Source organism: Oryx dammah, unplaced genomic scaffold (assembly GCF_014754425.2).
Source record: "Oryx dammah isolate SB20612 unplaced genomic scaffold, SCBI_Odam_1.1 HiC_scaffold_28, whole genome shotgun sequence".
Classification (NCBI taxonomy): Eukaryota; Metazoa; Chordata; class Mammalia; order Artiodactyla; family Bovidae; genus Oryx; species Oryx dammah.
Window position 1 is genome coordinate 83,725,569 of NW_024070212.1, and position 72,089 is coordinate 83,797,657.

Genomic DNA, 72,089 nt, shown 5'->3' on the forward strand with positions numbered 1-72,089 from the left:
TTGTGGAGGGCAGCATTCATTGTTTACCAGAATGGCTGGCAACAGTGTTCAGTCCACACCATAGAGTCCCCTCCAGAGTGACTCTCTCTTGCTGTTGGTTGCACCTCAGGATTCCCTGGGTACAGCATCACCAGGACTCATGCCTTTACTTCCTAAGCCCTGGCCTGACTCTGATGGAGATTTCAGCTTCACGTTGTGCTGGCCCCAGAATGCTGAAACAAGAGCTCAGACCCTTCCTGTCACCCAGAGAGAAGGTTGAATACTTGCCTTCCTTACAGAGTTTTAAATGTTCAAAGATCTTTTTAGGGCAACCCATTCACACAGAACTAGAGTCAGTTGGCTAGGAGAGGATGGGGAAGGGGCAAGGAAGGCGGCTCCTTGCTTCTCATTATGGGCATCACAAGTGACTCTTAAGTGCCATAGGCTTAACTAAATGGGATTCTACTCTATCACTGGTCCCTAAGAAGTCCTTTTACTGTCTTAAATTCTAGTAACTCTTTAAATAACTAATCAATACATTTACATGGTATACAATTTGAAAGGTATGAAAGAAGGTGCAGTGAAAACTCCCGGGTTTCCAAGCCAGCCAGTTCCGAAAGAGTATTTTAATTTATAACATTGTAAAATGAGTGAGAAAAATTTTAGTATATTTCACATATTAAGTTAGGTATGTTGCAGAGATCATTTCAACTAAATTTCCAGTTTCTTAATTCTGTAAGTATTTCCTGGGCATCTATTATGTATCAGACATTCAGCCCTGAAGATAATGAATGAAGTTAAAAAAAAAAAAAAAACCTCTTAAAAAGTGAGTGTTCCAATTCTGTAAAGCAAATATGCTTCAATTAAAAAAATAAATTTAATTGTCATAAAAAGTGAAAAAGCATGTGTTCTAGTGTAACCTTACAAAGTTCAAATTCTGTTCACCACCTTTAGGGATATGGAAGGAAACTGGAGCTTAGCAGGGTCAACTACTGTGCCTGCAGTCATAAAAAAGCTCACAAGACAGAGCTAGAACTCAGTGTTGACCAAGTTTATCAAATACTAAAGCCTGTGTTCTTCCTAGCAGCATCTCCCTCCAAAACAGTAACTAAATATTACAATGAGTTGGCACTCTGGAATTTATAGTAGTTTTCTTATCACTGATTTAAATTAAATATAGATTGATTTTCTACAGCAGTATTATTTTGCTGATCATGCCACAAAGGCACAGAGAGGGAGGGACTGGAATTTGACCCCATGTAGAAGTGATGCAAAGCCCAGGCTTTCCTGCTGTAGGACACTGTCCTGCGTGTATCTGAACTGATTCTGAACTGATTCTGATTGAATCTTTGGTGTCTTTCTTCCTCTGGTTCTGTGCCATCTTTACACTGGACAAGTCACCTCCTAACATGAAAACAGACATGAGATGTAGAAATACCTTTCAATCTTCCTGACTGTAAGAGCTTCATGTTTCCTATTATAAGACAAAGTTTCACATGTATATTTTAAGTATTTTAATCATTCTTGACACAGTTTTTTTGTTTGTTTTTGCTATTGAGAATTATAATATGATATGAATTTGGTGAATCTTAAAATGGAAAGGCTTTAAGTGGGCAAGTGAATTACATTTTAACTACGCAAGAAGGAGCACTAGATGAAAAACTTGAGTCTGGGCCCCATTCTGGCAATTCTTTGGGCTCAAGATCTTGAATAAGAAACAATTCTCTCTTATTCTTAGTTTCCTTACATTAAGAAATGAGATACTGATCCATTGCCTAACTATTAATAACTGGGCTGCTGTGAGGATTAAATGAGATAATTTCTTTGTAAATGAAGCCTATAATTAAAAGAGTAATTATATAACAGTGATGTTATCTAACCATCTTATCCTCTACCATGCCCCTTCTCCTTTTACCTTCAATCTTCCCCAGCATCAGGGTTTTTCCAGTGAGTCAGCTCTTTGCATCAGATGTTCAAAGTATTGGAGTTTCAGCTTGAGTAACAGTCTTTCCAATAAATATTCAGAGTTGATTTCCTTTAGGATTGACTGGTTTGATCTCCTTGCAGTCCAAGGGACTCACAAGGGTCTTTTCCAGCACCACAATTCAAAAGCATCAGTTCTTCAGCACTCAACCTTCTTTATGTTCCTACTCTTATACCTGTACATGACTATTGGAAAAACCATAGCTTTAGTGTGTATTACTGCTCTCAAGTCTGCAGTTGAGCTGGGAGCTCTACTGACCTTAGCTTTGTCCTCTTGCCTGTTTGGGAGCTGAGCTGACTGAAGACTGAGGGAAGATGACCTCAGCTGAGACAGTGGGGGTTCTTTCCAAATTTCATCCTCTAGCAATCTAGCCAGCAGGTGTACATGTAGAAGATAAGACCCCAGGAGGGAGAAAAGCACGCAGTGCCTCCTAAGGGCCAGGCTGGGAACTGGCAACCATCACTTCCACTGCGTTCTGGTAGCCACCATAGGTCACCTGTGTGTGCCCCAGTTCAAGAGAAAGGGAAAGTAGCAGTTTTCATGGGAAGGGCTATGAAATCATGTTGCCAATGATGTGGGTACAGGGAGATGGGGGGGGACATTGGAGCCATTTTTGCAAATAGTTGGTCTCACTATCTGTCTTTTTGCTGAGAATGCATTGAGAGAAGGCAAGCAATTTGGGGATTTCCTCAGCTGTGACGGAGTGAGGCCAGCTTAAAAGGTTTCAGGAGATAGAGTCAACACCACTGTCTTGTTTTCTCACCACACGGCCATCTCTGGAGCACGCTGGCTTTGCCTCATTCTTGATCTGGCACTCTGTAAAAACAGCCTCCCTGAAGGGATAGAATGTGGACAACTCCTTCCCTTCTCTGGAAAGGATGATCAGGTGTGGAATCAGGACACATGCATATAATCAGGGCAGATGGCAAAGCTGTTACTGCAAAGCTGTATTTTCTTTTCCTCCTTTAAGTTTTTCCCTTTCGATCCAACAAAGCAGCAGACAGCTTCATGAAAGGCAAGAGGCTGAGTCCTCGTTTTTCAAAGAAAAATTTTTTTTAATTCACTGGATCATGGGAGATAAAATTATGAAGAACTTTCCCCCTACACCCTAGGTCATTTCCCTCATTTTACTAATGAGGTAATTGACCTGGTTAGTTAATGATGGCCAGTTAGTGGAAGCACCAAGGAGAAGGTCCATATTTCCCGCAGTCCAGGATGAAGCTGTGAGATCAAGTTGCCCTCCTTTTCATGATTTTAAAAGCAAATTCATATAATTCATATCTCCTGTCTTCCTGGTATGCTCACCCAGCCACGTAATATAGTTGGGAGAGAGATTATCTCACGTGTTTGACAGGTGAGCCATATTCAGGTCTGTAGGAATAAAGGGTTTACTCCTAGCCCAGAGCTGGGTACTGATGAAACAAGTACTGTAACCCTGGTTCTTGATTCCGTGGGTCCAGTTTTGTCATATATGGATTCTTCTAGGAGAATCCTGGGTATTTATAATACAGCTGATCTGCTACTGTTTTAACAAAATTCCTCCTTGTACTATTTGTGATGGGTAAAGAGATAAAGGAGGCTTCCCAAGTGGTGCAGACACACACACACACACACACACACCCACACACACACACACAGAGAGAGAGAGAGAGAGAGAGAGAGAGATAAGGATGAGGGGAACAGGAAAATTAGATACCCACTGGTGGGAAATAGGCACAAAACAATTTAAGAACGATATGATTCTAAAGCATATTTTAATTGATTCAACATTTTGCAGATATTCTCTAATTTCATTTCCTTAACAGCTCATCATAGGCAAGGACAAAACAGAGGCATGCTGCATTAACTATTTCTAAGAAAGTTTCATTACAGGGGAAAATACCAAGTAACCTAACGCCCAGAATTAATTAGAGTAATCCCAGTGATGGTGTGCAGGAGAATCCTTACAAAGACAGTGATGAAATATGTCTAATATTAATAAGGGTTTTGTCTGAATTTGGGGGTTACAAACATCTTTTTTTGTCTTCACACGTTTCACAATTTTTTTTTCTTATTTCTTAGGGAGAAAGTAAGTTATTAAAACACCCATTCATGTTGATGTATGGCAAAACCAAAACAATATTGTAAAGTAATTAACCTCCAATTAAAATAAATAAATTTATATTAAAAAAAGAAAAAAATCAAAAAAAAAAAAAGAGATGATGGTAGAGCCCAGTGTGGGGTGTTGTAGCCCAAGTAGGAGAGGAGGGAAGCCTGGAGCATGTGAACACAGGTGGGATGAGATGGGGTCACCCCTGCATGGCAGGGAGATTCCTGGTCATAATAGGGGGAACTGTGATGTAGAGAGAAGATGCCTTGTACTTGAGAAACTTTGATCTGACATTTACTTGCTTACACTTTTCAAAAGTTTCTTTTAACAATTGAGAAAAACTACCTAGGATTTTGGTTTTTTATCTGCTTTAGTCATTATTGTTTGCTAATGGATATTTAAACAACGTTAGGCTAGTGCTGGGCCAGCTCAGGCCTCACTTCTCTCATTCACACCTGCAGGCTGGGAGTGTGTGATTGTGTAATTAGCTCGCTGAGCTTTGGTTAACCCAGGTGTGTATGTGTGAGCGTTAGTCGCTCAGTCATGTCTGACTGTTGGCAACCCCATGGACTGTAGCCTGCCAGGTACTTCCATCCATGGGATTTTCCAGGCAAGAATACTGGAGTGGATTGCCATTTCCTTCTCCATTGGTTAACCCAGGTGGTTGTGATCAAACTGAATACATAAAGCCCCAGAGGCTGGCAGGCCCTCTCCCTTTGCTCAGGTTTTACAAGAAGTCATAAAATATTTCAATCCTTGCTGGTACAGACACCACCTGAACAGGTAACTTTTTATTGTTTTTCAGGAAAGAGGATGTGCCTTGGAGAACAATTGGCCAGAACTGAGCTGTTTATTTTTTTTACCTCACTTCTGCAAAAATTTACCTTCAGGCCTCCAGACAATGAAGAGTTAAGCCTGACGTTCAGAATGGGCTTGACCCTCTCCCCAGTCAGCCATCGCCTCTGTGCTGTTCCTCGGGCCTGAAGTTGTTGGGGAGAGGGAGGGGAAGGAAAGCAGGAAGAATGGGCCTGTCACCCCTCAAGGCACGGGGCCTGCTCAGAAGCGAGAGGACAGCATCCAGTGACTCTGGGACAGGTCATAGGAACTGGATCCAAACCCCAGCTTTACCGTCTCCAGTGGGGCATTGAGGAAATCAGTTATGTTGTGAGTGATTTCATTTTCATCCAGAGGATTTAAAGTGGACAATGATTTCTTCTCTAAAAGGAAGAATTGCTGTAAAAATCAGAGGAAATAATGGGCTTTAAGTGGCTTGGAAACCATAAAGTGCATCATAAAAGTCATAGCTCTGATCTGCCTCCTTCTGCTTCCTTCCTTAGATACTGATTTGCTCTGGCTTGTAGAGATGGCCTGGGTCAAAGTGGTGCCAAACGGTGGGTAAGAGAAGTTGGGCCCTGGGGCAGCCACTGACCGTGTCCAGATAGACCCTCACACTTGGTAGCACTGGGCAGGCTTACCCTGCTTCTGCCCCAGACTGGCCCCTGGGAAGTCAGCAGGGCAGGTGGAATTCCTAATTTATAGATTAGTTTCTGTGAAGAAGAATGTTCTCTGATTTACCTAACAAAGCACTATCTTGGTCTTGGACTCCATTTAACTAAACGTTGTAAGCAGGTTAGGGGGGAAACAAATGTGGAAATATTTTCTATCTTTTAAGCTACTCCTTACACTTCAATCCCCTCTCTGGTATTTTTTATTCCCAAGCCATTTCATATTGGATTTGACAGTGTGGTGGGTGTGATCTTTTCTCACAAACTGATGTTGGCTTTTGGTTGGCAAGTATTCCCAGCCTCAACACAACAGCTGAGGCATGGTAGAATATTTTATAGCAGGAAACTGAAATGCCAGAATCCTGCTCAGCCCTCTTTGTGTGTGGTCACTGAGGGGAGAAAATGGCACCAACTGGAAGGCCAGGTCCCACTGACAGTCCCTGGGTTTGGATGCCAACCCCCATACAGACAGATACCAACAAACCTAGTGAATGGGACTAAACCATTCAAGGTCTTCTTTCTAACATTGCTACACTTAAGGAATTTAAATAGCTCAGAACAAAAAGGGCCATGAGGTCATTGGGCTTTTCATTCCTGTTGCTTGTAATTCAGAGGAAAGCTAATTCAATAAATACCATTAGAAAGGGAAAGACACTGAAGAGCAAGAACAGGAGAGAGAGAGGGACAGAAGGCAAGTGAGAGAGCAAGCGTCTGGCTGGGAGATTTGGTTGTGTTCCTAGAGTTTAGATGGAGAATTTGGTCTAGAATAGAAAGTGAGAACCCTAGCCACCCACCAGAGCGCTCTTTCTTTGTAACATCCTGGAAAGTTGCATCTCCGGAAAGCAACCTAAAGGACATTTCTAGAATAAAGCCATTCAAAGCAGACCGTGCGCTTCCTGAACATCTGAGTGCTTCTCTCCCACTTCTGTTTCTCCCAATCAGATCATCCACATAGACTGAGAATTGATCAAAATGCTTTTCATTATGTGCTCAGTGGATTTCGTTGACTCATCTCGGAGGTCCATTCCTGCTCTGCTGTGCATTTTCCATGATTCTAGAAGGACGGGAGTTTACCTACTTGTGGAATCAATGGAAAACCCTGGACACTCATCCTGTCTAATAGATGCAGTGGGACCCGGACTCAAGCAGAGTGTGACAGCAATTAACCAGAAAACTTGGGGACACAGGATTGGGAGTATTTGAACTTTCTGACCATGCAAAATGTCTCCTTTCCTCAAAGCTCACTGGAGAGACTCTATAAATTATGAACTGTCTTCCTGTCCAAGCCATTTACACAAGTATTTTTGTCATCTGTATTTTTGTAACTCTCTTATTCCTGGTTCATTTGGGGAGCTCCAGCTCCCCTTTCCCTCTACTGTATTCTAAATTTCCCTGCCTTCTTATAAGGTCGTCAGGTGGGTTCACTGTAGGTTACTCTCCTCCCTACTGACCACAGGATCTTTATGAATCCTTTAGCAGGGCTGCCACATAGTAAACCCCCAGGATGCCCTCATGGTGGGCTAGGTGAACAGCGCCCTCTGGAGGCGGACCGGGCATAGCCAGGCATTCCCAGTCAGTGAGCAGGTCAGGGGCTCCTCCTGCTCACTAACTGGGCACATGGTAGTCTTTCTGCTCTGACACCAGCTCATCTCTTCAGACACATCTCTTAGTACTTCTGCCAAAATGCTTACCTCCTATCAATTCCTTCCAGGCTAGGTTCTTTATCATATTCTTGTCTATCTGTATTTTTCTGTAAGAAATGTCTAATTATGTCTGGCAGACTCTGCTTTAATGCCAAATCTTCGATTTTCTGGACTCTCTCAGCCAGTTAGTTGATCCCTTCTTCATTCTCTGAGAACTTTATTCAGAGGTTTAAATTCCCTATTTCCATGTAATCTCCTAAGTGTACTGAGCTCTTCAGAGGTGACTGTTCCTGGCTCCCTTAGGCTCAGTATCTAAGTGGTTGCCTAGTGAAAGTGAACTCAGTCGTGTCTGACTCTTTGTGACCCCATGTTCCTCCATCAGTGGGATTTTCCAGTCAAGGGTACTAGAGTGGGTTGCCATTTCCTTCTCCCAGAGGATCTTCCAGACACAGGGAATCGAACCCAAGTCTCTGGCATTGTAGGCAGAGGCTTTACCTTCTGAGCCACCAGGGAAGCCGGTTGCATAGTAGGCATTCACCAAATGTTTGTTGAAACTACTGGGTTTGGGATGGGGTGGGGGAGTAGCCCAGTGATTGTCAGGGCAGACTGATCAATGCTGCAGCGTGTCAGAGATGTCTGCTATGCGCAGCAGGCCTTTTAAAAGCCTTCATGTCACACTCTGGAAAATGTTGATCTCAAAGACTGCTTGCTCAGGTCCCTTCTACTTCCAAAACTCTGACTTATGGGGAGAACTTCTGAAATGGCAAAGTAAAGACATTCTGAAATCTACTTCTCCATAAAAGCACAGAGAAAACCAACAAATGTTCTCAAAATCCACATTTACAGAATTCCACACATTAACCATATTTTGTGCGGCAACTACAGCATTGCATGCAAAGTCTTGGAACAACTTGAGCTTCTGTTTAAGGAAAAACTCAAAGAAAAACAAAAGGAGTGCTGAATCTCAGTAGGAGCACTGAGCTCTTGTGCCCCTGCTCCAGCTTTTCTCTCCCCAGCTGTGCAGTCACCCGAAAAGCAACAGCCTGGCAACTCTGGCAGCCAAGAAAACCAGGTGCCAAACAGCTGCTGGAGTGTGTTCCCCAAAGGCCCTGAGCCCAGACAGCTGTCAGTACTGGACTATCTGGCAGATCCCTTGAAAGACCCACTCTCAAGGCCTGTATTTTTTTCTCTGAAGATCTTTTTCACTGTGGACCATTTTTAAAAATCTTTTTTGAATTTGTTACAATATTGCTTCTGTTTTTTTATGTTTTGGTTGTTTTGGCCACAAGACATGTACAATCTCCCCAACCAGGTATCGAGAACTCGCACCTCCCACATTGGAAGGTGAAATTTTAGCCACTGGATCCCCACGGGAGTCCGTTAGTTCAGTTCAGTCGCTCAGTCATGTCCGACTCTTTGCGACCCCATGAATTGCAGCACGCCAGGCCTCCTTGTTCATCACCAACTCCCGGAGTTCACTCAAACTCACGTCCATCAAGTCGGTGATGCCATCCAGCCATCTCATCCTCTGTCATCCCCTTCTCCTCCTGCCCCCAATCCCTCCCAGAATCTGAGTCTTTTCTAATGAGTCAACTCTTCACATTGTCTTTACTTAACCTGCCTCCAAGCCCAGCCTGTGTGAACCACACTACAAGGCATGTATTCAAACACATCAGGGACAATTGGACATTGGTGTAACATGAGGGGGAAAGACATGCTGCCCAGAGGATTAAGAGGGAAAACTGGGGAAGGATGTGTCCACTGGGGCTTCAACAATCTCTGCCATATTCCTGGGAATTTAGAAAGCTATGTACCTTCAAGGGCTCTGTGCATGCTCAGGAGGAACCTAGGAAGCACTAATTTCATCTCCAGCTGACCTCCAGGCTCTGCCCAAACAGGAAGTTAATGCTAATATAGGGTGTGAACTGCCTGCTGAAGTGTTGAAGGCTTAACCCAAATCACATGCAGAGCCCTGAGAGACCATTGGGTTCAAGGCATTTGAGGAGACCTCTGTGCACACATTTGCTGGAGCACAAGGCGAACAGCACAGCATTCAGGCGGCCCACGTGGTGAAGAACAGACATTTTACAGAATTATTCCAAGAAAGTCACTAAACAGGAAGCAACAAAAACTGACAGTCACAATAACAGACTCGTGGTGGTCCAGAGTTTCCTCATTGTATCATTTAAAAGGTCAAATTCTAAACAAAAAAATTATAGCTATGTAAAGAAATAAGAAACTGTGGCCCACATACGCAGTAAAAAGCAATTAGAAACTATCCCTGAAAAACCCAGACATTGGAATTACTAAACAAACACTTCAAATGAGCAATTTTAACAACTTTAATTATTAATATATTTTAATTAAGATTTAAATTAGTTCCCTCGTAGCTCAGTTGGTAAATCATCTGCCTGCAATGCAGGAGACCTGGGTTCAATTCCTGGGCTGGGAAGATCCCATGGAGAAGGAAATGGCAACCTACTCCAGTATTCTTGCCTGGAGAATCCCATGGACACAGGAGCCTAGCAGGCTATGGTCCATGGGATCGCAAGAGTCAGACACACCGTAGCGACTAAACCACCACCACCGCCAAAAGACTTTAAGATATATTTGCATATGTTTAAGGGGTATACTTTGGAGAAGGAAATGGCAACCCACTCCAGTACTATTGCCTGGAAAATCCTATGGATTTAATCAGAGAAGCCTGGTAGGCTACAGTCTGTGGGGTCGCAAAGAGTTGGACATGACTGAGCAACTACACTTTCAAGGGGTATACTTGATATTTGTATATATTAAGTACACAATGTGAAAATTCACCACAGTCAAGCTAAATAACATGTATCATGTCTAGTTACCTGTGTGTGTGTGTGTGATATTTCATCTAAGACCTATACTTTTAGAAAATTTCAAGTATGTTATCATCATACTCTACATTAGATCTCCAGAACTTAACCCACAAACTGAACCCTAGTATCCATTGATGAATATCTCCCCACATCCCGCACCCTTTAGCCACTGGTAGCCATGGTTCAACCCTCTGCTTTTATGAGTTTGACTTTTTTAGATTCAGCATTTAAGTGAGATAGTATAGTGCTTCTTTTTCTCGCATGACTTTATCTTTCTTAGCATAATGTACTCCAGGTTCACTTTGTTTGCAAATGGCAGAATTTCTTTTCTTTTAAGGCTTAAAAAATTCTGGTTAGTGTGTGTGTGTGTGTGTATGTATATATACACACACTTTGTGTGTATCACAACTCAGTCACTCAGTTGTGTCCAACTCTTTGCCACTCCATGGACTGTAGGCTGCCAGACTCCTTTGTCCATGGGATTTCCCAGGCAAGAATACTGGAGTGGGTTGCTATTTTCTCCTCCAGGGGATCATTCTGACCCAGGGATGGAGCCTGCAACTCCTGTGGCTCTTGCATTTGTAGGCAGATTCTTTACTACTGAGCCACTTGGGAAGCCCATACGTGCACTTTGTATTTTCTTTATTCATTCGCCAGTGACAGACACTTAGCTTGTTTCTATATCTTGGTTTTTATGAATAATGCTGCAGTGGATTTGGGAGTGCAGCTCTCTCTTCAATATACTAATTTCCTTTCTTTGGATATTTTCCCAGAAGTGGGATGACTGGATCATACAGTACATATTTTTTAAAAATTTTGAGGATCCTCTCTACTGTTTTCCATAATGGCTGTACCAGTTTACTTCCCCATCAATAGTGTATAAGGATTCCCTTCTGTCCACATACTCTCCAAGACTTGTTTTTTGGGTTTTTTTTGATGCTAGCCATTTTAAAAATTGTGAGGTGACATCTCTGTGGCCTTCATTTGCATTTCACTACTAGTAAGTAATGTTGAGCACTAATTTTTGGGCCATGTGCATGTCTTCTTTTGAGAAATATCTATTCAAGTTTTTGTTTGAGTTATTTGGATTTTTTGCTATTGAGTTTTATGAGTTCTTTATATACACTGTATGTTAATGCCTAATATATAATGCCTGTGTGTGTATATATATATATATATTTTTGCAAATATAGTGTATATTATATATATATATATATATATATATATATATATCCCCTGGAGTAGGAAATGGCAACCCACTCCAGTATTCTTGCTTAGAGAATCCCATGAACATAGGAGACCAGTGGGCTACAGTCTATAGGGTCGCAAAGAGTCAGACATGACTGAGTGACTTGACTTCATATATATATACATATAGCTATGTGTATATATATCTCCATACTTACTTTGCAGATATTTTCTCCCATTCCACAGGTTGCCTTTTCACTCTTTTGATTGTTTCCTTTGCTGTTCAAAAGCTCTTGAGTTTGATATGTTCTCACTTGTCTCTTTAGGCTTTAGTTGTCTGTGCTTTTGGTGTTGTGACCAAAAAATTGTTATTAAAGCCAATGTCAAGAACTTCTCCCCCTATATTTTTGGAATTTTGACTCTTACCTTTAAGTGTTTAATCCATTTGAAGTTGATTTTTGTGTATTGTGTGAGGTAAGGTTTCTGTTTCATTCTTCTACATATGGACATCCAGCTCTCCCAATACTGCCTTTTCCCATTGTGTGTTCTTAGATCTGTGGTTGAAGAGCAGTTGACCATAACGTGTGGGTTTATTTCTGGGCTCAATATTCTGTTCCATTGGTCTATATGTCTGTTTGCAATACTATAGCTTTGCAACATATTTTGAAATCAAAACTGTGATGCTTACAGCTTTGTTCCTCTTGTTCGAGATTACTCTAGCTGTTCAGGGTTTTTTTTTCTGCTTCCATATGCATTTTATGTTTTTCCTATTTCTGAGAAGAATGCCATTAGGATTTTGATAAGGTTTACATTCAATATGTAGATAACTTTAGGTAGTATTTTCACAATATGAATTCTTTCAATCCATGAAAATGGGAAGTCTTTGCATGTATCCAGGTCTTCTTTAATTTGCTATATTTTATAATTTTCAATGTACAAGTCTTTCACCTGATTAACTGTATTCATAAGTATTTTCAGTCTTTATGTTGCTGTTGTAAATGAGATTGTTTTCTTACTTTCCTTTGTGGATAGTCCATTGTTAGTGTATACAAACGCTGATTTTTTTCTAAACTTTTTATTTTATATTGGAGTTATATGGTTCACCAGTAATGCTGTGATAGCTTCAGGCATACAGCAAAGGAACCCAGTCACACACATACATGGATCTATTCCCCCTCAAATTTCCCTCCTATTTAGGTTGTCACATAACACCGAGCAGATTACCTTATGCTATTCAGTAGGTCCTTGTTGATAATCAGTTTTAAATATAGCAGTATGTACATCTCAATCCCAAACTCCCCTTTCCCTGACCCTTCTACCTTTATTGTCGATTTTTTGATGATAGAGATTTTGACTGGTGTGAGGTGATAGCTCATTGTAGTTTTGACTTGCCTTACTCTAATAATTAGCACTGTTGAACATCGTTTTATGTACCTCTTGGCCATCTGTATGTCTTCTCTGAAGAAATGTTTTAGATATTTCACCCATTTTTTGATGGGGTTTACCACATGAACTGTTTGTAAATTTTGAAGACTAATCCTTTATTGATCACATGATTTGCAAACATTTTCTCCTAATTGATGGATTACCTTTTCATTTTGCTTATGGTTTCCTTTGCTGTGCTGAAGTTTTTGAATTTAAATAGGTCCCATTTGTTTATTTTTGTTTCAGTTCCGTTGCTCTGGGAGATAAAGAAGATATTGCTGTGATTTATGTTGGAGATTGTTCTGCCTGTGTTTTCCTCTAAGAGTTTTATATTGTCCAGTTTCACATTTAGGCCTTTCATCCACTTTGAACTTATTTTTATGTATGATGCTAAATAATGTTCTAATTTAGTTTTCCATATATAGCTGTCCAGATCTCCGAGGACCATTGTTAAACAGATTGTCTCTACCCCATGGTATAGTCTTGCCTCCTTTGTCATAGATGAATTGACCGTAGATACATGGGTTTATTTCTGGGCTTTCTATCCAGTTGCATTGGTCTACATTTCTATTTTCGTGACAGTACATACTGTTTTGGTGACTATAGCTTTGTAGTACAGTATGAAGGCAAAGAGCCTAATTTCTCTAGCTCTGTTCTTTTTAATGATTGCTATGGCTATTCAGGGTTTTTTTGTGTCTCTATACAAGTTTTAAGATTATTTTGTTCTAGTTTTATGAAAAATACCATTGATAATTTGATAGGGGTTGTATCCAATCTGTAGACTGCCTTGGTCAGTATACTCATTTTCTCAATATTGATTCTTCCAATCTAAGAATATGGCTGAAGTTGAACAGTTCTATGAAGACCTACAAGACCTTTTAGAACTAACACCCAAAAAAGATGTCCGTTTCATTATAGGGGACTGGAATGCAAAAGTAGGAAGTCAAGAAACACCTGGAGGAACAGGCAAATTTGGCCTTGGAAGGCGGAATGAAGCAGGGCAAAGACTAATAGAGTTTTGCAAAGAAAATGCACTGGTCATAGCAAACACCCTCTTCCAACAACACAAGAGAAGACTCTACACATGGACATCACCAGATGGTCAACACCAAAATCTGATTGATTATATTCTTTGCAGCCAAAGATGGAGAAGCTCTATACAGTCAACGAAAACAAGACCAGGAGCTGACTGTGGCTCAGATCAGGAACTCCTTATTGCCAAATTCAGACTTAAATTGAAGAAAGTAGGGAAAACCACTAGACTATTCAGGTATGACCTAAATCAAATCCCTTATGATTATACAGTGGAAGTGAGAAATAGGGCCTAGATCTGATAGATAGAGTGCCTGATGAACTATGGAATGATGTTCGTGACATTGTACAGGAGACAGGGATCAAGACCATCCCCATGGAAAAGAAATGCAAAAAGGCAAAATTGCTGTCTGGGGAAGCCTTACAAATAGCTCTGAAAAGAAGAGAAGCAAAAAGCAAAGGAGAAAAGGAAAGATATAAGCATCTGAATGGAGAATTCCAAAGAATGGCAAGAAGAGATAAGAAAGCCTTCTTCAGCGATCAATGCAAAGAAATAGAGGAAAACAACAGAATGGGAAAGACTAGAGATCTCTTCAAGAAAATTAGAGATACCAAGGGAACATTTCATGCAAAGATGGGCTCGATAAAGGACAGAAATGGTATGGACCTAACAGAAGCAGAAGATATTAACAAGAGGTGGCAAGAATACACAGAAGAACTGTACAAAAAACATCTTCACGACCCAGATAATCACGATGGTGTGGTCACTCTTCTAGAGCCAGACATCCTGGAATATGAAGTCAAGTGGGCCTTAGAAAGCATCACTATGAACAAAGCTAGTGGAGGTGGTGTAATTCCAGTTGAGCTATTTCAAATCCTGAAAGATGATGCTATGAAAGTGCTACACTCAATATGCCAGCAAATTTGGAAAACTCAGCAGTGGCCACAGCACTGGAAAAGGTCAGTTTTCATTCCAATCCCAAAGAAAGGCAATGCCAAAGAATGCTCAAACTACTGCACAATTGCACTCATCTCACATGCTAGTAAAGTAATGCTCAAAATTCTCCAAGCCAGGCTTCAGCAATACGTGAACCGTGAACTTCTTGATGTTCAAGCTGGTTTTAGAAAAGGCAGAGGAACCAGAGGTCAAATTGCCAACATCCGCTGGATCATGGAAAAAGCAAGAGAGTACCAGAAAAACATCTACTGCTTTATTGACTATGCCAAAGCCTCTGATTGTGTGGATCACAATAAACTGTGGAAAATTATGAAAGAGATAGGAATACTAGACCACCTGACCTGCCTCTTGAGAAATCTGTATGCAGGTCAGGAAGCAACAGTTAGAACTGAACATGGAACAACAGACTGGTTCCAAATAGGAAAAGGAGTGCATCAAGGCTGTATATTGTCACCCTGCTTATTTAACTTATAGGCAGAGTACATGCTGTGTATTGTCACCCTGCTTATTTAACTCCTAAGCAGAGTACATCATGAGAAACGCTGGACTGGAAGAAACACAAGCTGGAATCTAGACTGCCGGGAGAAATATCAATAACCTCAGATATGCAGATGACACCACTCTTACGCACAGAAATAGAAGAGGAACTAAAAAGCCTCTTGATGAAAGTGAGAGAGGAGAGTGAAAAAGTTGGCTTAAAGCTCAACATTCAGAAAACGAAGATCATGGCATTGGGTCCCATCACTTCATGGGAAATAGATGGGGAAACAGTGGAAACAGTGTCAGACTTTATAGTTTTGGGCTCCAAAATCACTGCAGATGGTGACTGCAGCCATGAAATTAAAAGATGCTTATTCCTTGGAATAAAAGTTATGACCAACCTAGATAGCATATTCAAAAGCAGAGACATTACTTTGCCGACTAAGATCTGTCTAGTCAAGGCTATGGTTTTTCCTGTGGTCATGTATGGATGTGAGAGTTGGACTGTGAAGAAGGCTGAGCACCGAAGAATTGATGCTTTTGAACTGTGGTGTTGGAGAAGACTCTTGAGAGTCCCTTGGACTGCAAGGAGATGCAACCAGTCCATTCTGAAGGAGATCAACCCTGGGATTTCTTTGAAAGGAATGATGCTAAAGCTGAAACTCCAGTACTTTGGCCACCTCATGCGAAGAGTTGACTCATTGGAAAAGACTTTGATGCTGGGAGGGATTGGGGGCAGGAGGAGAAGGGGACGACAGAGGATGAGATGGCTGGATGACATCACTGACTCGATATACATGAATCTGAGTGAACTCCGGGAGTTGGTGATGGACAGGGAGGCCTGGGGTGCTGCGATTCATGGGTCGCAAAGAGTCAGGCACGACTGAGCTACTGAACTGAACTGAACTGAAGAATATGGTATATATTTCCACCTGTTTGTGTTGTCTTTGATTTCTTTCATCAGCATCTTAAAGGTCTCCTTAGGCAGTTATATTCCTAAGTATTTTATTCTTTCTGATGCAATGTAAATGGGATTGTTTCTTGAATTTCTCTTTCTGATCTTTCATTGATTGTCAGTGTATAGAGATGCAACAGATTTCTGAAAATTAATTTTGTAGCCTGAAACTTTGCTAAATTCACTGATGAGCTATGGTTTTCTAGTAATGTCTTTAGGATTTTCTATGTATAGTATCATGTTATCTGCAAACAGTGACAGTTTGACTTCTTTTCCAATTTGATTTACTTTTATTTCTTTTTCTTCTGTGATTGCTGTGGCTAGGATTTTCAAAACAATGTTGCATAAGGTGAGAGTGAATATTCTTGTCTTGTTCCTGGTCTTAGATGAAATGCTTTCAGCTTTAGGTTTGTTGTACATGGCCTTTATTATGTTGAAATATGTTCCCTCTTTGCCCACTTTCTGGACTAAGCAGAGTACATCATGAGAAACGCTGGACCATAAATGAATGTTGAATTTTGTTGAAAGACTTTTCTGCATATTTTGAGATAATCATATGGTTTTTAATTCTTCAGTTTGTTAATATGTGTATCACACTAATTGATTTGCAGATATTGAAAAACTTGTATAACTGGGCTAAATCCCACTTGATCAGGGTGTGTGATCCTTTTAATGTATTATTAGATTTGGATTGGTTGTATTTTGTTGAGGTCTTTTGCATCTTTGTTCATCAGTGATCCTTGCCTGTAATTTTTTGTAGTATCTCGGTCTGGTGTTCAAATCAAGGTAATGGTGGCCTCATATAGAATGAATTTGGTAGTTTTTGTTCCTCTGCATTTTGGGGGGGGGCACAGTTTCAAAAGGATAAGTATTAAGTCTTCTCTGATTTTTGTATGTCAATTTTTATCCTTCAGCTTTACTGACGTTGTTTATTCAGTCAAAGAATTTTTAAACAAAAACTTTTGTTTGAGTCTTCAGTGTTTTCTACATATATGTCCATATAATCTGCAAAACAGTGCAATTTTACTTCTTTCTTCCAATCTGAATGCCTCATTTCTTTTATTTCTCTAATTGCTCTGGCTTGGACTTCCACAACTCTGTTGAATAGAAGTGGTAAGAATGGGCATCTTTGTCTTGTACCAGTTCTTAGAAGAAAAACTTTCTGTTTCCCCCCACTGATTGTCACCTATAGGCTTTTAATATAAAGTCTTTAAGGTCAGTTCCATGTACACCTATTTCTTGAGAGTTTTTATCATGATTAGATGTTTAATTCTGTCAAATGCTTTTTCTATTCTACTGAGAAGATCATGTAGCCTTTATGCTTCATTCCATTGATGAGGTGAATCACATTGATTGATTTGTTTATGTTGAACCATCCTGTGACCTGGGGATAAGTCCCATTTAGTCATAGTCTATTATCCTTTAAATGTGCTGTGGAAATTTGATTTACTAATATTTCACTGAAGATATTTGATTCTCTGCTTATTAGAGATATTGGCCTATTATTTTATTTTCTTATGATGTCTTTGTTTTACTTTGGAATCAAGATGATTTTGGCCTCATCAAATGAATTCAGATATTTGGCCATTTCTGCTTTCAAGAAGAATTGGTATTAATTCTTTGTGTATGTTTGGTAGAATGTACCAATGAAGCCATCTGGCCCTGGTATTTTCTTTGTGGGGAAGTTTTTGATTACTGCTTCAATTACTTATTTTATTAGGTCTCTTTATGCTTCTATATTTTTCTTAAAACTTTTCTAGAAATGTGTCTACTTTTTGCTATCAATTTGTAGGCATTTAATCATTAATAATAACCCTTTGGATCCTTTTTATTTCTGAAGCTTTTATTATAATGTCTTCTTTTTCAAATCTGATTTCATTTATGTCATCTTCCTTTTTTCTCAGTAGTCCATCAAAGGTTTTTTGATTTTGTTTATCTTTACTTAAAAAAAATTCTTAGTTTTGTGGTTGTTTTTCCTGTCATTTTTCTATATTTGATATATTTCCCCTCTAATATTTTAGCCAACTTAGAAAGCAGTTTTTTTTTCTTTTTCTTGGTTGTTGTTTTTTGTTTTTGTTTTGTTTTAGTTCCTTGAGGTATAAAATTAGATTGTTTGAGATCTTTCTCATTTTCTTCTTATGTAGACATTTATAACTACTTATAGAAATCTATTGGTGGTTAAATTTTAACTTTATTATAAGATTAATAACTGGTCATATAGTCACAAAGTTAGACTTTAATTAGCTTACTACTCATTCAGTTCAGTTCAGTTCAGTTCAGTTCAGTCACTCAGTCGTGTCCAACTCTTTGCGACCCCATGAATTGCAGCACGCCAGGCCTCCCTGTCCATCACCAACTCCCGGAGTTCACTCAGACTCACGTCCATCGAGTCAGTGATGCCATCCAGCCATCTCATCCTCTATCGTCCCCTTCTCCTCCTGCCGCCAATCCCTCCCAGCATCAGTCTTTTCCAGTGAGTCAACTCTTCCCATGAGGTGGCCAAAATACTGGAGTTTCAGCTTTAGCATAATTCCCTCCAGAGAAATCCCAGGGCTGATCTCCTTCAGAATGGACTGGTTGCATCTCCTTGCAGTCCAAGGGACTCTCAAGAGTCTTCTCCAACACCACAGTTCAAAAGCATCAATTCTTCGGTGCTCAGCCTTCTTCACAGTCCAACTCTCACATGCATCCATGACCACTGGAAAAACCATAGCCTTGACTAGATGGATCTTTGTTGGCCAAGTAATGTCTCTGCTTTTGAATATGCTATCTAGGTCGGTCATAACTTTTCTTCTAAGGAGTAAGCGTCTTTTAATTTCATGGCTGCAGTCACCATCTAGTCAGCTGATAAACACTTTGAAGATTGGTTCTAGACATCATTCCACCAGGGAAAAATTGATCCCAGTCCTCAAACACCCAGTCTTTGAATTGACCTTTGATATTTGGACAGTATTTTATTAATAGTATATATTCCAGGCAGAAGGAGCAGAGAAAAAAATTGTAACTAAGAAGATAGAGCAGAGTACAAAAATACAGAGAGTCATGGAGGAGGGAGGACTTAAACTGGATCTACTGGATCTTGAGAAACTGTCTATGATAATTATAGGGCCAACTGGGCACTCCTGGAAGATGATATAAAACAAATATTTCCAAAGGTGAAAATAAATATAATTTATTCAGAGAAAGGTGTGGTGTCAGACTTGCCGAGAGGCACATTGCATTCTTAAAAATAGAGATTCAATCAGATAAATTAGTTTGGGAAGGAAGGAGGCTGGCATAAATTTTGGAGGCTTTAGAAACTAAGCAGGATTGTTCACAAGTGACAAGGAAAAAATAAATAATTTAAGGTTGAGCAGGAAAGTACTAATTCTGCTCATGTGTAGAGCACTGTCTGATTTTTTTTTTTTCTAAACTCACTGACATTTTGAACTTGAACCAAGTGGTTTCACATCTGCAGTTTCCTTATCTGGAAAATGGGGACAATAGTACCTACATTTCAATATTGTTAGAAGGATGAAGTGAAATAATAAATGTACAATGTTCCAATAATAATGACAATTAGAAAACAAAAGGATTTAAATTCTTATCTCAGGTAAAAGAAAAGATTTTTTTCTGTTTAGAAAAGAAGTTTCTCCCATTGAACAGTTGAGAATTCAAGTACATGGTGCAGCTTTGAGGCCCCCAAGACTGGAGTCACCAAGTTTCTTTTGCAAAAGTGTTTATCATTCTCAAACTTTAGCTCATACCTTCCAAGTGAGAAGTGAAGGAACTTATGTGACCAACCAGAATCTAAAGAAATTATGTTAGAGCTGACAAGAGGACAGACACTGGAGATGATAAGGACAACAAAATGATTAAATGTATGAAAAAAACCCACAAGATCTAAAACCCTGAAAACATCTAAATCTTTCTAGGAACTGTGGTTCCTGAGTGAGGGGCAGAAAGGATTCAGCTTGATTCAAAATCGTAATTTTTTTTTTATAAATCAAGGTAGAGCTTTAATCCTGGGTGAAGGGCAATGCCTGGAAAAAGGAACAATGCAGGTTACTGACAATATTCTATTTTCTGTTCATTGCATGAGTTATAAAGGATATGTTGAATGTAGGAAAATTTACTGAGCTGTGTTTTCACAATATATCCACTTCTGTGCATGTATGAAATACTTCGATAAGTATTTTTAAAACCTTCTTATACTGTAGTTCAATTCAGTTCAGTCACTCTGTTGTGTCTGACTCTTTGTGACCCCATGGACTGCAGCAAGCCAGGTTTCTCTGTCCATCACAAACTCCCAAAGCTTGCTCAAATTCATGTCCATTGAGTCGGTGATGCCATCCAACCATCTCATCCTCTGTCTTCCCTTCTCCTCCCGCCTTCAATCTTTCCCAGCATTAGGGTCTTTTCCAATGAGTCAGTTCTACGCATAAGTTAGCAAAAGTATTGGAGCTTCAGCATCAGTCCTTCCAGTAAATACTCAGGACTGATTTCCTGACTGGTTTTTTGATTTGTTTGATCTCCTTGCTGTCCAAGGGACTCTCAAGAGTCTTCTCCAACACCACAGTTCAGAAGCATCAATTCTTCATCACTCTGCTTTCCTTATGGTCCAACTCTCACATCCATACATGACTACTGGAAAAACCATAGCTTTGACTAGATGGACCTTTGTTGGCAAAATAATGTCTCTGCTTTTTAATATGCTGTCTACGTTGGTCATAGCTTTTCTTCCAAGGTCAATTCAGTCACTCAGTTTGTCCGACTCTTCGTGACTCCATGGACTGCAGCACACCAGGCTTCCCCATCCATCACCAACTCCTGGGGCTTACTCAAACTCATGTCCATCAAGTCGGTGATGCCTTCCAACCATCTCATCCTCTGTCATTCTTTTATCCTCCTGCCTTCCATCTTTCCCAGCATTTCCCAGCATTTCCAATGAGTCAGTTCTTGGTATCGGTGGCCAGTATATTGGAGCTTCAGCTTCAACATCAGGCCTTCCAATGAATATTTAGGACTGATTTCCTTTAGGATTGACTGGTTGCATCTCTTTGGAGTCCAAGGGACTCTCAAGAGTCTTCTCCAACCACAGGTCAAAGGAATCAATTCTTTGGCATTCAGCTTTCTTTGGAATCCAACTCTCACATCCATACATGACTACTGGAAAAACCATAGCTTTGACTTAAGGCAAAGTAATATCTCTGCTTTTTAATATGCTCTCTAGGTTGATAATAGCTTTTCTTCCAAGGAGCAAGTGTCTTTTAATTTCATGGCTGCAGTCACCATCTGCAATGATTTTGGAGCCCAAAAAGATAAAGTCTGTCACAGTTTTTGTTGTATCCCCATCTATTTGCCATGAAGTAGTGGGACCAGGTGCCATGATCTTAGTTTTTTGAATGTTGAGTTTTAAGCTAGCTTTTTCAATCTCCTCTTTCACTTTCATCAAGAGGCTCCTCAGTTCCTCTTTGCTTTCTTCCATAAGGCTGGTGTCATCTGTATATATGAGATTATTGATATTTCTCCCAGCAGTCTTGATTCCAGCTTGTTCTTCATTCAGCCCAGCATTTCTCATGGTGTACTCTGCATAGAAGTTAAATAAGCAGGGTAACAATATACGGCCTTGACGTACTCCTTTCCCGATTTGGAACTAATCCATTGTTCCATGTCTGGTTCTAACTGTTGCTTCTTGACCTGCTTACAGATTTCTCAGAAGGCAGGTAATGTGTCTGGTATTCTCATCTCTGTGAGAATTTTCCACAGTTTGTTGTGACCCACAGTCAAAGTCTTTGGCATAGTCAATAAAGCAGAAGTAGATGTTTTTCTAGAACTCTTGCTTTTTCTGTGATCCATTGCATGTTGGTAGTTTGATCTCTGGTTCCTCTGCCTTTTCTAAATCTGGCTTGAACATCTGGAAATTCTCAGTTTATGTACTGTTGAAGCCTTGTTTGGAGAATTTTGAGAATTACTTTGCTACCATGTGAGATGAGTGCAATTGTATGGCAGTTTGAACATTTTTGGCATTTCCTTTCTTTGGGGTTGGAATGAAAACTGACTTTTTCCAGTCCTGTGGCCACTGCTGAATTTTTCAAATTTTCTGGAATATTGGATGCAACACTAACAGCATCATCTTTTGGGATTTGTTGTAGCTCAGCTGGAATTTCATCACCTCCACTAGCTTTGTTCATAGTGATGCTTCCTAAGACCCACTTGACTTCACACTCCAGGATGTCTGGCTCTAGGTGAGTGATCACACCATTGTGGTTATCTGGGTCATTAAGATCTTTTTTGTATAGTTATTCTGTGTATTCTTGCCACCTTTTCTTAATATCTTCTGCTTCTGTTCATACTGTTTAGGTTCACACTGTTTCTGTCCTTTATAGTACCCATCTTTGTATGAAATTTTTATACTGTAATCACAGGTAAAAGGGTCTACTGGTCAATCATGTGCATAGATTTTACTGTGCCTTTGCTGTGGAAACAAAGATCAGGTTTTTCTGGAATAAAAAAAGAATTCATCTTGAATCCATTAAAGAATAGTAGGAAAATTAAGGACATCATGTAATATTGGGCTTCCCTGGTAGCTCAGATGATGTTGGTAAAGAATCTGTCTACAATGTGGGAGATGTGGGTTGTTCCTGGGTTGTGAATATCCTCTGGAGGAGGCCATGGCAACCCACTCCAGTATTCTTACCTGGAGAACCCCTCCCTGGACAGAGGAGGATGGCAGGCTACAGTCCATGGGGTCACAGAAAGCTGGACACTACTGAGCGACTAAGCACATGTAATGTTGGATAACTGGATCTTTAATGAAATTATAGCTACTTATTATTTGCAAAGTCACAAGACTGCAGAGTCACAAGACCCTGGAGCTCACCTCTTCCCACAAATACATCAAAAATACATTTGCATGTGAAACAATTCTGAGAGGAAATTGAAATCTGAATCTAGAAATGAAAGAAAGATCTCCATGTAACTGGGTAAGATGAAGGGGAAAAAAATGGACACTGTGCCCAAGGGAGGGAGCTCTGGAAAAGGAATGGTTACCACACGCTGAGAAACCCCCTTATTTGCTGGGAAATTAGCCAGGACAGAAAGGGAGCTTCAGAAGCTTAGGAGCGAGAGTTCTATAACAGGTTTGTGGCAGGCAGAATGGAAAGAGACTGCACAGATGGTTTGTCCAACTGCCCTCAACTCCTCAGTCTAAGACACACACCCACTGGTGCAGACACATGCTGGGTACTGAAACTCAGTCTTTAAAGGACAAGACCAGGGAAAGGACTTGGATTGGCAGGTACATGGAAACAGCCTAAATAGGCTTGAGTGTTGTACAGCATAGAAGTAAAGCACCATTGTTAAAGGGCATTCAAAGAAGGGGCGGGGCCTGCCATAGCAGCCTGTGGTGTCTCAGCCCCACAGCACTGCCTCTGCAAGTTCTGGAGGCATAGTTCCCAACACATAGGTAGGGTTGAAATCAGAGCGAAGCCCCATGGCTGTGAAATCCATAGATTTACACCACTGCAGCCAGCTTTGTAAACTTAGCACCTGCAGAACAACCAAGTGAACATTGGGTGCCCCCACAGCTGGGATGAGTCTGGCTTTGTGGGCTTTGTAGGCATATGCCCATGCAGGCTACGCTGGGCCAGGGTCTAGGCTGCCTCCATAGCCCCATGGTAGGTCCCAGAGTGCAACTACAGTGGTTCTGGTACCTAATTTTGGTGGATCTGCACTGGTGGCTTTGTGAAAACACCACCTGAGATCACCAGGGCTGATTTCCAGCATACCAATGGTTGAAGCAGGGCCAAGGGCAGTGCCAACAGCAGTGTATTTTGTGAACCCCATAGTGGGTGCCAGGCAATACAACAGAGCACATGCCCCTGTAGACCGCTCCAGTGGAGGAATGCTCAGTGATTCCTCTCCCAGTGGGAGTGCTCCAACCCCATCCACCTCACACTGCAGCTCAGAAATGGATCTGGGGGTTTCCATTCCAACAACCAGGGAGCAGACCTTGCCCCTACAGATGTATGACAACCACAGAAAAAAGGAAAGCCCCATTAAACATCCATGCAGGCTCTGGTAACTGAACACCAGTCACACCTATCAAGGGGATAATGGCCAGCATACACTGAGAAAAGAGGCAGCATGCCTCCATACTAAAAATAATCCTCACACCAAACATATTAAACCCATGCAGGCTATACAGAGATGATCTCATATAAAGATATCTCACCAAGAACATGGTAGTTGCTTCTCCTAAACTCATAGAGTAAGAAAACTAAAAGTAAAATGAGAAGCACAGGACTCATTCCCAATCTCTTAATTTTCAAGAGAAGTCCCCTAAAAGAACAAACAATGAAACAGATCACTTTTGGTCTATTAGATAACAAATTCAAAAAGTAGATGATGAAAATATTAAAGGATTTAAGAAAGGTTATTGATAAAAATACAGATTAAAAAAAATAGAAACTAAAGGGAGGAGCAAGAAAAATGAGAACACATTTGCCAAGGTGAAAGCTGAGCTAAAGGCAATGAATAACAGATGGAATAATGCAGAAAAGTAAATGATCTCAAAGACAGAAAATAGAAATCCCCTAATCAGAAGAGCAGACAGAAAGTCAAATTAAAAACAAACAACAAACAAAGAAAGAAGCAATCTGAGAGACATATGGGATAGTATAAAGTGTGCCAATCAATGCATAATAGAGATTCCAGAAGAAGAAGAAAGAGAAAAAGGGATTTAAAATGTATATGAAGTAATTAAGACTGAAAACTTCCCAAACCTAAAAATGAAAGAGGTATCCAAGTACAGGAACAACAGATGGTTGCAAACAAGGTGAATCCAAACAAACCTACACCAAGATGTATTATAATTAAAATGGCAAAAGCTAAAGAGAGGACTCTAAAGACAGCAAGAGAAAAACAAAGAGTTAATTGCAAGGGAACCGAAGAAAGAAATGTTGCAGTCCGGAAGAAAGTGATGAAATAGTCAAAGTCGTAAAAGGGGAAAAACCTAGCATACTCTACCCAAGAAGGTTATCATTTAGAATAGAAGGAGAGATAAACTCTCAGGAAAGCAAAAGATAAAAGAATGTAGAAATACTAAATCAATCCTAAAGGAAATATGGAGAAGTCTTTAAATATAAAAGAAGTAAGAATCTAAAGAAAAAAGAAAATCACAATTGGAGAGTAAATCACTTAAATCAGTATACAGTTTAAAAAGTTTTTTTGTGAAGGCAATAATAAGCACAATGAACAGATAAACATGAAGATGTAAAAGAAGATAGCAAAATCGTAAAATGAGGGGAGGAGGGTAAGAAAATGTAGAGTTAATTTTAAGAATATGTTTGAACCTCCATGATTTTTAGTCTAAAGCAAGTATATGTAGGAGGGGGTTAACATATTTGAAAAACAAGCTAACCATAAATCAAAATATGCAATAGACTTACAAAAACCAAAACGGAGAAACACAAGCATACCATGAATGAAAACTGTCAAACCACAAAAAGAAAAACAAAAAAAAATGAAAATGAAAGGATCAAGTAAGAAATACAAATATCAACTGGAAAACAAGGTTTGAGAAGTGAAAAGTGGTGAAAATGTTAGTTGCTCAGTCGTGTCTAACTCTTTGCGACCCCAGAGACTGTAGCCTGCCAGGCTCCTCTGTCCATGTAATTCTCCAGGTAAGAATACTGGAGTCGATATATCAGACAAACTAGAGTTTAGAACAAAGACTATAAAGAGAGATAAAGGACATCAGATACTGATGAAAGGATCAATATCCTCATCAATATTACACACCCAGGATAGAGCACCTAGCTTCCCAGGTGGCAGAGTAATAAAGAACCCTCCTGCCAAAGCAGGAACTGCACGAGGTATAGGCTCGATCCCTGGGTCAGAAGAGTCCCTGGAGGAGGACGTGGCAATCCACTCCAGAACAGGGGAGCCTGGTGGGCTACAGTCCATAGGGTCACAAAGAGTCAGACATGACTGAAGCGACTTAACACACACTGGAGCACCTAAATATATAAGATAAATACTAATAGACATAAAAGAAGAAATTGACAGGAATACAATAATAGTGTGAGACTTAAACACCCTGCTCACAGATCTTCTAGTTAGAAAATCAACAAGGCAACAGAGATCCTAAATGATACAATAAAAGTTAGACTTAATTGATACATTCAATATTATACCCTCCCCCCAAAAAACAGAATACACATTCTTTTCAAGTATACATGGTTCAGTCTCTGGGGCTGACCACATCCTAGGGAACAAAATAAGCCTCAGCAAATTTAAGAGTATAGAAATTATGTCAAGTGGATTTTCTGACCACAGTGGCATACAACTAGAAGTCATTCACAGAAAATGAAATGGGGAAAAAAGCAACTAGATGGAAACTAAAAAAACATACTACTAAATATGAATATATCAATGATGATTTAATTCTCAATTTAAAAATATCTTGAGACAAATGACAATGACATCACAACCATACAAACTCTATGAGATGCAGCAAAATCAATTCTTAGAGGGAAGATCATAGCAATACAAGCCTTCTTTAAGAAACAAGTAAAATCTTGATTAAACAACTTAGCCCACCACCTAAAAGAATTAGAAAATAGAGCACAAACGAAACCCAAAGTCACCAGAAGAAAGGAAATAATAAAGATTGGAGATAAAATAAAAACAGAGATTAAAACATAATAGGGAAAAAAATCAATAAAACCAAGAGTTGCTTCTTTGAAAGGGTAAACAAAATTGAAAAACCTCTGCCCAGGCTCACCAAGAAAAGAGAAAGGACCCAAATAAACAATGTAAGAAGTGAGAAAGAAGAAATAACAACTGTTAACACAGAAGTGCAAAAAACCATTAGAGAATACTATGAATGATTTTATGCTAACAAGTTCAAAAACCTAGAAAAAATGGACACGTTTCTAAAAACATACAGCTCACCAAAATTGAATCAAGAATGAAAGTGAAAGTGTTAGTTCCTCAGTCATGTCTGACTCTTTGCAACCCCATGGACTGTAGCCTGCCAGGCTCCTCTGTCCACAGAATTCTCCAGGCAAGCATACTGGAGTAGGTTGCCATTTCCTACTCCAGGGGATCTTCCCAACCCAGGGATTGAACCTGGGTCTCCCGCATTGTGGGCAGATTCTTTACCATCTAAGCCATTGGAAAAGAATAAATAGATAATTCAAACAGACCAATCACTAGAAATGAAATAGAACCTGTTTAAACAAACGAAAACCTCCCTACAAGCAAAAGTCCAGGACCTGATGGCTTTACAGGCAATTCTACCAAACATGCAAAGAAGAACATACACTCATACTGCCAAAACTCTTCCAAAAGGCTAAAGAGGAGGGAACACTGCCAAAGACATTCTATGAAGGTTCCATAAACCTGATACCAAAACCAAAGACACTACCCAAAAAGAACATTACAGATCAATATCTTTGATGAATATAAGATGCAAAAATTCTCAATAAAATATTAGCAAATGTAAAACAGCAATACATCAAAAAAGATTATACACCACAACCAATTTTGATTCATAAGCATGATTCAACAAAGGCAAGTCAATCAATGCAAAACACATCAGCAAAAGATAAACCCACATGACCATGTCAGTAGATGCAAAAAAAGTATTTGATAAAGTTCAATGTTCATTCATGATAAAAACCCTTACCAAAGTGGGATTAGAGGAAGCATATCTCAATGTAATAAAAGCTATTTATGACAAAGTCAGTTAATTAATACTCAAAGGTGAAAAGCAGAAAGTCTTCCTACTAAAATCTGGAACAAGACAAGGATGTCCATTCTCACTGTTTTTTCTGCTATACAGCAGAAATTAACACAGCATTGTAAATCAACTGTACCTCAATAAAATATTTTTAAAAAGAACAATTTATTAAACCGTATGTATTATGGGTCCATCTTTATTCACCTAACTCTGTGTTTTTGCTGAGGACCTGTGGAATCATAGACTCTGATTCTGAAGAATCTTAATATCCTTCTATTATGCATTCCTCATGACATGTAAATTTCCTCTACAGCAATCCTATTCTAATTCTCTTTGAATGCCTCCAATGATGACTCATTTCTACCCTGTTCCAAGGCTGCTACAGTCTATTTTCTTGTAAGCCATATTTGAAATAATAAGCACTGATCTTTGAATAAAAAGCTAGAGTTCTTATTTTGATGATGTCACTTATTCTGCCTTTGTGAGTTTTGGCAAAACACTTCCCTCTGAACTTGCTGGACCATCTGTAAAATGAGAATAATAATTTCAGTTCATAGGGAAGTTTTAAAAAATTAAATCAGATTCAGGCAGAAGTTCTGAAATGTCTGATATCTACCAGATTTTCAGTAAGTAAGGAATCTTACCCATTCTGATCAGTCTCCTCTGGACACATGCCAATGGAAAGTGTTAACCACGGGAGCCTGAATGCTTCTCGAAACAAAATTCAGCATGTTTTTCCCCTAATTCCCAAAGTAAACTTTCAGATAAGTAAGAAGCTTTTAATTTTAATTAAGTTCAATTTTTTTTCTTTTATGGAACAAGTGTTTAGTGTTATATCTAAAAAGTCATTGTCATCTAGTGTCATCTAGGTATTTTGCTTTGTTGTCTTCTAGGAGTTTTATAGTTGTGAGTTTTACATTTGGATTTGTAATTTATTTTCAGTTAACTTTTGTGAAAAGTGTAGGATTGGTGACCAGGTTCATTTTTATATGTGGATAATCCAGTTGCTTACACATGCCTTCTGCAAAAGATTATCCTTTTTCCATTGAATAGCATTTGCTCCTTGGTCAAGGAACAGTAGACTATTGATGTGACTCTTTTTCTGGAGTTTCTATTATTTTCTCGTGATCTATTTGTATATTCTTTCACCAATACCACATGTTCTGATTATGCAACTTTACAGTTAGTCTTGAAGACAAGGGGGTGTCCATCCTCCAAATTTGTTCTCCTTTTATAATGATTTGCTACTCCAGGTCTTTGACCTTTCTATATAAACTTTAGAATCAGTTTGTGGATTTTGTTTTACAGATTTACAGAAAATTTGAGTGGAGAATACAGTTCCATATACTCATTCACTACCCCCCATTTTCTCATATGATTAACAACTTGCATGTTATAATTGATGAGTCAGTATTGATATATTATTACTAACTACATACTTTACATTAGTCTTGATACTTTCTGTTGTACATTCCAAGGGCCTTTTATCTTTCCATAATTTTTAGAATCAATTTTCAATGTCAATAACATTTAAATAACCCACTGGAATTCTGTTTTCAGTTCAGTTCAGTTTTGTCACTCAGTCGTGTCTGACTCTTTGCAACCCCATGGACCGCAGCACACCAGGCTTCCCTGTCCATCACCATCTCTCGGAGCTTGCTCAAACTCATGTCCATCAAGTCGGTGATGCCATCCAACCATCTCATCCTCTGTCATCCCCTACTCCTGCCTTCAATCTTTCCCAGCATTAGGGTCTTTTCCAGTGAGTCAGTTCTTCTCATCAGGTGGCCAAAGTATTAGAGTTTCAGCTTCAGCATCAGTCCCTCCAGTGAATATTCAGGACAGATTTCCTTTAAAATGGACTGGGTGGATCTCCTTGCAGTCCAAGGGACTCTCAAGAGTCTTCTCCAACACCACAGTTCAAAAGCATCAATTTTGTTTAGGAATTCATTAAATTAAATACACATTTTTCTCATTTGTGTATAGATTTGGGAAGAACACCTTGATAATTCTTCCTATCTATGTCCATAGAATATCTCTCCATTCTTTTGTATTTCCTTTGGTTTCTTTCATCACGGTTTTGTAGTTTCCCTCTTGTTGTTAATATACAACTAAGTATATCATCATTCTTTTGTTTTTGTTTCTGTTTTGGTGCTCATGTAAATGATATTGAGTTTTTAATTTCAAACTTCAGTTGTTCACTACAGGTAATTAAGTAAGAAATTAACTTTTCTATATTGATCCTTTTTTACTTCATACTTATTGTAATAAATTCAAGAATGTTAGATGTATATCTAACCTGGACATTTTTATAATGTTACATTTTCCAGTTCACAACATGAGATATTTCCATTTATTTATGTCTTCTTTAATTTTGTTCAACAATACAGTATGTCCCCTACATACTAAAGAATTCCATTTTGAGAGCACATTCATAAGCCTAATTTTGTTCATAAGTCCAATTAAGTTAGCCTAGGTACCCAACTAACACAATCAGCTATATAGTACTGTACTGTAACAGGTTTATAATAATTTTCACACAAATAATACATTAGAAAACACAAAAATAAAGAAAATCTTTTTAACCTTATAGTACCTTGAAAAGTACAGTAGTATATTACAACAGCTGGCTTGTGGGGGATGGCATCTGGTGAACTGACAAGTAACAACAGTTATTGACTAGAGGAGGAGCAAGTAGAGGTGGGAAATGGTAAAGCTGAAGGATCATCAGCAATAGGAGACAGAGGGCAAAATGCAATTTCACTCGTGCCCAACGCTGGAACCCACGTTCACATCTTTGAAAGTTTGCAACATGAAGCTTTGTATGAAGGGGGTTTTCTGTAATTTATAGTTTTCAATGTATAAGTCATCTGTCTTCTTGGTTAAGTTTTTTCCTAAGTATTTTGTTGTTTTGATGCTGAGCTAAAACTGTCTCTTCCAATGACATATAGAAAACCCAATCATATTCATTACTGCCTTCTATTTATTGGTACTGATTTTTATTTCTTTTCTGTTTTTCACCCTTTTACCCTCTTCTCTGATTTTAATTGAGTATTTTGGATAGTTCCATTTTCTCTTCTGTCTTAGCATGTCCATTCTTTATCTTTTTTAAAACATAAGTGATTGCCCTACAGTTCATAGTATACATTTCCAACTGATTCAAACATACATTCAAATATCATTAAATTGCTTGGTTGGTACTCCAAGTACCTTGTAACAGCATTTTCCTAATTCTTTCCTTCTGTCCTTTCCAACATTGCATCATTCATATCACTTATCTGTAAGGTATAATAAATAAATCATTACTATTTTTATTTAGAACAAACTCTTAGACCAATTAAGAATTAGAAAATAAGAGATTTAATAACCCTAATTTATTTTTTCTCTAATGTCCTTTCTTTCCTTAGATCTGTGTTTCTGACCTATATATTTTCCTACTTTCTGAAGAACTTTAACTTTTCTTGTAAGGCAGGTCTATTAGCAACAAATTCCCTCAAATTTGGCTTGAAAAATTTTAGTATTCCTTAACTGCTAGATGGAACCAAGAACGGCACATGCATAATTTTGTCGTTGAAGCCCTCTATGTGAAGTGGCTAATGTGATGCCAGGTATATTGTAAGAGACAAGAAACGTCAGGTGCTGTTGTTTTTCTGATTGTTCGTTAGGCTCATTCGGTGAGAAGGTGAATGAAAAACACAAACTCAAGCGTCTGTGGCGCTCTCTGACAAGCAATGAAACTATAAACTTTAGAGCACCCTTGGCCTCAAAGAATGAGGTTCTCTAGCAAAACCAAAACCAAAACCAAAACACCACGCTTCTAGCCTGGCCTTTTCCAAGACCCAAGCAAGTTCTCCCGGGAGTCCCAAGCTAGACATCTAGTGAGCGGCAGTCAGGCTGGGGAGTAGAGGGAAGGAGCAGAGCCTGTAAGGGCTGGTTTAGGGGGATGTGGAGAGCAAGAGGCAGACCCTAAGGAAGGACGGGTCTGGAGGCTGACCCTGGGGGCCAGGCGGGGCAGGGGAGGGGCGCAGTGGAACCGGGGGCCAGAAAGGGGGCGGCAACGGGGCGGGGCAGGGAAAGCTGGCGGTGTTGAGAACAAAGAGGAAGAGACCCTCTGGAACGCTGGTGTTTTGGACTGCGAAAGAGGGGCCAGACTTCGCAGCCAAGCTGGAGGTACTGGGCTCCCTGGCAGAGCCCGGACCGCAGCATTCTGGACCGCGCTCCGTCCCGGGTGCTCCTGATGGGGGCTGCCGCCTTTCTCTTCGTTGCTAATCTCCTCAAAAGGCGGCATCGAAAGAACTACCCACCAGCCCCCCACCCCGCCACGCCTGCCCTTCTTAGGCAACTTCTTCCATCTGGACTTGAAGCAGTTACACCTGTCGCTTCAGCAGGTAGGAGCGGGCAGAGATGCTCGGACACGTCCTGACCCTGGCCTGCAGGACAGGGCCATTCCGGGTACCCAGGGCGGGAGGATGGGAATTCGGAGGATGGGAATTCTGAGGCTAAAGCTGGCATCCGCTTTGAGCTTCTCTCTTCTCTCCAGCAGCTGGCATGATTACACCTATGTTTTCTAGGGATGAAATATTAACTGTTTACTATTTAAGTGTGTGTGTTGTTACATATTATTGGGACACGCTATTTGTAATATGATCACCTGATCCCTGGTGAGGGGTCAGGGTGTCCTTTCCCTCTGAGAGGCAGTTTCCCATGTGTAAAATGGTAAATGTGTTAGCAGTTCAGTCGTGTCCAGCTATTTGCAACCCCCTGGACTGGGGCCTGTCAGGCTCCTCTGTCCATGTAATTCTCCAGGCAAGAATACTGGAGTGGATAGATCTCCAGGGGATATTCCCCACCCAGGGATTGAACCCAGGTCCCCTGCACTGCCTGTGGATTCTTTACCAGCTGAGCCACCCACCTAAATCCTCACCACTTTTCAACTGAATTGCACCCATCCCTACAAGGACTGCGGAGAAGGCAATGGCACCCCACTCCAGGACTCTTGCCTGGAAAATCCCATGGGTGGTGGAGCCTGGTAGGCTGCAGTCCATGGGGTCGCTAAAAGTCGGACACAACTGAGCGACTTCACTTTCACCTTTCACTTGCATGCATTGGAGAAGGAAATGGCAACCCACTCCAGTGTTCTTGCCTGGAGAAACCCAGGGACAGGGGAGCCTGGTGGGCTGCCATCTATGGGGTCGCACAGAGTCGGATACGACTGACGTGACTTAGCAGCAGCAGCAGCAGCAGCAGTTACAAGGACTGAGCCTTTCATTTTTCAACTCCCTGACCTGCAATCTCCTCTCACTAATCATTTAAAATTATCATTTGCCTGCTTAGATGTTAGTTGTGTTTTCACGTGCTTCTCACACTTTTCCCTAAAGAGCCACCTAAAAATCTTATTGTAGGCTTTTTCCTCTGCTTTATAATCATTTCCCATCAGGGCTCCCTAACTGTGACCACTTTCCTTACTTTCCCCACATTTTCTTAACTTTCTCTGCCATAGCCATATGGTTTATTGTAAGAACATTTATGTGAAGTAGAAAACATTTTTGGACTAAGGTAGAAAAATAATAGGTATGATGGATAAATGTATTTGTGAGGATATGCAATCATGTAAAAAAGGTTGAAATTTATTTCTGTCTCACAAGTAAGTTGAGATGTAGGCAGGGAAAACCGGGATAGGAAGGCTACTTTGTTCCGCAAGGTCATCCAAAGCCTGCAGTGCTCTGTCTTGTTGTTCTGCTCCTGCAGCACTGTCACATATGGGCTCTGGACCAGAAAAAGAGGAAAGTGGGAAGTGGAGAGGGGTAGCTTTCCTTTAAGGACACGACCTAGAAGATGTACGCATCACCACTACTCATGTTCCACCGGCGCACCAGAAATGTGGTTTTTGATTGGAAAGTCATGTGGCCAATTAACACTTACGTAGTCCTTCGCTTAGAAGAAGAGAGAGAATATCTCCATGCTTTCATTTAAAGGTGAGACCTACAGAGTGAGTTAGAAAGAGCCCGACTGTATGCTCATCAGCTATGCACTAAATCTCTGCGTCTCCTTTTCTGAAAACCGTGAATACATTGTAGGGTTGTTATAAGAACAAACGAACCAATCAGTTTACTGATGCACACAACTGATGCTTATTTCTTTCACTAATACCCTCCCCCTTTCTTCAAACTTTATAGTAACAAACTCAAGGAAAGCCATTTGTTGGTTGTATATCCGGCATTACTTGTCTAACCTGATTGCTTCGTGGGCTCCATCAGTCTACTCTCTGGCCACTTCCCTTCCATTCCTTTGTCCAGGTCTAACCAGAGTCCTTTTGCTAAAATACATTCTCAATAACAATAAATAATTTTATTATTAATTTTGGTATTATGGTTACTTATCACCACAGTTTTAAAGATGAGAACTAGTAATAGCCCTCATATTATGCATTTGAAAACTGAAACACAAGTAAGTTAAATAACTTGACCAAAAATCACACATAAACAAGTAGAATCTACCTGAGAGAAAAGAATTTGTATGACTTCAAAATCCAAGTTCTTAAACACTCACTGTTGTTGCCTTTTGTATTCAATTCTCCAATTGCAAACAAAACAAGATCTGAAATATTTCACTTGACATTAAGATATCCTTGGTCCAGCTCACATTACCTGCCAGACTTCAGCCTTGTCCCTTATCTCTCTACACAAATGACTGGTAATTTTTCCAAGAACCTGTCCTAGCCCCTGGAGTTCCTTATATGCTTCTTATATAACCCCTATCAAATAATTTATTGCTGCTGCTGCTAAGCTGCTTCAGTTGTGTCTGACTCTGTGCAACCCCATAGATTGTAGCCCACCAGGCTCCCCCGTCCCTGGGATTCTCCAGGCAAGAACACTGGAGTGGGTTGCCATTTCCTTCTCCAATGCAGGAAAGTGAAAAGTGAAAGTGAAGTCGCTTAGTCGTGTCCAACCCTTAGTAACCCCATGGACTGCAGCCTACCAGGCTCCTCCGTCCATGGGATTTTCCAGGCAAGAGTACTGGAGTGGGATGCCATTGCCTTCTCTGAATTTATTGCACAGAATGGCAATAATGAGAACTACCTATTGATATGTTCCATTACACTGCAAGTAATTTAAACATAAGGACCTGTACCCCAAGGGCTTGGCCTTGACCAACCACAGGGTTAGTTCTCTTTAATGAATCTTTGCTGCAGTCAGACACGAGAGCTCACTGGTTCCCAAAGGCCCACATTTTCCTATCTGTGCATTTGTGTATGCTGTTCACAGAGCATAAATATCTTTGTCTTTACAATAGGTGTCCTTTCACTGGCTCAAATACCACCTCTTAGAAGCTTTCTCCCATATCTGGAGTAGAAATGGATTTCTTCTTTCGATACCTCCATTTCCCTTTCTATCAGCACTGTAACATATATCATCTTCCACTGTATATTAATTTTTTTCTGTAGTGTTCTTTTACCAAGAGACTTTGATGCTTTAGGAAAACACCATAGCACATTGATCTGTGTATTGTCCCAATGTGTAACATTGCAATGTCAGATGGTGCCTGGCAACTCGGAAGCATTTCATAAAAACCTGTTGGATTGAATTTGAATTCGATTTCCACAGACTGTTCTCAGAAACCTGGCATAAACCCAAGAAAAACTACCTTTGAAACCTGGAATCTTAGTGGGTGTTCATGTACTCCCGGGGGGTTGGTGAATCCCTGAGACTGTATTCATGTGTACAGAACTTTCCTCGAGAGGAGATCCATGACATACACTAGCTTCTCAAGGATTCTGTGATTCAAAAAAATATGAACTACTGTTATGAGACTTTATTCTGTATGTCCTTAGGTTTCTTTATTGTGCTTCATTGGTTAGAAACACTTGTTAACTATAAAGCAATGCAAGCACATTGAGACATTTAAAAACACAATTTAGCAAGTGAGAGAATCTTACCCTTCCTTGTGCCCAAGTCTCCACCAATCACCCCCACGCACACACACACACAGAGACACATACACAGACACTGCTCAGTGAGTGTTCAGAGGAACAGACCCTCTCACTACTACTAGTAGGAATAAGAATTGATATACTTCTATACTATCAATTCATGTTGATATTTGACAGAAAGCAACAAAATTCTGTAAAGTAATTGTCCTTCAATTAAAAAATAAATTAAAAAAAAAACAAGAATTGGTATACTTTTCTTTTTTTCCTTTTTCTTTTTGTACCTTTGGTCAGTTGGTTTTGGGTTTAAGAACTTGATAGAATCTCCCTCAACTTATCTCACTAACTCATCACTTCTAATTTTTTTATTCTAAACATTTATTTTGCTCTATTTTTTTATTTAAGTGCTTAGTCGTACATTTGATATTTTTATCCTTTATAGGATAAACATCTTGTAACCTGTTACTTTTATTTGCCTTTTTTGGCTCCTATGTTAATCCTTGTTTTTCTGTAATCATTTTAAGCCTGTATTAGCCTCTTGAACCACCTTATTTTTAACCTCTTTTATTCTTGTAAATTGTTTCTTTTTTGATGACTTGCCTGTTGTACATGGAATAATATTCTCTATCTAATGAAGTATTCTCAGATGACTGTGACTCACACATTTATATCCATGTAAAGCAATTGGCCCAGTGACTGGCATGACGTGCTCAAGAATTGGTAGATGTTACCATCATCAACACCAGGGCTTCAGGACTCATTTGACCTATCCATGTTTACACAGTACCATTACAGTATTTGATCCAGTCCCTTTGGACTGAAAATATACATGGACAGAGAATTGGCAGAGATGAAACTCTGAAGAAATTCATTTCAGAAGGTGCTTCAAGCTGAAATTCCAGGTTGTATACCTTGTCAGTGAGGAGCCCTTTAGCTTAACCTGAGATTTTTCAGCACTTCCAAAAAAATCCTTATATATTCTAAATTAATTGAGAAATCTTGTTAAAATAAAACCCTAGAAGTTCTTCCAGGTGTTCAACAAAATGAAGTAAAAAAATCTGATTCCCATCCTACCCTTTCTTCAGTTCAGTTCAGTCGCTCAGTCGTGTCCGACTCTTTGCAACCCCATGAATCACAGTACGCCAGGCCACCCTGTCCATTACCAACTCCCGGAGTTCACTGAAACTCATGTCCATTGAGTCAGTGATGCCATCCAACCATCTCATCCTCTGCCGTCCTCTTCTCCTCCTGCCCCCAATCCCTCCCAGCATCAGAGACTTTTCCAATGAGTCAACTCTTCGCATGAGGTGGCAAAAGTACTGGAGTTTCAGCTTCAGCATCATTCCTTCCAAAGAAATCCCAGGGCTGATCTCCTTTAGGATGGACTGGTTGCATCTCCTTGCAGTCCAAGGGACTCTCAACCTCCAATTAAAATAAATAAATTAAAAAAAAAAGACTCTTCTCCGACACCACCGTTCAAAAGCATCAATTCTTTGGCACTCAGCTTTCTTCACGGTCCAACTCTCATATCCATACATGACTACTGGAAAAGCCATAGCCTTGACTAGACGGACCTTTGGTGGCAAAGTAATGTCTCAGCTTTTGAATATGCTATCTAGATTGGTCATAACTTTCCTTCCAAGGAGTAAGCATCTTTTAATTTCATGGCTGCAGTCACCATCTGCAGTGATTTTGGAGCCCCAAACAATAAAGTCTGACACTGTTTCCCCATCTATCTGCCGTGAAGTGATGGGACCGGATGCCATGATTTTAGTTTTCTGAATGTTGAGCTTTAAGCCAACTTTTTCACTCTCCTCTTTCACTTTCATCAAGAGGCTCTTTAGCTCCTCTTTAGTTTCTGCCATAAGGGTGGTGTCATCTGCATATCTGAGGTTATTGATATTTCTCCCGGCAATCTTGATTCCAGCTTGTGTTTCTTCTAGCCCAGCATTTCTCATGATGTACTCCGCATATAAGTTAAATAAGCAGAGTGACAATATACAGCCTTGATGTACTCCTTTTCCTATTTGGAGCCAGTCTGTTGTTCCATGTTCAGTTCTAACTGTTGCTTCCTGACCTGCATATAGATTTCTTAAGAGGCAGGTCAGGTGGTCTGGTATTCCCATCTCTTTCAGAATTTTCCACAGTTTATTGTGATCCACACAGTCAAAGGCTTTGGCATAGTCAAGAAAGCAGAAATAGATGTTTTTCTGGAACTCTCTTGCTTTTTCCATGATCCAGCGGATGTTGGCAATTTGATCTCTGGTTCCTCTGCCTTTTATAAAACCAGCTTCAACATCTGGAAGTTCATGATTCACGTATTGCTGAAGCCTGGCTTGGAGAATTTTGAGCATTACTTTACTAGCATGTGAGATGAGTGCAATTGTGAAGTAGTTTGAGCATTCTTTGGCATTGCCTTTCTTTGGGATTGGAATGAAAACTGACCTTTTCCAGTCCTGTGGCCACTGCTGAGTTTTCCAAATTTGCTGGCATATTGAGTGCAGCACTTTCACAGCATCATCTTTTAGGATTTGAAATAGCTCAACTGGAATTCCATCACCGCCACTAGCTTTGTTCATAGTGATGCTTTCTAAGGCCCACTTGACTTCACTTTCCAGGATGTTTGGCTCTAGGTGAGTGATCACACCATCGTGATTATCTTGGTTGTGAAGATCTTTTTTGTACAGTTCTTCTGTGCTGTGTATTCTTGCCACCTCTTGTTAATATCTTCTGCTTCTGTTAGGTCCATACCATTTCTGTCCTTTATCGAGCCCATCTTTGCATGAAATGTTCCCTTGGTATCTCAAATTTTCTTGAAGAAAGACATTTACTTTAGAGGCAGATCAGACTAAGATAGAACCTTGGTTCTGCTCTAACAAGACAGGCTTACTATGCTAGTGATGAATGAACTGGACAATGGAAGGCTTGAATTCAGGCTTGGTCTTTAATATGGGTGCAGGGTAGTGGAATGAGACTAAATCCATGATGTTTTCTCTCATGGGGTGACACAGTCCATGGAGTTCTAGGTGACTTGGGGGAGCATCAGTGCATGGCAGTTGAGGAGGTGGGGCAAACCTGGAGGAAGTGAGGGCTTCTGTTTAATACCACAGCCTGCAGCAAGACAGAGAGCCCTACAGACTGGAAGCAGAGGCAGGGTCTACATAGAGCCCTCTCTTGAATAAACTTGTCAGGGAAGACTTTGACTAGTGATAACTGATTCGCCTCTATGTTGTATTTGCACTTACCCGCACATTTGTGTACACTTGCAACACACCCCTACACACTTCTTTTCTCTCTCTTCCTCTCCTGATCCTCACTCTCATTCTCACATTCATGCTCTCACATCCACTAAGCTCTAAGATCCTAGTGCCATCTTAGTTTCATGTCCTTATCCTAAAATCTTACATAATGCCTAGTAAATAGTTCCCACCCCAAACAGCTTTATCACCTTGGCTAAGTTACTCCTGCTGACTCATTTTCCTCAAGAGAGATGCTGACATTCATTACTACCATAGGATGGTTGTGAAATTAAATGAAATCAAACACGAAATGTGGTGAGCATGGCACCCCGTGGATGTAGTTGTCTGTGACACGAGATCCTTTCTCTTGCTCGTCACACCTGTCACCAATATGCATGCATCCACGTCCGTCTGCACACAGAGTCTCAAGTGGATGTTGGCCTACTGGTAAACAAACGACCTTTCACATTGCTATTCTCATTCTTCCTCACAGAAGCTTTGTGGGAGGAACATTTTTCTCCCTTTATTGCCGGGGAGCTGAGAGTCCAAAAAGTAAAGCAGCTGTCCCTGGAGCTCAAAACTAGTCAGCTATAGAGTTAAGATTTGCACAGGGTTCCAGAGCTAGAGTACTATTCTCCATACCTGGTCCCAGCCCGGTAATGAATTTCCTGTCTTTTGAACTTCTTGAGTAAAGGGTCATTCTTGCCTGGTTAAACAGGTAAAATTTGCTAAGTCCATACTTGCGACACCATTGGGTTCAATAAACATATCTTGCCTTTGCTGATGAGTCACATGCAATGATTTATCTTCCTTCTTTAGACTCCAAGATGCTTAAGATTAGATACATTGTTTATTTTATTATATCTTTATGCCTTATTCTCAGGCTGCAGCGGTTCATGCTCACTCAATTCAAGTAGGTTGAACAAATGAGTGAATGTTTATAATGAATGCACATGTCCTATAGTGGAGTCTAGTTGAGAGGAGGATAAATGGAGACAGGTAGAAACATCCCCATCCTACCAAGGTGTATACACAACGCTCCACACACAGACTCCTCTCTATGTACGTTCCATCAGCAACATACACCCTTCATTCCTGGACACACATATGTGTGCATATTTACCTGTGATTATTCCACTGTTTTTCAGTTTGTGAAGAAATATGGGAACATGATTAGCCCGGAAATGGGTGGATTTTCTACAGTTTTATTAAGAGGATTGCCTGAAATCAAAGAAGCCCTTGTCCACCAGGACCAAAACTTGTGAACCACCCCATACAGCCTATCCAAGAGAATATCTTTAAGAAAAATGGTAAGTTTCTTAACTAATGAAAGAGGTGAATGTTTGATATTCTCGTAGTCTCTGAAATGTACTTTTGTGACTGTAATTCTCCAATACTCCAGGGACCAGTCCCCTCATAAGTTCCTGCCCCTCAAGGAAGCTGAGTCCCTCATTTTCCTGTTGAAGGCACCCCCTCAGGGCACCTGGCAAGGTCAGTGTTAATGTCAAGGATTTGGGAGAAGCGGCTTCCCCTGCATGAACTCACTCAGGACGCTTTGATAAATAAGTATCCTCATCACTCAGTGATGTAATGTGTTGTTGAAGCAGAGGAAAAGCAATGCATTCCCAGGCTCTGTTTCTACTTTGCCATTCAGATCTCTTCCCCAAGAAAATAAAGGTGGATCAGCTTCCTCCTGCTGATTGTGTGATCCCTTCTTGCCTCTAATTTCTTATGTCCTGTTATTAAGGCTGTGCCTACCAGGTACTTTGAGCCTACAATCTATAAGAGTTTGGCATGAATACTTAAAATGATTGTAAAATAAACTTGCACATTTAAAAATCTAAATGAAAAGCTCAAATATATTCTTCTACCAAAGTACCATTTTTTCAAGTTTTTCTCAATTCCTCATTGCAATATTTCATCCATTAACTCTACATCATTTCTGTTATTTGTCACATGAAGCCTGGTGCCACCAGTGACAAAACAGTGAGGAGAGTGACAAAATCCTTGTTTTTCTGTAACTTACACTCCATTCAGGAAAACAGTATCAATTACTCTAATAACATAAAGCCATAGTGTTCTGAGGAGAAGGCAATGGCACCCCACTCCAGTACTCTTGCCTGGAGAATCCTATGAACGAGGGAGCCTGGTAGGCTGCAGTCCATGGGGTCGCTAAGAGTTGGATATGACTGAGCGACTTCCCTTTCACTTTTCACTTTCATGCATTGGAGAAGGAAATGGCAACCCACTCCAGTGTTCTTGCCTGGAGAATCCCAGAGATGGGGGAGCCTGGTGGGCTGCCGTCTATGGAGTCGCACAGAGTCGGACACGACTGAAGTGACTTAGCAGTAGCAGCAGTAGCATAGTGTTCTGAAGATAAGAGCAGGATGCACTTCTTAGGAGTATCTAACATCCTGAGGCTCAGGAAAAGCTAACATAAGTAACAATTATTTTAATAAAGTGAAGAAACTATCAGGCAGAGGGACTATAATGGGAAACATCTCTGGGGTGGGAAGATGAACACAAAACTGAGGAATTGAAGATGGCCAGTGTAGGAAGGCGATGGCACCCCACTCCAGTGCTCTTGCCTGGAGAATCCCATGGACGGAGGAGCCTGGTAGGCTGCAGTCCATGGGGTCTCGAAGAGTCAGACACGACTGAGCGACTTCACTTTCACTTTTCACTTTCATGCCTTGGAGAAGGAAAAGGCAACCCACTCCAGAGTTCTTGCCTGGAGAATCCCGGGGACAGGGGGGCCTGTTGGGCTACCATCTATGGGGTCACACAGAGTCGGACATGACTGAAGTGACTTAGCAGCAGCAGTGTAGGAAGAAGAGAAGGCAATGGCACCCCACTCCAGTACTCCTGCCTGGAAAATCCCATGGGCAGAGGAGCCTGGTAGGCTGCAGTCCATGGGGTCGCTAAGAGTTGGACACGACTGAGAGACTTCACTTTCACCTTTCACTTTCATGCATTAGAGAAGGAAATGGCAACCCACTCCAGTACTCTTGCCTGGAGAATCCCAGGGATGGGGGAGCCTGGTGGGCTGCCGTCTGTGGGGTCACACAGAGTTGGACACAACTGAAGTGACTTAGCAGCAGCAGCAACAGTGTAGGAAGAACAGAGATTAAATGGAGATAAAGCTGGTGAATTCAAGCAGGAAGAGTTCATGCAAGTTCTCATTAAGGATGTAGCTTTTTAACCTAATAACAATGGAAGCTCCTGAATGGTTTCAGTAGAGAAAGGAATCTTCATCCTTACATGGTCCATTTTAAAGACTTCTCTAAACTACAGTGTGAAGAATGGAATAAAGGGAGCAAGAGACTGTTGCAGCATTTTAGGTGAGAGGAGGTGTTGGCTTGGACTAGGGAAGCAGCAAGAAATGGCAGTACAGCAGATTAGACCAAGAGAGTGGCCACGATGATACATGGATTTAAGTTACTCAGGAGGCAAATCCAATAAGACAGGATGACCTAGAGAGAGGGAGAATGAGGCGTTGAGGTAGACACCCAAATTTGTAGGTAAAGGAAGGAGGTAAGCTGTGGAGGAGGTGTTGGCTGGCCTGGGTGTGGAGTTGTATAGAGTAAACTATTAATTCAGTCATAGATGTGCTGAGTGTGAAATGCCTATAAATCAGCAGAGTCAAGCAGGCACTTAAATATATGTCCAGAGCTGAGAGATAAAAATAGATGTTCATTATAAGTAGATTTCACTTAAAAGTTTAGGAGTTAATGAGATTTTCCTCAAAATGGAGCATAGATAAGGAGAGAAGAGACTTCAGAGCTCATCTTGAAGAGCTCCATCATTTCAAAATTCTATAGAAGATGAGTTAATGAAAGATACAGAAATGTCTCTGTGATCAGGGAATTGGGAGGGTAATCTGTAGAGTGTGTGACCTGGACACCATTGGAAGAGTGTTCCAAGAAAGAAATGTCTCCTGCTGCTGACATTTCAAAGTGAGATTGAGAGGATCCTGGACTGGATGGCAGGGAAGGTCATATCCTTGTGGTGGTGGAGGGCAAAGGCAGAAATGAGAAGGAGTTGAAGGGTGCTCTGAAAGTGAAAAAATGAACGGGTGATGACCTCACTTGTATTATGAAATAAATGATCATTTATTGAACACACAAAGATGGATTTTTTTTCCTTTGCCTGTGTTATTCCTTCTGCACAGACTGTTTATACTTTCTAAGATCAGGTTAGATGAAAGCCTTTTCTCCTTATGAATATGGGTTTTCACTAATCCATGAATTCATCCTTAATATGTAGCATAATAACCACTTCAGTGTACTTCTTATGCAACAAGTCATCCAAGCATGGCTTTTGAGTCAGGCAGACTTGAGTTTGAATGCCTGTCCAGCTGCTTACTCACTCTGTGACTTTGTAGAGTTTATTTTTATCCCCAAGCCTTACTTTTCTCATCAATAAAACTTTCAGAGTGTGGCAGGTATGATAAGACCTACCTCAGAGAGGTTCTGCAAGTACTTAATTACATAATACATTACAAATGCCAAAGTGTCCGGCATTAAAAGCAATCAGTAAATGTGAGTTGCTTATATCCTTTGCTTTGGGATTTTTTTTTTTCTCTGAATAGTTTCAAACACCTTAAAGCCCTTCTCCTTCCTTCCATCTGATACGTTGTTCCTCGTGGGTCTTGTTAACTTTCTTTTCATAACCTTGGTTTTCTTTTTCCCAGGCTTGATCATGTCTAGTGGCTACATATGGAAGGAGCAAAGAAGGTTCACCCTGACAACTCTGAGGAACTTTGGTTTGGGAAGGAAGAGCTTAGAGGAATGCATTCAGGAAGAGGGCACCTACCTCATCCAGACAGTAGGAGAGGAGAACGGTGAGTGTGTCATAAGACAGGTGCAGGAACCGTGGCTCATACATTCACTAACAGATGGTGAATGAGTGCCTGCATGCGTGCCCTGCACCCAGCACTGTGAGGGCCCTGAGGGAGTGACAGCAAACAGCAGCCATGACCTGCCCTTGTGGAGTTTGAGAACTAAAAATAAGAACATGCGTTTAAAGCATATTATAGGTTTTAAAATCCTGGTAATCAGATTGACTCCCAGGCATTGACGTAGTACTTGGCTGTGTGTCAAACCCTGTGTAGAGGGCTGTGGCTACAGTCTCAGAGGGGGTCCTGTAGTCAGTGTGTCAAGTGTCACATGGGATAGACTCTGGAAAATAGAAACCAATCTGAAGGCGCCACCTCTTCTTCTGCCCCGAGAACAGCCTTTCGACCCTCACTTCACAATCAACAATGCAGTTTTCAGTGTTATTTGCTCTATCGCCTTTGGGGAGCAGTTTGACTACCAGGACAGTCCAGGAGCTGCTGAGGCTGATGGATGAGGTCATGTATCTGCAGACATCAGTGAGGTACCATGTAAGGCAATTCTCACTTCCCATCTTGGATTAGGATATTGGGCTGGTGTCAGACACAGATGAGATGGACTCTTCTATTCCTTTTCAGCTGAAATGTAACATTTTGAAAATGACTTCAACACAAGCTTATTTGAAAGCAATCTGTTGACTTTAGTGTTTTGGGTAATATTTTACATATTTATTGTATATTGTCACCCTGCTTATTTAACTTATATGCAGAGTACATCATGAGAAATGCTGGGCTAGAAGAAGCACAAGCTGGAATCAAGATTGCTGGGAGAAATATCAATAACCTCAGATATGCAGATGACACCAGCCTTATGGCAGAAAGTGAAGAGAAACTAAAAAGCTTCTTGATGAAAGTGAAAGAGGAGAGTGAAAAAGTTGGCTTAAAGCTCAACATTCAGAAAACAAAGATCATGGCATCTGGTCCCATCACTTCATGGCAAATAGATGGGGAAACAGTGGAAACAGTGTCAGACTTTATTTTTTGGGCTCCAAAACCACTGCAGATGGTGACTGCAGCCATGAAATTAGAAGATGCTTACTCCTTGGAAGAAAAGTTATGACCAATCTAGATAGCATATTGAAAAGCAGAGATATTACTTTGCCACCAAAGGTCCATCTAGTCAAGGCTATGGTTTTTCCTGTGGTCTTGTATGGATGTGAGAGTTGGACTGTGAAGAAAGCTGAGTGCCGAAGAATTGACTTTTGAATTGTGGTGTTGGAGAAGACTCTTGAGAGTCCCTTGGACTGCAAGGAGATGCAACCAGTCCATTCTGAAGGAGATCAACCCTGGGATTTCTTTGGAGGGAATGGTGCTGAAGCTGAAACTCCAGTACTTTGGCCACCTCCTGCGAAGAGTTGACTCATTGGAAAAGTCTCTGATGCTTGGAGGGATTGGGGGCAGGAGGAGAAGGGGACGACAGAGGATGAGATGGCTGGATGGCATCACTGACTCAATGGACATGAGTCTAAAATGCTGCGATTCATGGGGTCGCAAAGAGTCGGACACGACTGAGCAACTGAACTGAACTGAACTCTAGACAAAGAACATCCCTAGCATTCATGTACAGTACAACACTCTACATGACGCATACACTTGCACCTGTGCTCTTTAAAAATCACAGTACTGTCATCATTTTTGAGCCCCTGCGCTCTGTGCCCCTCCCTACCCCCATCTCCACCCTCCATCAGAGGTGGCTTTCTGTCCTGGCTGTCCTCGAGCACACTATTTTCAGACTCATCTGGGTTAGATGCTCTTATTTTCACTCTGCATAGTTTTTTACTGTTTGAATATGTTACCGATTTTTTTTTAATTATCTTCTTCATGGATGTACATGCCGAGGATTTCCAGGTTGGGAGATGTTGTCAATAAAGCTGACGTGAACATTCTTGTTCAGTTGTTCATGTAGACACACATACTTATTTCTCTTGCATATACACCTGGACATAAAAAACTTCAATGTTGCCAAGTGGTTGTACTACTTACCCATCCATACATGAAATTATATTCTATACTTGTAGGATATGGATTTAAGGGATTCAAACCTCACCCCTTCCTTGGTAGTTCCTGCCTTCCTCTTTGTCCTGCTAAGGTTTTGAGTCTGTCAAAACCTCTGCTCAGCCGATTGGTCTCTCAGCCACTTTTCTGGATTTGGAAGACATTTCTAAGGGAAATAAGCCCCAAGGGTTAAGATAAATAAACCCTCAGGTATCTAAAGGAAGATTTATTCACTTTTAACAGCAACACTGCTTGGAGATTTATGGACACATTTTGCCAAAACTGAATAAGCAGTTAGCATGAATCCTGGTACATTTAATGGGCATAATGAACGTGAGCTTTAAAGATGATTACTGTCAATGTTATTTTTGAATAACATTCCTCATTCCCACTTCTGTAATGGTAATTCTCCCATCCAGTAGTTCCATTTTCTTCCTTCCTATTAAGACAGAACCTAGGATGTCTGGGACCTCAGGGGTACCTCGCTGACTATTCTCAGTGAGTCAGTCAGTTCAGTCGCTCAGTTGTGTCTGACTCTTTGCAACCCCATGAATCACAGCACGCCAGGCCTCCCTGTCCATCAACAACTCCCGGAGTTCACTCAGACTCAATGTCCATTGAGTCAGTGATGCCATCCAGCCATCTCATCCTCGGTCGTCCCCTTCTCCTCCTGCCCCCAATCCCTCCAAGCATCAGAGACTTTTCCAATGAGTCAACTCTTCGCAGGAAGTGGCCAAAGTACTGGAGTTTCAGCTTCAGCATCATTCCTTCCAAAGAAATCCCAGGGTTGATCTCCTTCAGAATGGACTGGTTGGATCTCCTTACAGTCCAAGGGACTCTCAAGAGTCTTCTCCAACACCACAGTTCAAAAGCATCAATTCTTCGGCGCTCAGCTTTCTTCACAGTCCAACTCTCACATCCATACATGATCACTGGAAAAACCATAGCATTGACCAGATAGACCTTTGGTGGCAAAGTAATGTCTCTGCTTTCAATATGCCATCTAAGTTGGTCATAACTTTTCTTCCAAGGAGTAAGCGTCTTCTAATTTCAGGGCTGCAGTCACCATCTGCAGTGATTTTGGAGCCCCCCAAAATAAAGTCTGACACTGTTTCCACTGTTTCCCCATCTATTTCCCATGAAGTGATGGGACCAGATGCCATGATCTTCGTTTTCTGAATGTTGAGCTTTAAGCCAACTTTTTCATTCTCCTCTTTCACTTTCATCAAGAGGCTTTTTAGTTTCTCTTCACTTTCTGCCATAAGGCTGGTGTCATCTGCATATCTGAGGTTATTGATATTTCTCCCACTCTTGATTCCAGCTTGTGTTTCTTCCAGCCCAGCGTTTCTCATGATATATTCTGCATATAACTTAAATAAGTAGGGTGACCATATACAGCCTTGATGTACTCCTTTTCCTATTTGGAACCAGTCTGTTGTTCCATGTCCAGTTCTAACTGTTGTTTCCTGACCTGCATACAAATTTCTCAGGAGGCAGGTCAGGTGGTCTGGTATTCCCATTTCTTTCAGAATTTTCCAGTTTATTGTGATCCACACAGTCAAAGGCTTTGGCATAGTCAATAAAGCAGAAATAGATGTTTTAATGGAACTCTCTTGCATTTTCCATGATCCAGTGGATGTTGGCAATTTGATCTCTGGTTCCTCTGCTTTTTCTAAAACCAGCTTGAACATCTGGAACTTCATGGTTCACGTATTGCTGAAGCCTAGCTTGGAGAATTTTGAGCATTACTTTACTAGTGTGTGAGATGAGTGCAATTGTGTGGTAGTTTGACTATTCTCAGGGAAAAGAAATTCCTGGGAAGGTTGAATGGTACAGTGGGACACAGGTAATATGCATTTTTAGAGACCCAAAATAGATCAGGCACTATTGGACAATTGCATACTCTACCTCAGTTAATTTTACAATAATCTTTTAAAGATAAAATGAAGCACCCTAATGTGTGCCAGCAGATATGGGAATGTGTAAGCAAATCCACATAGTTGTCCATTCACTCTGTATTAAGGATATTTAATATGGATCTCATGTGATTCTACCAAGAAAATAATGCTTGTGCTCTCTGGGCAGCAAATTAAGCTATGTAGTGACAAATTACATCATCATCATCATGATTATTAATAATATTATTGTTGCCAAAGTCTCAACCCCATAGACTATAGCCTGCCAGGCTGCTTTGTCCATGGGATTCTCCAGGCAAGAATACCAGCATGGGTAGCCATTCTCTTCACTAGAGGATGTTCCTGACCTGGAGATCAAACCCATGTCTCCTGCACTGCAGGCAGATTCTTTACCAACTGAGAATCCAGGGAAGCCCTGTAACTAGAAAGGAGCAGAGCTAACGCACACAAAGATATATACACATACACACACACACACACACACACACACACACACGTGACAATCACCAAGAAAAAGAAATAAAGCAAAATAAGGGAATAGAAAGAGGTACCAGATGAGCTGCTAATTATAGGATCGTCAGGTAAGACAGGTTCAAGTAAGTGACATTTGAGCAGCACCTGACTGAGCATATAACACTTTCACTTTAATGAAGTTAGTGACTGGAGTTATATGGATTTCAGAGGAAGAGCATTCTGTGTGCAAGGAATAGCAAATGCAGAGTCCTAAGGAAGAAAATCCTTTATGTTTTTGCAGAGACCAATGGGGCTGGACTGGAATGACTAAGAGAGAGCAAGATGGCAGGGAGTGATAGCCGAGGAGGCAACAGGAGGGTAAGGGACCAGATTATGTAGAGTTCCAGGCCAGGTTGTCTAAATGTCTTGGAAAGTCATTGGAGGATTGAGAGCCAAAAAGTGAAATGAGCCCATTAAACTGTTAAATGATCCCTTGAGCAGCTCAGTGGAAAATAGACTAGGAAGGAGGTTAGGAGAGAATCAGGAAAAATGTTGGAGGCTTTACAGCATCCAGGTAAGAAATGTTAGTGTTTTGTACGAGGATGACAAAGCAGATGGAATGGTTAGAAATGGTCCAAGACTGGTTATATTTTGAATGGAGTACCGAAACGCTTTGCCAGAGGGGAAAAGAGGGTTGAGATAGGGATGATGAGTCCAGCGTGACTCTCATGGTTCAGTTCAGTTCAGTTCAGACGCTCAGTCATGTCCAACTCTTTGTGACCCCATGGACTGCAGTCCACCAGGCCTCCCTGTCTATCACCAACTCACGGAGTTTACCCAAACTCATGTCCATTGATTTGGTGATGCCATCCAACCATCTCATCCTCTGTTGTCCCCTTCTTCTCTCAGCTTCACTCTTTCCCAGCATCAGGGTTTTTTCCAGTGAGTCAGTTCTTCACATCAGGTGGTGAAAGTATTGGAGTTTCAGCTTCAACATCAGTCCTTCCAATGAATATTCAGGGTTGATTTCCTTTAGGATGGACTGGTTGGATCTCTCTGCAGTCCAAGGGCCTCTAAAGAGTCTTCTCCAACACCACAGTTCAAAAGCATCAATTCTTCAGTGCTCAGCTTTCTTTATAGTCCAAATCTCACATCCATACATGACTACTGGAAAAACCATAGCCTTGACTAGACAGCCCTCTGTTGACAAAGTAATATCTCTGCTTTTTATTATGCTGTCTAGGTTGGTCATAACTTTCCTGACAAGGAGTAAGCATCTTTTAATTTCATGGCTGCAGTCACCATCTGCAATGATTTTGGAGCCCCCCAAAATAAAGTCTTCCACTGTTTCCAGATGCCATGATCTTAGTTTTCTGAATGTTGAGCTTTAAGCCAACTTTTTCACTCTCCTCTTTCACTTTCATCAAGAGGCTCTTTAGTTCTTCTTCACTTTCTTCCATAAGGGTGGTGTCATCTGCATATCTGAGGTTATTGATATTTCTCCTGGCAATCTTGATTCCAGCTTGTGCTTCCTCCAGCCCAGCATTTCTCATGATGTACTTTGCATAGAAGTTAAATAAGCAGGGTGACGATATACAGCCTTGACATACACCCTTTCCTATTTGGAACCAGTCTGCTGTTCCATGTCCGATTCTAACTGTTGCTTCCTCACTTGCATACAGATTTCTCAAGAGGCAGGTCAGGTGGTCTGGCATTCCCATCTCCTTCAGAATTTTCCACAATTTATTGTGATCCACACAGTCAAAGGCTTTGGCATAGTCAATAAGGAAGAAATAGATGATTTTCTGGAACTCCCTTGCTTTTTTGATGATCCAGCAGATGTTGGCAATTTGATCTCTGGTTCCTCTGCCTTTTCTAAAACCAGCTTGAACATCTGGAAGTTCACAGATCATGTATAGTTGAAGCCTGGCTTGGATAATTCTGAGCATTACTTTACCAGTGTGTGAGATGAGTGCAGTTGTGAGGTAGTTTGAGCATTCTTTAGCATTGCCTTCCTTAGGGATTGAAATGAAAAATGACCTTTTCCAGTCCTGCGGCCACTGCTGAGTTTTCCACATTTGCTGGCATATTGAGTGCAACACTTTCACAGCATCATCTTTCAGGATTTGAAATAGCTCAACTGGAATTCCATCACCTCCACTAGCTTTGTTCATAGTGATGCTTCCTAAGGCCCAATTGACTTCCCATTCCAGGATGTCTGGCTCTGGATGAGTGATCAAACCATCGTGATTATCTGGGTTGTGAAGGTCTTTTTTGTATAGTTCTTTTGTGTATTCGTGCCCCCTCTTGTTAATATCTTCTGCTTCTGTTAGGTCCATACCATTTCTGGTTAAGTATGAATAAATAGAAGAGATGGAAAGAGAAGATGGTTTCTTTGTCTTCAAAAGTGGAAAACTGTCATCCCCAATAGCTCCTTGGTAAAGAACCCACTTGTCTATGCAGGAGATGCGGCTTTGATCCCTGGGTTGGGAAGATCCCTGGAAAAGAAAATGGCAACCCACTCCAGTATTCTTGCCTGGGAAATCCCATGGACAGAGGAGCCTAGAGGGCTGCTGTCTATGGGGTTGCAAAGGAGTCAGACACAACTTAGCAACTAAACAATAACAACAACTTGTCTCCATGACTGTTTTGTTTTCTCCATCAGCTCTACAATTTCTTTCCAAGGATAATGAATTTCCTTCCAAGATCCCACCAACCTCTCTTTAGTAAACGGGAGAAACTGAACATGTTTATTGCCAGTGTGATTGAAAACCACAAGAAAGACTGGAGTCCTGTGGAAGCAAGAGACTTCATTGATGCTTCCCTGCAGGAAATAGAAAAGATGAGAAATCAGAGTTTTCTCCTGAGTTTTGTTCTTAAAAAGAAATACGGAGATTCTGGCTTCTTACTGCTGCTGTACCAAATCACCAAAAATCTGAAATCTTAAAAAAGCACACATTTATTCTCTTATAATTCCAGAGGTCAGAAGGCTGAAGCCAGTTTCTCTGGACTGAAGTCAAGGTGGGAGCAGGGCTGCTACTTCTGGAGGCGCTTGGGCAGAATCCACTGATGGACTTTTCCAGCCTGTAGAGGCTGCCTGTATTCTTTGACTCAGGGCCCCTTCCTCCATCTTCAAAGCCATCCAAATAGCATCTTCTCTGCCCTCATCCTCATATCTTCCCTTTACACCTTTCTTGTACCCCTCTTATGACACTCTTGTGATTGTATTGGGCCCACCAGGATAATTCAGGATCATCTTGCCATATCAAGATCTTTAAGTTAATTGTATCTACAAAGTTCTGCCTGGCATTTAACATTCATGGGTTCCAGAGATTAAGACATGGACAACTTTGTAGGTCATTATTCAGCCTACCACAGGGGAGGAAAAATATAGGCAATATTTCATAGAGTGTAGGAATAACATAATTCAGAATTGTTGATACAAGTAAAAATAAAGATAGAGATTTAATGGTGTTTTACTTGAAGTGTTTGGAAAGCCCAAATACTGCCTTTTTGAGGTCTCCTCTCTATTCTTTACCCATATCTGAAGGAGAGGCACACAAAAGTGTTGTCTCATGGTTCGTGGATCAATGCTTAGTCTCCTACACTTTGCCCCAGGTCCGCAGTGCAGAACACAAGTGAAGCTAGTCAGATGCCAGAGTTTAAGCGTGAGGAAGTTTTGCTTTCCTCCCTCATCCCCATGTCACGCACTTTTCCAGCATTATAGGCCAGAAGCAAGGAAAAAAATGAAATTGTATGTATGTCCTTTAACATAGTAACCCCTCTGGTTAAGACACATCACTGTATAGTGGAATCGTCTTTGCCACAGATTATTCCTTCCTTCTCCTCGAGTTGGCAGAATGGTACATTTCTTTGCAGCTCCTCTTTTATTTCCCCTTATTGGCATACCATTAATAGAAGAATTGCTATCTCCTCAGAGGAGTATACTTCACATGCTATAAGTGTGCAGGTATGGAACCACACACAGGGAGGAATGTTGACACACTGAAGCTTCTGGAGGAAGGTGGGAAAGATGCTGGAATGCCATGAGGAATGGCTGTTGGAATCGACATGTTTAAATTAACCTAAAAAGATGAGCACAATGAAGGACAGAAATGGATATGGACCTAACAGAAGCAGAATATATTAGGAAGAAGTGGCAAGAATGCACAGAAGAACTATACAAAAAAGATCTTAATGACCCAGATAACCACAATGATGTGATCACTCACCTAGAGCCATAAATCTTGGAGTGTGAAGTCAAGTGGGCCTTAAGAAGCATCACTATGAACAAAGCTAGAGGAGCTGATGGAATTCCAGTTGAGCTATTTCAAATCATAAAATGATGCTGTTAAAGTGCTGCACTCAATATGCCAGCAAATTTGGAAAACTCAGCAGTGGCCACAGGACTGGAAAAGGTCAGTTTTCATTCTGATATCTAAGAAAGGCAATGCCAAAGAATGTTCACACTACTGCACAATTGCATTCATCTCACACACTAGCAAAGTAATGCTCAAAATCCTCCAAGGCGGACTTCAACAGTACCTGAACTGTGAAATTCCAGATGTTCAGGCTGGATTTAGAAAAGCAGGGGAACCAGAGATCAAATGGCTAACATCTGTTGGATAATTGAAAAAACAAGAGAGTTCCAGAAAAAACATCTACTTCTACTTTATTGACTATGCCAAAGCCTTTGACTGTGTGGATCACGACAAATTGTGGAAAATTCTTAAAGAGATGGGAAGACCTGCCTCCTGAGAAATCTGTACGCAGGTCTGGAAGCAACAGTTAGAACTGGACATGGAACAACAAACTGGTTCCAAATAGGAAAAGGAGTATGTAAGGCTATATATTGTCACCCTACTTATTTAACTTATATGCAGGGTATATCATGCGAAATGCTGGACTGGATGAAGCACAAGCTGGAATCAAGATTGCTGGGAGAAATATCAATAACCTCAGATATGCAGAAGACACCACCCTTATGGCAGAAAGCGAAGAAGTAAAGAGCCACTTGATGAAAGTAAAAGACAAAAGTGAAAAAGTTGGCTTAAAGCTCAACATTCAGAAAACTAAGATCATGGCATGCAGTCCCATCACTTCATGACAAATAGATAGGGAAACAATGGAAGACTTCATTTTCTTGTGCTCCAAGATCATTGCACATGGTGGCTACAGCCATGTAATTAAAAGACACTTGCTCCTTGGAAGAGAAACTATGATAACCTAGACAGCATGTTAAAAACCAGAGACATTACTTTGCCAACAGAGTGCTGTCTAGTCAAAGCTATGGTTTTTCCAGTAGTTCCTATAACAAACCTAAAATGGGAACAGTTAATGGAAAGATATGAGAACTGTTGTACTTTATAGATACTGAGTTTATTCTCTCTGGTTATATTGCAAACATTTATTGAGTATTTGCTATGTGCCATTTGTATCACACATAATTCATAATGCCACCTAAAGGGGTGAGTATTGTTATTCCTGCTTCCCAGGTGGCTAGGTGGTAAAGAATCCACCTGCCAATGCAGGGGACGCAAGAGATTCTGGTTTTATCCCTGGGTCTGGAAGATCCTCTGGAGTAGGAAATGGCAACCCAATGTATTCTTGCCTGGAAAATCCATGGACAGAATAGCCTGGCAGGCTACAGTCCATGGGCTTATAAAGAGTCAGACACAACTGAGCACACACACATGTGCACACGCACACGCACACACACACACACACATTGTTATTTCTGTTTTATGAAAGAGGAAAGTTAAACACACAGAGGTTGAGAGGTTTATTACTCACTCAAGTCATACAGAGAGTGAATAGTGTGTCTTATATGGGAGCTCAAGGCTGTTTTCCAGTGTAGTAATAGATTCTCCCTAATTATGGAAGTAAAAAAAATTAATAGTCTTGATGTTCATCCACCAAAGCTAACAAAGGCTTCCAGCACTTGGAGGAGGAAGGATACCAAACACACTGCAGTAATAAGCCTCTGCCTCCTGAGAACACCAAAGGGAAAATCATTTCTCATGGTGGGGGGGTCTTTCCTTCTGTGATTTCTTAAGGATGAAGCCCCCTATGTTGTGGTGACTTAGAACTCACTAGATAAACCAATAATCACTGTGCTTTCTGGCATAAGGGCAATGCTGATTCAAGTTTCCATGAAGAAAACCTCATCTACAACACCCTAGACCTCTTCTTTGCTGGAACAGAGACAACTTCGACCACCCTGTGCTGGGAGGCTGCTCTGCATGGCTCTGAACCCCCAAATCCAAGGTGAGCTCATTAGTGAGTGGGCTGGGGCTGGGTGAGAACGAGGCCTCCTGGAACACACTGCCCCACGAAGGGGTCAGATGAGAGTATGGTTGGATGGAGAGATGGGTAGGCCAGTCATGGGCCAGGCAGACTTGAGAACAGGCATCTTGTTCAGTTTTTCTCTTGGAATTGGGATGAGTCAATGTAACACAAATGTCACAGAGTCACTGCCTTCAGAAGACTCTCAGTCCAGTGAGGAAAAACAGTGAAACCCACTGACCCTGTGGTGAGTTCCAGGGAAGAGCTCCATTCCACTCGCGTAGGAAATCTATCACAGCCTTCCCTCCTTTTTTTTTTTTTTCATTTTTTGTAATTGGAGGATAATTGATTTACAATGTTGTATTGGTTTCTCCCGTACAGCAGAGGGAATCAGACTTGACACTACATATCTCCCCTTCCCGTTGAGCCTCTCTCCCACCCACTTTCCCTGCTCCCACCCACTCTAAGTCTTCCTAGAGTGCCCAGCTGGACTTCCTGTGTTACATAGCAGCTTCCCACTAGCTACCTCTTTGACAGCGTCGTCGTATGTATGTATGTATGTCAGTGCTGTTTTCTCGATCAGGCCTACCCTCTGTTTCCCACACTGTGTCGGCAAGTCCGTTCTCTATGTCTGTATCTCCGTTCTTTCTCTGCATATAGGTTCATCAGGACTGTTCTTCTAGATTCCAGATACAGGCGTTGATATATGATACTTGTTTTTCTCTTTCTGCCTTACTTCACTCTGTATGACAGACTCTAGGTCCAACTTATCTCACTACAGCTGACTCAGAGTCACCCTGCTCTTTTTTAAGTGCTATCTTCCATGGCCCTGTGGACAGTATTCACACTCCTTAGTCTGGTATATTACACCTTTTGCTGTGCCTCTTTCTGTCTATCCAGCCTTGACTCTCCCCACCTTGCATGGGGGCCTCACTAATTTGTCCATCATTTTCTTTTACACTGTCCTGATTTGTGCCTGTGGACCATCATACCTGTTCTTCCCTGGAAGAATAATACAAAAATGTATTTCCCTAATTTCTCCCCATGGTAGACCCCTAGCTATTCTTGAAGAACCTGTTCAACACAATCTCCTCTAAGTGTCTCCCCACATGTCTAGGAAAATACTAGCATTTTCTTACTTAAGAGATGAACTAAAGCACTTTCGTTTGCTTGTCGCGTATTATTTGTGGAGAAGGGAATGGGAAACCACTTCATTATTCTTGCTTGGAGAACCCTATGACAGTATGAAAAGGCAAAAAGATAAGACACCTGAAAATGAGGCGCCCCCCTCCCCAGGTCAGTAGGTGTTGCAGTATGCTCCTGGAGAAGAGCAAAGAAATAGCTCCAGACTCTTGAGAGTCTCCTGGACAGCAAGGAAATCAAACCAATAAGTCATAAAGGAAATCAACCCTGAATTTTCAGTGGAAGTGTTGGTGCTGAAACTCCAATACTTTGGCTACCTGATGTGAAAAGCAAACTCATTGGAAATGACACTGATGCTGGGAAAGACTGAGGGCAGGAGGAGAAGTGAATGACAGAGGATGAGATGGTTGGATGGTGTCACTGACTCAATGGACATAAGTCTGAGCAAACTCTGGGAGACAGTGAAATACAGGGAAGCCTGGCATGCTGCAGTCCATGGGGTCGCAAAGAGTCAACAGAACAACAACAACATTATTTATATATCTTCCCCACAGACTGTAGCCTTTGGAGGACAATGACTGTTACAATCATGGTTCTTTCTCTAGGTTCCAGAACAGTTTGAGCTCATGAAGTGCTTCTAGGATACAGTCTCTCAAACTGTGGGTAACAGTTTATTATCAGCACATAATAGTGAATCAAGGTCAACTTTTTTTTCTAAAATAAAAATAGAAAAGAGAAAATTTCTTCCTGTGGTACTGAGGATAAGCTTTTTATCAAGAAATTTTATTTCTTTCCCTATAAATAACCATATATGTATTAAATATAAATGTAGGCTTTATATGGGGCATCTCTGGTAGCTCAGCTGGTAAAGAATCCGCCTGCAATGCAGGAGACCCCAGTTTGATTCCTGGGTCAAGAAGTTCCCTTGGAGAAGGGATAGGCCAACCATTCCAGTGTTCTTGGGCTTCCCTGATAACTCAGTAAAGAATCTACCTGCAATGTGGGAGACCTGTGTTCAATATCTGGGTTGGGAAGATACCCTGTAGGAGGGAGTGGCAACCCACTCCAGTATTCTTTTCTGAAGACAACCCTTGGACAGAGGAGCCTGGTGGGCTACAGTCTACGGGGTCACAAAGAGTCAGACATGACTGAGCAACTAAACACAGCACAGCACATGCTTTTTATGTGTGTATATTTCTGTCTATGTGTCCTGATTCATGATGTAAAATTAATTTTTACCTGTGAATAACTGTTTTTTAATTTAAGAACACATAGTTAGTATATCGGAGAAGGCAATGGCAACCCACTCCAGTACTCCTGCCTGAAAAATCCATGGATGGAGGAGCCTGGTAGGCTGCAGTCCATGGGGTCGCTAAGAGTCAGGCATGACTGAGAGATTTCACTTTGACTTTTCACTTTCATGCATTGGAGAAGGAAATGGCAACCCACTCCAGTGTTCTTGCCTGGAGAATCCCAGGGACAGGGGAACCTGGTGGGCTGCCGTCTGTGGGGTCGCACAGAGTCGGACACAACTAAAGTGACTTAGCAGCAGCAGTTAGTATATAGATTTGGTTCCTATGATAGAGGCTCCAAAATGTCAAAGGTTTAAAATGCCGTAAGAGGTGGAAGCAAGCCAAGTGTCTATCAATGGATGAATGGATAAACAAAACCTGAGCTGCAGTGGGATATTATTCAGTCTAACAAGGACACATTTTGACACATGCTACAACATGAATGAACTTTGAGGACATTATGCTCAGTTAAATAGTTCAGTCATAAAAAAGACATATACTGTATTATTCTCTGTGTATGAGGTAGTTGGGGGGGGTTGAATGCATAGAAACATAAAAGTGGTGGTTGTCAGAGACAGGGAGTAGGGGAAATAGGGAGCTGTGCATTAATGGATGTCGCGTTTCAGTTCTGCAAGATAAAAATATTCTGGAAATTGGTTGTGTAATAATGCAAAATTTTTAACATTATTAAACTGTTACACTTAAAATGGTGCATTTTACCAAAATTTTAAAAATTAATAGTTATTTAAAAATAAATAGAAAATTATTTCTCTCACAAATGAGCAACTAAGCTGGACTCTGCAGAACGCTTTGGGATCTAAGCTGCTTCCTGTGTGTTGCTGTTGTATCTAGAATGGCACCTTGTTGGGACTCTCAAAGATGGCTTACTTCTAAGGCTGCCTTTCCACCATAGGAAGGGAAGGAGAGCATGTTCCAAATATTAAACTTCCCCTCGTCTTACATTCTATTGGTCAGAATGTAGCCAGAAGGGAATCTGGGAGATGTAGTTTTTAGCTGTGCAACGAGGTATCCAGCTAAAATATCTATCATTATAGGAAAAGAGGAAAACATATTGGTGCCCAACTAGCAGGGTTTTTTTGTTTTGTTTTGTGTTTCATTTGTTGGCTGCTTCCCTAAAGCATTCATGCAAATCAAAAAACATCATAAAGAGGAAATAGATTCATCCTCGCAAAGAGTCAGACACGACTGAGCGACTAAACAGAACTGAACTGAACTCACTAATAAGAAGAGGAGCCTGAGACTCAAAGAGCTTTCAGTTCAGTTCAGTTCAGTCACTCAGTCATGTCCGACTCTCTGCAACCCCATGAATCGCAGCACGCCAGGCCTCCCTGTCATTCACCAACTCCTGGAGTTCACTGAGACTCATGTCCATTGAGTCAGTGATGCCATCCAGCCATCTCATCCTCTGTCTTCCCCTTCTCCTCCTGCCCCCAATCCCTCCCAGCATCAGAGTCTTTTCCAATGAGTCAACTCTTCGCAGGAGGTGGCCAAAGTACTGGAGTTTCAGCTTTAGCGTCATTCCTTCCAAAAAAATCTCAGGGCTGATCTCCTTCAGAATGGCCTGGTTGGATCACCTTGCAGTCCAAGGGACTCTCAAGAGACTTCTCCAACACCACAGTTCAAAAGCATCAATTCTTCGGTGCTCAGCCTTCTTCACAGTCCAACTCTCACATCCATACATGACCACAGGAAAAACCATAGCCTTGACTAGACGGACCTTAGTTGGCAAAGTAATGTCTCTGCTTTTGAATATGCTATCTAGGTGGTCACAACTTTCCTTCCAAGGAGTAGCGTCTTTTAATTTCATGGCTGCAGTCACCATCTGCAGTGATTTTGGAGCCCCAAAAAATAAAGTCTGACACTGTTTCCACTGTTTCCCCATCTATTTCCCATGAAGTGATGGGACCAGATGCCATGATCTTCGTTTTCTGAATGTTGAGCTTTAGGCCAACTTTTTCACTCTGCGCTTCCACTTTCATCAAGAGGCTTTTTAGTTCCTCTTCACTTTCTGCCATAAGGGTGGTGTCATCTGCATATCTGAGGTTATTGATATTTCTCCCGGCAGTCTTGATTCCAGCTTGTGTTTCTTCTAGCCCAGCGTTTCTCATGATGTACTCTGCATAGAAGTTAAATAAGCAGGGTGACAATATACAGCCTTGACGCACTCCTTTTCCTATTTGGAACCAGTCTGTTATTCCATGTCCAGTTCTAACTGGTGCTTCCTGACCTGCATATAGATTTCTTAAGAGGCAGGTTAGGTGGTCTAGTATTCCGATCTCTTTCAGAATTTTCCACAGTTTATTTTCAACCACACAGTCAAAGGCTTTGGCATAGTCACTAAAGCAAAAATAGATGTTTTTCTGGAACTCTCTTGCTTTTTCGATGATCCAGCAGATGTTGGCAATTTGATCTCTGGTTCCTCTGCCTTTTATAAAACCAGCTTCAACATCAGGAAGTTAATAGTTCACGTATTGTTGAAGCCTGGATTGGAGAATTTTGAGCATTACTTTACTAGCATGTGAGATGAGTGCAACTGTGCAGTAGTTTGAGCATTCTTTGGCATTGCCTTTCTTTGGGATTGGAATGAAAACTGACCTTTTCCAGTCCTGTGGCCACTGCTGAGTTTTCCAAATTTGCTGGCATATTGAGTGCAGCACTTTCACAGCATCATCTTTTAGGATTTGAAATAGCTCAACTGGAATTCCATCACCTCCACTAGCTTTGTTCATAGTGATGCTTTCTAAAGCCCACTTGACTTCACATTCCAGGATGTCTGGCTCTAGATGAGTGATCACACCATCGTGATTATCTGGGTCATGAAGATGTTTTTTGTACAGTTCTTCTGCGTATTCTTGCCACCTCTTCTTAATATCTTCTGCTTCTGTTAGGTCCATACCATTTCTGTCCTTTATCGAGCCCATCTTTGCATGAAATGTTCCCTTGGTATCTCTAATTTTCTTGAAGAGATCTCTAGTCTTTCCCATTCTGTTGTTTTCCTCTATTTCTTTGCATTGATCGCTGAAGAAGGCTTTCGTATCTCTTCTTGCTATTCTTTGCAACTCTGCATTCAGATGCTTATATCTTTCCTTTTCTCCTTTGCTTTTCACTTCTCTTCTTTTCACAGCTATTTATAAGTCCTCCCCAGACAGCCGTTTTGCTTTTTTGCATTTCTTTTCCATGGGGATGGTCTTGATCCCTGTCTCCTGTACAGTGTCACAAACCTCCATCCATAGTTCATCAGGTACTCTGTCTATCAGATCTAGGCCCTTAAATCTATTTCTCACTTCCACTGTATAATCATAAGGGATTTGATTTAGGTCATACCTGAATGGTCTAGCAGTTTTCCCTACTTTCTTCAATTTAAGTCTGAATTTGGCAATAAGGAGTTCCTGATCTCAGCCACAGTCAGCTCCTGGTCTTGTTTTTGCTGACTCTATAGAGCTTCTCCATCTTTGGCTGCAAAGAATATAATCAATCTGACTTTGGTGTTAACCATCTGGTGATGTCCATGTGTAGAGTCTTCTCTTGTGTTGTTGGAAGAGGGTGTTTGCTATGACCAGTGCATTCTCTTGGCAAAACTCTCTTAGCCTTTGCCCTGCTTCATTCTGTATTCCAAGGCCAAATTTGCCTGCTCCTCCAGGTGTTTCTTGACTTCCTACTTTTGCATTCCATTCCCCTATAATGAAAAAGATATCTTTTTGGGGTGTTAGTTCTACAAGGTCTTGTAGGTCTTCATAGAACCATTCAACTTCAGCTTCTTCAGCATTACTGGTTTTGGCATAGGCTTGGATTATTGTGATATTGAATGGTTTGCCTTGGAAATGAACAGAGATCATTCTGTTATTTTTGAGATTGCACCCAAGTACTGCCTTTTGGACTCTTTTGCTGACCATGATAGCTACTCCATTTCTTCTAAGGGATCCTGCCCACAGGTGTAGGTAAAATGGTTAATTGGGTCAAGGTAGTTGATAATGCCATAGAGTTCAGCTTTGCTTTTACCAGCTTTCTGCCGCTTGGTTCTGTCCATTGATGGTAGAGTGGTATTCAAGTCTCTAACTATAATAGTAAATGCATCTATTTTTCCTTGCAGTTACATCAGTTTGCCTGTATGTGTTTGGAAGCTCCCATGTTAGGTGCACACACATACAATTGCTATGTCTTCTTGGAAAGCTGACCTTGTTTCATTACATAATGTCCTTTTCAAGTTTATGATACTTCTCTTTGCTCTGATATCAGCAATTAATACAGTTACTTCTGTTTTCTTTGATTGGTGTTAGCATGGTATATCTTCCTTTAACCCTTTAATTTCAATCTATATGTGTCTCCATAATTAAAGTTGGTCTGTTCTAGACAGCATATAGTTAGGTCTGTGTGTGTGTGTGTGTGTGTGTGTGTATGATCAAAGCCAATTAATAGGAGATCTACTTGCTTTAGGAGCTTCCCAGGTGGGACTAGTGGTAAAGAACCCACCTGCCAGTGCAGGAGACAAGAGACCCCAGTTTGATCCCTGGTTTGGGAAGATTTCCTGGAAGAGGGCGCCACCATCCACTCCAGTGTTCTTGCCTCTGTCCATGGAGAATCCCATGGACAGAGAAGCCTGGTGGGCTACAGTCCATAGGGTGACAAAGAGTTGGATACAACTGAAGAGACTTAGCATGAACACTCTTGTTTTAGAGCTTCTCTGGTGTCTCAGTGGTAAAGAATCTGCCTGCCAAACAGGAGACGTGGGTTTGATCCCTGGGTAGAGAAGATACCCTGGAGGAGGAAATGACAACCCACTCCAGTATTCTTGCCTGGGAAATTCTATGGACAGTGGGGCCTGTTGGGCTACAATTCATAGGGTCCCCAAAGAGACATGCCTTAGCAACTGAACAACAGCTGCTTGCTTTATGAAATTTATGTGTACAGTACTGTTAATTCTAAAGACAGTATTGTGCACAAGACTTCTAGAAATTTTCCATCTCACATGGCTGGAACTCTCTACTGATGGAACAGAAATTTTTCATTTCCTACTTCTGCAGGGGCTTCCAGGTGGCACTAGTGGTAAGGAACCCACCTGCCAATGCAGGAGACATAAGATATGTTGGTTCAGTCCTTGGGTCAGGAAGATCCCCTGGAAGAAGGCGTGGCAACCCACCCCAGTATTCTTGCCTGGAAAGCCCCATGGACAGAGAAGCCTGGCGGGATACAGTCCATAGAGTCTCAGAGAGTCAGACATGACTGAGGCGAATTTCATGCACTCCTGCCAGTCCCTGGAAACTACTAGTGTAGGGGAAATTGGGACATTGGGCACTGTTGCTGAGACTATAAAATGGTGCAGTCACCACAGAAAAGAGTATGGAGGTTCTCCCGTTTGATCCACTGATCCCATTACATGGCATTTATCAGAAAGAATAGAAATCAAAATCTTGAAGAGAGATTTTCATTTCATGCAGCATTATACAGAATAGCAAAGATGTGGAAACAAGTTAAATGTCCATTAATGAATGAAGAGATAATGAAAATGTGAACTGTACATACAATGAAATATTCCTCAGGAGTAAAGAAGGAGAGAATGCTATCAAATTCTAGAAATAGATAAGCTGTGAGGACTTTATGCTAAGTGAAAGAAGCCAGCCACAGAAGGCCATAATTATATGATCGGGCTTCTCTTAACTATCTAGAATAGACAACTCTTAGATGAAAGTGTAATGTCTCCAAGGCTGTTTGACTATTTATGGTTTTGAGGTTTCACATGGATTTTAGGATTATATTTTCTATTTCTGTACAAAGCATGCCTTTAGGATTTTGATAAGAATTGTTTTGACTAATGTGAACAATTTAATAAAATTAATCTTTCCATTTCATGAACATGAGATATATTTCCATTTATCTGTGCCTTCTTTTATGTTCCTCAGCAATATTTTATAGTTTGCAATGAATAAGTCCTTTGCCTTCTTGGTTATATTTATTCCTAAGTATCTTGTTCTTTTTGATGCTGAACTAAAACTATCGCTGTGTGTAAATGACATTATCTTAATATGAAAAAAATCCTAAAGATTACAGACACACACACACACCTGTCAGAAATAATAAATGAATTCAGCAAAATTTCAGGATACAAAATCAACCTACAAAAATCAGTTGTGTTTCTGAACATTGAAAACAATCATCTGAAACAAGTCTTGTTGTTTTTTTTTTTTTAATGGGCTCTGGGAAACATTTTTTAATTAGTGTGTTTAGAATATTAACATTTAACATGGTTATCAATACAGACTGTTAACTACTATAGTCTTACTATTTAGTATTCATTGCTTTTGGGGTTTTTTGTCTTTCACTTTTTCTTCTCTCTTGTCTGGTTTTAACTGAGCATTTGGTATAGTTCCATTTTCTTTTCTGTCTTAGCATGTGAGTCATATTTCTTTTTTAAAATATAAGTGGTAGCCCTAGAGTTCACAGTATACATTTCCAACTTACTCAAATCCACTTTGAACTTCACTACACTGCTTGATTGTTAGTGCAATACCTTATAATAAAATTTTCCTAATTCCTTCCTTCTGTCCTTTCCAACTATATCATACATACCACTATCTCTAAGCTAGACTCACTGAATACTATGTTAATATTTTTATTTTGAACAAAATCTTATGCATCAGATCAATTAAGAAAAAGAAAGTAAGAGATTTAATGCACCTTAATTTTTTTTCTCTAATGTTCTTATTTTATTTAGATCTGAGTGTCTGACCTACATATCTTTCCTTTTTTTCTGAAGAACTTATTTTAACATTTCTAATGAGGAAGTTCTACTAGCAACAAATTTCCTCAAATATTGTTTGCAAAGATGTTTCCTTTTCCTTAACTGCTAGATGGAACAAAGAACTGTATCTGCATAATTTTGTCATTGGAGAAATCCTCGTAAACAGGTGAATTCAGTGCTTTGCATATAACAGCTCACAAGAAATGTGGTGCAACTGTTTTTCTGATTGTTCATGAGGCTGGGTTTTAATCCTTTGGTGAGAAGTTGATTGAAAAACACACAGCTCAGGTGTCTCTGGCGCACTCTGAGATGCAATGACCACAAACCTTAGAGCACCATTGGTCTCAGAGAATGACTCACTTGGAGATGGAACAAAACAAAAAGAGCAGGAGGAGAGGATCAGGTGGGGGCCAGTTGGCAGGATGTTAGCAATTTGATCTCTGGTTCCTCTGCCTATTCTAAAGCCAACTTGTACAGCTGGTAGTTCTCAGTTCACTTAACTGTCCTCTGATGGATAAGAATCTTGTGCAAGCTCTCTGATTGGAAGGACTCATTTGTTATTTTGGTCACTCAGTTGTGTCCAACTCTTTTTGACCCCATAGACTGCAACATGCCAGGCTTCCCTGTCCTTCACCATCTCCTGGAGCTTGCTTAAGTTCATATCCCTTGAGTCAGTGATGCCATCCAACCACCTTGTCTTCTGAGGTCCCCTTCTCCTCCTGCCTTCAATATTTCCCAGCATCAGGGTCTTTTCCATGAGTCAGCTCTTCCCATCAGATGGCCAAAGTATTGGAGCTCCAGCATGAGTCCTTCCAATGAATATTCAGGGTTGATTTCCTTTAGGATTCACTGGTATGATCTCCTTGCAGTCCAAGGACTCGCAAGAGTCTTCTCCACACCACAGTTCAAAAACATCAGTTCTTCAGCACTCAGCCTTCCTTATGGTCCAACTCTCACATCCATACATGACAACTGGAAATACCATAGCTATGACTATACATACAGTCCTTTTTTGGCAAAGTAATGTCTCTGCTTTTTACTATGTCGTCTAAGTTTGTCATAGCTTTTCTTCCAAGGAACAAGCATCTTTTATTTTTTTTAATTTATTTATTTATTTTTAATTTTTGCTTTACAATTCTGTATTGGTTTTGGCATAGATTGACATGAATCCACCACAGGTGTACATGCGTTCCCAAACATGAGCCCCCCTCCCACCCCCCTCCCCACAACATCTCTCTGGGTCATCCCCGCGCGTCAGCCCCAAGCGTGTCATATCCTGCATCAGACATAGACTGGCATTTCGATTCTTACATGATATTATACATGTTTCAATGCCATTCTCCCAAATCATCACACCCTCTCCCTCTCCCTCTGAGTCCAAAAGTCCGCTATACCCATCTGTGTCTTTTTTGCTGTCCTGCATACAGGGTCATCATTGCCATCTTCCTAAATTCCATATATATGTGTTAGTATACTGTATTGGTGTTTTTCTTTCTGGCTCACTTCACTCTGTATAATCGGCTCCAGTTTCATCCATCTCATCAGAACTGATTCAAATGTATTCTTTTTAATGGCTGAGTAATACTCCATTGTGTATATGTACCACAGCTTTCTTATCCATTCATCTACTGATGGACATCTAGGTTGTTTCCATGTCCTGGCTATTATAAACAGTGCTGCAATGAACATTGGGGTACATGTGTCTCTGGCCACAGTCACCATTCCCAGTGAATTTGGAGCCCAAGAAAATAAAGTCCGTCACTGTTTCCATTTTTCTCCACCTATTTGCCATGAAGCAATGGGACTGGATGCCATATCTTAGTTTTTTGACTGTTGAGTTTTAATCCAGCATTTTCACTCTCCTCTTTCACTTTTACAAGAGGCTCTTTAGTTCCACTTCACATTCTGCCATAAGGCTGGTGTCATCTGCATATCTTAGGTTGTTGATATTTTTTCTGGCAATCTTGATTCCAGCTTGTGCTTCATCCAGCCTAGCATTTTGCATGGTGTACTCTGAATATAAGTTAAATAAATAGAGTGACAGTATACAGCCTTGACGTACTCCTTCCCTGATTTGGAACCAGTCTGTTCTTCCATGTACAGTTTTAACTGTTGCTTTTTGATCTGCATACATATTTGTTAGAAGGCAGGTAAGGTAGTCTGGTATTCTCATCTCTTTAAGAATTTCCCACAGTATGTTGTGATCCACACAGTCAAAGGCTTTAGCATAGTCAATGAAGCAGAAGTAGGTGTTTTTTCTGGAATTCTCTCACTTTTCCTATGATCCAATGGACGTTGACAATTTGATCTCTTGTTCCTCTGCCTTTTCTAATTCCAGCTTGTACATCTGGAAGTTCTTGGTTCACCTAACTGTTGAAGCCTAGCTTGGAAGATTTTGAGCATTACTTTGCTAGTATATGAGATGAGTGCAATTATGCAGTAGTTTGAACCTTCTTTGGGAGGGACTGGCTGTGGGGAAAACTGGGTCTTGTTCTGGTGGGCAAGGCCATGCTCAGTAAGTCTTAATCCAATCACTGCTGATGGTGGGGCGGTGCTCCCTCCCTCTAGTTTGGCCTCAGGTGGTAGTGGTAATAGCGATAATGGCTACCTCCTTCAAAAGGATTTATGCAAGCATGCCGTGGCTCCCAGACTGTTGTAGTCAGTGCCCCTGACTCCGCAGCAGGCCACTGTCAACCCAGGCCTCCATCAGAGACTTCCAAACACACAAGGCAAGTGTGACTCAGTCTCTTGTGGGGCCACCTCTCCTTTCTCCTGGGTCCTAGTGCACACAAGGTTTTCTTTCTCCCCTCCAAGAGTCTGTTTTCCCAGTCCTGTGGAAATTCTGTACTCTAGTCCCACTGACCTTCAAAGTCAGATTCCTTGGGGATTCTCATTGTCTTTTCCTGATCCCCAGGTTGGGAAGTCTGATGTGGGGCCTAGAACTTTCCCAGCAGTGCGAGAACTTCGTTGGTATAATTGCTCTCCAGTTTGTGAGTTGTCTGCCTGGCAGCTCTATAGTGGGGCTAATGGTGACCTGCAAGAGGACTTATGCCATACGCGGCCTCCCAGCACTGCTGCTGCCAGAGCCTCTGCCCCTGCAGCAGGCCACTGCTGACTCATGGCTCAGGGAAGCCCCATGGGGCCACTGCTGCCTCCATGGGGTGGAAAAGATTCAGACAGGACTGAGGGACTGAACAACAAATTGGCAAGAGGAGAGGAAAAGGCGGGTCACGGAAGGCTAAAGTGGACCAGGTGCCAAGGGGGGCAAGGAGCAGGGCTCACTTGAGTGGAGGGGGAAGGGAGGAGTAGAGGTGGGAGCAGGGAAGGACAGAAGAGGAAGGGAGGGAGGGCAGGGTCTGACAGGAAGGGCGAGGCGGGGGGCTGGACACAGGGCAGGAACACATGGTGCAGAGATTATAAATTCACAGGTGCGAGGACCTTCCTTGGCTCTGATCACTGAAGAGGAACCAGACAGCACAGCCATGCTGGAGGCGCTGGGCTCCCTGGCGGCTGCCCTCTGGACCACGCTCCGTCCTGGCACTGTCCTACTGGGGGCCTTTGTCTTTCTCCTCTTTGTTGATTTCCTCAAAAGGCAGCACCCAAGGAACTATCCGCCAGGGCCCCTGCGCCTGCCCTTCATAGGCAACTTATTCCACCTGGACTTGGGGAAAGGGATCGTGGTTCCTCAGCAGGTAGGAGCAGGCGAAAATGCCCAGGTGCACCCTGACCTGCAGGACCAGGGCCACTCTGGGTACTGAGGGTGGGAACATGGGGGTTCTGAGGCTAAATTGGTCACCCGAGTACATCCTGCCTCTCTCTTCTCCCCAGCAACTGGCATGATTCAACCGGTGCTTTGTAGGGATGAAATATTGTTAACTGTTTACTATTTAAGTGTGCTAGACAAGATATGCTTTGGGGGGATGGTGGTGGTGCAGGTTTATTGTACAAAACAAAAAGAGCTTCCTGGTCCATCTGAATGATGGAAAAAGTGTGAATATTGAACTGTAGCACTCAAACGAAGCCTCACATGCTGCCAGGAGCTTTGTTGCTGTTTAGTCTTCTCCAGCACCACAGTTCAAAGACATCAGTTCTTTGGCATTCGGCCTTTTTTGTCATCCAGCTCGCTCATCTGTACGTGACTACTGGAGCTTAGTCATCTGCATAATTTCTCGCATGTCAGGGATCCTTGGATAGAGTATGGTTCAGAACCCACTCTGCATCCTCCGTAAATCTTTTTAATTGACCAAGTGACCCTTTGTCTCTTTGTCTTTTTCACTCGAGCCTCAAGTGTAACAGACACAATACGTATTTTAAATCATTTAGTTATGTCTTTTTACATATTACCGGGACATTCTATTTAGAGCATAGTCACTTTGTCTTTTTAATATTATTATCCCTGGTGGGGGGAGGGTGGAATGCTAAGCCTTCGCTCTTAGAGCTTCTGTTTCCCATGTGTAAAATGGTGATACTGCTACCTAAGTCCTTACCACTTTTCAACTACATTGTTCCCATCCCTACCAAGACAGAGCCCCGACCTTCAGGCTCCTCCATCTGCAGTCACTCTCAAGTATTCATTTAAAAATGTCATCCTCTGCCTAGGTTTTCTTAGTGCTTCCTGCTGCTTCGCAGAGTTCATATTCCTTAGGAAGCCACATGGATCCCTTCTTTCCACTTTATAGTCTTCTCCCCTCAGGGCTCCCTAACTGTGGCCACCCTGAATTCCTTAAAATTCCCTTCAACACCCTATACTATCTCAAGAATCTCTCCCAATACTCTCTTTTTTCCTGCCTCTCAGGACAGATACCTTCATGACAGGCAGCTCTGTGGAAGGTGGTTGTGATGGTGAAATAAAAGGAATGCTCAGTGTTAACATAGCTTATAGCTGGCGCTCAACAATTAATAGGTCTAGTTCCCTAGGAATGTCTGGAAAAGTTTAAACGCAAGCCTGTGTTACAAAGTTCAGATGCAGACGACTTTACCAGTTTCTGGAAGAAACATCCCATTGGTATTACTAAGTGATAGGATTAGTATTTAGAATATTAAAGTCCTAAACCCTTTCTAAGAAATGTGTTGTTTTTCAATATTGTGAAATATTCTTGTTTTCTTTCTGTTAAATAATTTCCAACTAGAGTCCATTAGGACAAAGGGCATACACTGTGTGATTTCAACCTTGAACAAATATGTGAAGGTTGTTTTTATGACCCATCATAGATACCTGAAACAATATGCTATTGTTCAGAGGAGTGTTCTGTACTCTGTGTCAGGTAGACCTTATTAGATGTTTGTGTTGTTTAAGTGCGTCTGTACCCTTGTTGATTTCTTATCTACTAATTCTATCAATTACTATAAGAGTCCTGATATCTGCAACTGAAAAATACAGGTTTGTCAATGTGTTTATTCATTTCTGGTGTGTGTGTGTGTTGTCGTGTTGTATGTGTTAGTCGCTCAGTCATATCCAACTCTTTGTGACCCCATGGACTGTAGTCTGCCAGGCTCTTCTGTTCATGGAATTCTTCAGGCAGCAATACTGAAGTAGGTTGCCCTTCCCCTTTCAGGGTATCTTCCCGACCAAGGGATCAGTCATGTCTTCTGCATTGCAGGCCAGATTCTTTACCATCTGAGCCACCAATGAATTTGGCAGCTCTTTTATGGCATACACACAGACATTAAAATTGCTATGTCATCTTAGTGAATTGGTTATTTAATTATTACGTAATGTCTCTCTTTATCTCTGATGACTGTCTTTGCCTGAACTTTATCCTATATCACTACAACAGCTCTCCTTTGGTTAATGTTTGCATAGCATATGCTTTTCCACTCTTTCACTTTTAGCATATTTATATGATTATATTTGAAATTAATTTTTGTATATAACTTGTAGGTGGATTATTATTTCATTCTACCATGCTCTCTTTTGATTGGTGAATTTAGATCATATATATGTAGTGTATTTTTTGATGTGTGAACACTAAAGTCTACTGTTTTATTATTTGTTTTTCACTTTGCTTTCTATTCTTCTATTTCTCCTTTCTTCTCTTACTATGAGTCACTTAAACATTCTGTAAGAACCCCATTTTAGTGTATCTGTAGTGTTTTTGAGTACATCTCTGTATCCCACTTTAAGTGCTTGCTGTAAAGCTTACAGGCTATGCATACATAGCTTATTGCCTCATCTGATATTGTTTCCATTTTAAGGCTGAATAAACTGACTGAAATCTGTCAAATTATTTGCCTGTTATTCAAAATTGATAATGATCAAACAAGGACTTGCACCTAAGACTATTTGAACCCTACACACAATCTCTATTAGGCTACCCGACTTTTCTTGATATAGTTAATGAATACTGGATTTATTCTAAGGTTCATTTATCCAAGAGACATTGATGAAGTGCTTATCATATGACAGGTATAGTACAAGACAGTGTATGATATAATGTGTGGTATAACCCACATTTGGGTAACCAAATGAAATATCATTAGGTGGGTTCACTGTGATTGGGAAGCCGTGGGATAACCTCTGTAGAAAGTTGAAATACATTTGGCTGAACTTGAAAGGCATGTTATGCAAGTGGTTATATAAAGTGGAATAAAGTAGACAGGAGATTTTTAAATAGGGAAAAGTGACATGAGCTAAAGTGACAGAGCAGTGAAGAATAGGCCTATTTGTTTGGCATGATGAGAACCTTCCTTATTTTCTCCCCATTTTCTAAACTCTCTCTGTCATAGCTATGTGCCTTATTGAAAGAACATTCTGGAAATATGGAGAAATCTTATTGGCTATGGTGGGGAAATGATAGATAAGGTAGATAATTGTAGTATGAGGATATACATCAGGCTGCTTGTAACAAAAAGATTTCAAAATACAGTAGTGGAAAAAGGTTGAAATGTATTTGTCTCTCACAAGTAGAAATAGATGTAGGCAGGAAGACCAGTATACCAAGGCTGCTTTGTACCACAAGGTCATCTGAAAACTGCAGTGCTTCTGTCTTACTGCTCTGGTCCTGCGGCAGTGTCGTGTCTGAGTACTGTACCGTGACAAGAGGAAAACGGTAGATGATGAGAAGCAACTTTAAGGACAGGACCTAGAAGATGCATACATCACCACTGCTCACGTCCCATTGGACTCATGTGAAATTGATAGAGAAGTAACGTGGCCCCTTAACCCTAGGGAATTCATCATCACTCAGAAGAACAGAGGTATCTCCATGCTTTCATTTAAGGATGAGTCATACAGAGGAAGCTAGAGAGAGCCCTTCTTTATGCTCATTAATTAGGCTCTATATCTCTGTGCCTCTTTTTCTGGAATGTGGGAGACCCAGGTTCAATCCCTGGGTCAGGAAGGTCCCCTGGAGAAGGAAACGGCAACCCACTCCAGTACTCTTGCCTAGAGAATCCCATGGAGGGAGGAGCCTGGTAGGCTACAGTCCATGGGGTCGCAAAGAGTCAGACATGACTGAGCGACTTCACTTTCACTTTCTTTTTCTGAAAGCTGAGAATAAATTCTAGGGTTGTTATAAGAATTAAAAGTCATGAGTATCACTTAACTGCCAGAATGCCGAGCACATATGTGATGTTTATTTCTATATCTACCACCCTCTCCATTCTTCAGAACTTTATAGTAACAAATTCAAGGAAAAGCCAGCTTTTGGTTGCCTACCAGGCATCACTTGTCTGGCCTGATCACTGCATGAGCTCCAACCATCCAGTCTCTGGGCACTTCTTCCAAATCCTTTCACTAAAATACAATTCCAAATAGATCGATAACAAGAAATAATTTATTATTGATTTTAGTATTATGATCACTATTTTTGCTGGCCAAAATCTTGACTTTCTTTCTCCACTGAAGCCAAATAAAAGAGAAAGACAGAAGGTTATAGAAAGTTGGCCTTAACTCTCAGCCAACAGAGAGGGAAACACAGTAGGCTCAGGCCTCAAAAAGGGTTCCCATCCTCTGCCCCATGAGGAGTCTTCAGTTCAATCACTCAGTCATGTCCAACTCTTTGTGACCTCATGAACCGCAGCATGCCAGGCCTCCCTGTCCATCACCAACTGCCTGAGTCTACCCAAACCCATATCCATGAGTCCATGATACTATCCAATCATCTCATCCTCTGTTGTCCCCTTCTCCTCCTACCCTCAATCTTTCCCAGCATCAGAGTCTTTTCCAATGAGTCAGCTCTTCATATCAGGTGGCCAAAGTATTGGAGTTTCAGCTTCAGCATCAGTCCTTCCAGTGAATATTCAGGACTGATTTCCCTTAGGATGGACTGGTTGGATCTCCTTACAGTCCAAGGGACTCTCAAGAGTCTTCTCCAACACCACAGTTCAAAAGCATCAATTCTTCATCACTCAGCTTTCTTTACAGTCCAACTCTCA

At 41.1% G+C, this 72,089-nt stretch overlaps 2 protein-coding genes and 1 pseudogene across 2 annotated transcripts in view; all 3 read left to right on the forward strand.

Annotated features, from left to right (window-relative positions):
* Nucleotides 1-5,362, forward strand: part of LOC120857077 (cytochrome P450 2J2-like) — a 36,708-nt gene extending 31,346 nt beyond the window's left edge. Inside the window, exon 9 of the mRNA XM_040232724.1 lies at nt 4,858-5,362. Coding sequence (XP_040088658.1) covers nt 4,858-5,036 — 179 coding nt within the window. The 3' untranslated portion in view covers nt 5,037-5,362. The remainder of the gene's footprint in view (nt 1-4,857) is intronic.
* A 25,202-nt stretch (nt 5,363-30,564) lies between these two features.
* LOC120856577 lies at nt 30,565-55,224 on the forward strand (annotated as a pseudogene).
* Nucleotides 55,225-67,153: 11,929 nt separating this feature from the next.
* Nucleotides 67,154-72,089, forward strand: part of LOC120857076 (cytochrome P450 2J2-like) — a 31,183-nt gene continuing 26,247 nt past the window's right edge. The window contains exon 1 of the mRNA XM_040232723.1: nt 67,154-67,405. Coding sequence (XP_040088657.1) covers nt 67,196-67,405 — 210 coding nt within the window. The 5' untranslated portion in view covers nt 67,154-67,195. The remainder of the gene's footprint in view (nt 67,406-72,089) is intronic.